The 72,089-nt window shown below is 36.3% G+C and overlaps 3 pseudogenes; all 3 read right to left on the bottom strand.

The window, feature by feature from the left end:
• Positions 1–15,062: 15,062 nt before the first annotated feature.
• Positions 15,063–44,898, bottom strand: LOC150032852 (uncharacterized; annotated as a pseudogene).
• Positions 44,899–45,065: 167 nt separating this feature from the next.
• On the bottom strand, positions 45,066–46,313 carry LOC150032851 (uncharacterized; annotated as a pseudogene).
• Position 46,314: 1 nt separating this feature from the next.
• LOC150032850 (uncharacterized) lies at positions 46,315–49,215 on the bottom strand (annotated as a pseudogene).
• Between the last annotated feature and the right edge of the window lie 22,874 nt (positions 49,216–72,089).

The raw sequence follows: 72,089 nt of genomic DNA, 5'->3' as shown, positions 1-72,089 counted from the left end.
GATGGAAAGGTGTAAATCTTTAAGGCTAGACTTGTGGCAAAAGGTTATACCCGGGTTGAGGGAGTGGACTATGAGGAAACTTTCTCACCTGTTGTTATGTTGAAGTCTATCAGGATACTCCTGTCCATAGCCACATTTTATGATTATGAGATATGGCAAATAGACGTCAAGACTGTCTTTCTGAATGGTAATCTTGAGAAGACCATTTACATGGCTCAACCAGAGGGGTTCATTGTTCCAAATCAAGAGCAAAGAGTTTGTAAACTTAATAGGTCCATTTATGGGCTGAACCAAGCGTCTAGATCATGGAACATTAGATTTGACAGTGCGATCAAATCGTTTGGCATTGATCAAAATGTTGATGAGCCTTTTGTTTACAAGAAAATCATCAATAGCTCAGTAACTTTCCTGGTACTTTATGTGGATGATATCTTACTCATTGGGAATAATGTAGGTTTTCTGACGGACATTAAGAAATGGCTAACCGCCCAATTCCAAATAAAAGATTTGGGAGAGGCACAGTATGTTATAGGAATCTAGATCATTCGAGATTGTAAGAAAAAGAGGTTAGCCTTGTCTCAGGTATCATACATTGATCAAATGTTGATCAGGTACAGGATGCAGGATTCAAAGAGGGGTTTATTACCCTTCAGGCATGGAATTGTTTTGTCTAAGGATTAATGTCCTAAGACACCTGAAGAGGTTAAGGAGATGAGACGGATTCCTTATGCTTCGGCTGTTGGAAGCTTAATGTATGCAATGTTATGTACCAGACCTGACATTTGCTATGCAGTAGGGATTGTCAGTCATTATCAGTCCAATCTATGATTAGATCATTGGACAGCGGTCAAAATGATCCTCAAGTATCTTCGAAGAATGAGGGACTACATGCTTATGTATGGATATAAGGATTTGATCCTTACAGGATACACAGACTCTAACTTTCAAACTGATGGAGATTATCGAAAATCGACATCAAGGTCAGTGTTCACTCTGAATGGAGGGGCTGTAGTTTGGCGAAGCATAAAGCAAGGATTCATCGTGGACTCCACTATGGAAGCCAAATACGTAGTCACTTGTGAAGCTACTAAGGAGGTTGTTTGGCTGAGGAAATTCCTTACAGATTTGGAAGTTGTTCCAAATATGTCTTTGTCGATCACTCTTTATTGTGATAACAACGAAGCTGTAGAAAATTCCAAGGAACCTCGGAATCATCGTAGAGGCAAGCATATAAAATGAAAATATCATTTGATCAGGGAGATTGTGCATCGGGATGACGTGATAGTCACAAAGATCGCGTCGGAGCATAACGTTGCTGATTCACTTATAAAGGCTTTCACGGCTAAAATGTTTGAAGGTCATTTGGAGAGTCTAGGTCTAGGGGACATGCGACACCTTGTCTAGGGCAAGTGGGAGATGATACTAGGGTATAGAGTATGCCCCAGTTTATTATATATTGTACTTGGTTTTTCATGTATTGTACATTAGTCTACCGAGGCATTACGTTAAGTGGAAAATTGTTGAGATTAGTGTCGAGTCTCGTAGTTTATAAGCTTTGTACACATTGTTAATAATAAAATAAGAGTTATTTTATTTTCATTTATTCATATCTAATAAACAAAGATCTGTGGTTATTGTATGTAAACTTAAGAATGTATATGAGATATACAAATGGATCATGCCTTAAGTAATAACCTAAAAGGTTTGTAGTATAAGGATAAAAGAGGGATACCTTATCTTAGTGACACTACGGATACAACCCGCTTTGTAGAGGTTTACAAGTGTTGTGAACAGAGATGATCTAATCCTGACCATTCATGTCGAGACATGCATGCGGAGGTGTCTTATACAAAAAGTTTGTAACACCAGACCATGAGATGATTTGTCTCTTTATATAACGTTGTTGATACTTGAGACTTACATCTGACTTAAATGACCATAGGTGACATGACTTTAATCTTGAGTGTTTTGGGAATTGCTTCCTTTGAGGGCGGTCTTTTGATTAAGTACGGGTGAGAGTGGCCAGATTGCTAACTCAACAAGCCTACCTTTTTGGGCATTTTTCTGATTGGCGAGCTGGGAACTTAGTTATACAAGACAAAATTCACTCCTTCCACGAAGCAGGGGTAAGTAGATAGATTACTCCCTTAAGGACTGATTTCGGGTCTTGAACATAGTGGCCACATCCTCTCTTTGGGAAAGAAGACTTAGTCATAGTAGGATTATGACTTATGTTCATTAGAGGAATTGTTGGTACTTAAGGTGTTAGATGTAACTACATAGGCAAAATGGTAAATTGGCCTAGCTGTACTTAAGAGCGATCTGTGAAGGGTTATCGCACTGTTGATTGGTTGATATGGACACAAAAATATATCTGTAGCGAGGAGAGTGTAGTTGTCGGTCTTTAGTGGAGTGCCCAATAGTTAACGGATAGTGAATCCCGTGACTAAAAAGTTTAGTCAGTTATTCACGTATCGTTAGAGACTTGAGCTATAGGTCTATAATGTCCCCATGGTAGCTCAATAGATTCACGTTGAGAATCAATTCTTGGAGTTAGTTTGAAATGTTCAAATTACAAGAGAAAATTCAATCATATATGATATAATTGGTGTGATGTATGAGATACATCAAGTGGAGGATTAATGTAAATATGATTTACATTAAGTACCATAAAATAGAAAAAGAACTATGGTTTGTATGTTTCATGAGATGAAATATTCAAACTATAGGTTATAAATATAATATGGTAAGTTTGTTATCATAATTATTTATAATATATTAATTATTTGGTAATTAATTATTTTTCTCTAATAACCAATTGAGTGGGAGGTTACTTAAGGAGTTAAATGTAACTATAGGGGCAAAATGGTAAATTGGCCTAGCTGTACTTACGAGCGATCTGTTAAGGGTTATCACACTATTAATTGATTGATATGGATACAGAGATAAATCTATAATGAGAAGAGTGTAGCTGTCGGTCTTTAGTGTCTGGCAGTTAACGGATGGTGGATTCTGTAACTAAAGAGTTTAGTCACTTATTCACGTACAATTGGAGCTTCGAGCTACAGATCCATAGGGTTCCCTTGGTAGCTCAATGTATTCATGTTGAAATCAGTTCTTGAAGTTAGTTTGAAATGTTCAGATTAACAAGAGGCAATTCAATTATATATGATATAATTGGTGTGATGTATGAGATACAATAAGTGGAGGATTAATGTAAATATGATTTACGTTAAGTACCATAAAATAGAAAAAGAACTATGGTTTGTATGTTTCATAAGATGAAATATTAAACCTATAGGTTATAAATATAATATGGTAAGTTAGTTATCATATTTATTTATAATATATTAATTATTTGATAATTAACTCTTGAGTGAGAGGTTATTGGTGGTTTTTATGGTAACCATGAGATAAAAAGGAAAATTGTTTTCCTAAAATTTGGAGTTACTTAATTCGGAAAGTTTCTCATGGGCAAGCTATCAAGTGAAAGTGTTTCACTATCGTGAAACTAAATGATCGTGGATCATTGACGATACGATAGTTTATCAGCTGATTGTAGCTAAAAAATCGAGTGGCTTTTTCTATACAATAAGCTGCCATTTATTATACGATCGAACACATCGTCCATATGATAGACTGTTTATCTCCCACTTGCTCGATCGTCTACACGATTGTTGTCTTCCAGTCTCTTCCTCAAGCCAAGATCATACAGAGCCCACAACTCCTGAATTCTCACACCGAGAATACCAAGGTAACCATTGTGATGGTATCCTCACTCAACTCGATTGGTTTCGAGGAGCCGTTGGTCATTCATTGTGTTCGTGCTGTTGATTGTGTTGTGCACTAGCCATTGCGTTCGAGCGTTTCTGGTCTTGGACGCTTGGAGATTGATCAAGGGATTCGTGAATAATGTTTCTTCAAAGGTATGCATACTCTATCCATTGCTTCTGTCGTTTAGCATGTTGTAATTTCTAGTTTTGCATGACCTGTTAATTTTCGTTTTTGTACTCTTATTGTTTATGTTCAATTCGAATGAAATTTGGAACGATCTCTTCCACTGCTCATGTTAATCCTCATGTTTGATTTCCTTAAAAAAAAATATTCTTGAACTTTCAAAAAAAAAAAAAATTATCCCTAAATAAATAATACCTAGCCATTGATTTTGGATAGAATCTATTTAATGTTTTTTTTTTTTTAAAAAAAAAAAGCATTCTTAAAGATATTCTTTTTAAGTTTAAATGTATTTTTTAAACTTTTAGAAGTTTAAAACTATTTTTTACACAAAATATAGAGTTTAAGAACATTTTATTATAATTTAGCCATAAACATAATATGTTATAATTGATAGACTCCTCAGTTTTGGGTGTTGTATCAATTTAAAGCCTAAACTAATAATTGTATCCATTTAAATATTAAATTTTGGGGATTGTATCCATTTAAATCTCAAACTAATAATTGTATCAATTTAAACCCTGAACTTTTATAAGAGTATAATTTAAACCATAAACTTTCATAGTTGTATCAAGTTAAACACTATTATATTTTATTTGAATCCAACCATGAATATTCAGGGTTTAAATTAATATATTTATGAATGTTCGGGGTTTAAATTGAAATACTTATGAAAATTCAAGGTTTAAATTGGTAGAATTATTAGTTAGGAATTTAAATAGATACAAATCTGAAAGTTGGTTTAAATTGATATAACCTCAAGATTTAAATTGATACTATTCTTAGTTTAGAGTTTAAATTGATACGATCCAAAAAGTATAAGTATATAAATTGATATTTGTCCAATCTTTTTTCATTTAAAACTGCTTGATAATAAAGATAGCCTGGCCATCAGGAAGTGTTTTGGACTTGAATAAAGTCAAAATATGCAAGATAAAATGGGCAATGTGGAATATTTTTAATAATTTTGTTCGTTGAGTAATAAGTAGTTAAAGGATTTGGATTCATCAAATCCCTTCTGGATTAATTTTCTATTAAAGAAAATATTAGTGGAAATTTCCACTTTAATAATTTTTTTAACATGGTTATTTTATATGGTTGTGTTGTAAAAATTTAAGGTGGGTAGGATTTTAAATTTCTTTTATTATCAATATGATAAAAGCCGACGAAGAAAATATATTTTTTTAAATACACTAAAATATATAAGGTATGTTATTGTCTTTATTGCTTGATTTATTACATCTTGCTATACCACAAGTACATAACATTAAGTTTTCGTATAGTGTATTGGGTATGGAATGTTATCTTCATAATCGATTTTCTAGTCTGGATAAGTAAAGTGATTACTATCACATTTTTTTCTAGCAAGCTTGAAGGGGAAAATTAATTAATCTATTAATGACTTAGTTTATTGTAACGATGTTTGATCAATTGAACCATTCAATTTAGTCATGCAAACACTCATAAATCAAGAAGATAAACTTGTTTAATTGACTCTCTCGAGCTCAATTAAATCTTTTAATAACTTAACATGTGTGTCTAATTTTTAAGAATAAGAAGCCATTAATAACTCTACTTAAAATGGCTTCTAAATGTATCCTAAAGACATGTTTGAGAGTGATTTTAGTAAAAATGATTTTGATATATTGGGGAAGGTATTTAGGTCAAATCCATGGTCAAGTAAAGGAAATCCATTCCTAAATAGAGAGAATCTCTCAAGAACAAGAGTTCTATTTTAAAATGGATGATCAAAAGCTTCTATTACAACCCTAAATTTGACTATTTATAGCCTTACAAGAAAATAGGTTAATTAACTAACTAATTCTAAAATATTAATTAAATACTAATTAATCTAAATTAACAAATAAATAAATATTAAACTAAAATATATTGATTGTCCTATAATTATCCCCATCATTCACGCCGACTTAAAAAAAGGAACTCATCCTCGAGTCCGAGGTGATAAAGTGAAGTTTTCTTCTCCGGCTTTGTGAGTATGGTAGACTCCAACTAAAAATTCTCGACGCAAAATTTTCCAAATATAAATTAGGATTAAAATCTAACTTAGAATTAAAATGATGCTCCATAAAATTCCCTTCTATTTGACATGGAAATTGATTTTTGAGCTATGTGTTGTGGATTTAGAGTGAAAAGTCTTATTTGAGCCCATTAGGCCCAATGTTAAAAAGAAGCCCAAATCCAAAGTTGAAGTCAGCATACTTTGTGGGAAATATAAAAAGGGAAGTTCTACATAAAAGGCCTAAAGAATAGGCACATTTTACGTTAATGTTTTGAACATTTCATTTTTTACAAGAAAGACCTATTGACCTCCCCATTTTCACTAATATAAGTGGCTATTTACAGCTATTTACAATTTAGCCTTCACCTACGTTATATATATATATTTATATATTGGGTCTTATGTCCTAAAAATCATGGTTTATAAACAATAAACTTATTCTGCAAATCGATAAAGTTGTTATTGAAGTTTTGATTCAATAAAGTTATTATTGAGTGTATAAATTGCTTATTTCGTTTTAGAAATAAATCCAATAAACTAAAAGATCCATGACTATTACATGAGTATTTGAACTTTATGTGGAGATATAAGAGTGGATCAGGTTCGAGTAAATAGTCAAAATGATCTATGATAAACGAATAAGGTTGGGTGCCTTATTCTGATAATACTATCAGATGCGACCCACATTGTAGTTGTTACAATGAGTTGTAAAGTGCTACAAATGAAGTGATCTTGATTCGTTCATGTGGTGACATGAGGAGTATGGGCATCCGGTGCAATGAATTTGCATAAGATTGGACTAATAAATAAGTCACTCTTACTTTAGAACGTTGTTTACTATTTAAAACTAACTATTTCATAGCGACGACCTAGATAACTTGACCTTAATCTTGAGCTAACTATCAGGTCCTGTTTATTTAGGATTATCCTTAAAACTGCATAGGTGAGGGTTGACTCAACAGCACTGGCTCAATAAGCCTCCCATTTCAGGGGTACGACCGGATAAATAGCTGAGGATATAGGGTGCAAAATGGAATTCACTCCTACCTGCATTCAGGGATAGTACAGAGGTTGTTTCCTTAAGTGCTGACTCCAGGTCTTGAATAAGGGGCCTCACCCTCTCAGAGTGATATGGTTTATTGATTGGATCACAAACAAATTGTTCATTAGAGGATCAGTGGAACTTAAGGAACGAGAGGTAATCTCGGGGGTAAAACAACTATTGACCCAGTCGTTATTACAAACAACCTGTGAAGGATTAACTTACTAATCATGGTTATATCGAGTGGACACAATATATCTACAATGAGAGGAGTGCAACTAATGTACTTTAGTGGAGTGACACGGTAGTTATCGAATGGGATTAATTCGGTGTAAAGAGTTTAGCCAATTAATCTCAGATCGTTGGAGCCCATGATCTGTAGGTGAAGAAAATCAAATATGGGGATTTTCATGAGCAGCGAAAGGATCATTCCTAATTACAATCGTATATGAACTTTACAATTACAATCATAAACAGAAACACACGGTTGTGCGAAATACAGAAATTACAGCATGCTTTATAAAAAAATCAAGGACAAGAATCAACACACTTTTATAGACTCATCTTCAAGCTCCTTAATCACGAATGCTCGATCACAGCAACATAGCAACACACGAACGCTCGTCCAACACGATCGCTTCACTGCACGAATACCGCACACTCGAACTAAGTGATCGCCTAGGTCACGAACACCCCGAACACCACGAAGGCCTTCACAGAACCTCGACAGTGTTGAGTTGAGTATGACACCACCAAGAAGGTTACCTTGGTATTTTTCGGTGTGAGAATCCAGAGGGTAGGCTCTGTGTGGACTTGGTTTGAGGTAGAAAATCGGAGGAACCACAATCGTATAAACGATTGAGTAAGTGGGAGAAGGAACAACCTATCGTATAGGTCGATGTCCAATTGTTTAGGACAAGCTATGCGATCGTCTAGCAAAAGCTATGCGATCGTTTAGCTCATAGCTTAGCTGGGTGTCTATCGCCTAAGAACACTCCACGATCGTTTAGCTAACTCCAAGCTGTCGCTTAGTAAATCTCATTTACTTGACAACTCTCCGTGAGAATTTTTCGAGAGTGAAAATCTCAAAATCCCAATTTTCTTTTCTTCTTTTTTAAAATTAGGAAAATATTTTTCCTTTTATCTCACGGTTACCATGAAACCACCAATAATCTCCCACTCAATTGGTTATTAGAGAAAAAGTGATAATTATCCAATAATTAATATTATTATAAATATAAATGATAATTAACTTATCATAATATATTTATAACCTAATGTTTTAATATTTCATCTCATGAAACATATAAACTATAGCTCTTTTTCTACTCCATGGCACTTAATATAAATCTCATTTACATTAATCCTCTACTTGATGTATCTCATACACCATACCGATCATATCATATATAATTGAATTAACTCTTGTCAATTTGAACATTTCAAATCAACACCAAGAACCGATCCTCAACTTGAATCCATTGAGCTACCAAGGGGACCTTATGGACCTGTAGCTCGAAACTCCAACAGGACGTGAATAACTAACTAAACTCTTTAGCCAAGGGATCCACCTCTGTTAACTGCTAGGCACTCCACTGAAGATCGACAGCTGAACTTTCTTTACCACAGATATATTATGTGTCCATCTTAACCAATCAGCATTGTGACAACCCTTCACAGATCGCTCGAAGTACAGCTCGGCCAATAACCGTTATGCCCATGTAGTTACATTTAACTCCTTAAGTACCACTAAATTCTCTAATGAACATAAGTCATAGTCGTACTATGTCTGATTCCTTTCTTCGAAAGAGAAGTTGTGGCCACTATGTTCAAGCCCCGGAATTAGCCCTTAAGAGAGTAATCTCTCTACTTACCCGTGCTTTTGGGAAGGAGTGAATTCCATCTTGTGTAAATGAGTTCCCAGCTCCCAGATCAGACAAGTCTCCAAAAAGGTAGGCATGTTAAATTAGCAATTTAGCCACTCTCACCCATACTAATCAAAGGACCGTCCTCAAAGACAGGAGTTCCCAAACCATTTAGGATTGAGGTCGTGTCACCTATGGTCGTTTAGGTGAGATGTAAGTATCCAGTATCAACGGCGTTATATATAGAGTCTAGTCATCTCATAGTCCGGTCTTATACAAACTCTTTGTATAGGACACCCCCACTCACATGTCTCCACATGAATGGTCGGGATCTACAATTTGTAGTAGTTTACAACACTTGCAAACCTCTACAAAGTGGATCGTATCCATAGTGTCACTAGGATTAGGTATCCCACCTTAATCCTTATACTAAAGACCTATTTAGGTTATCACTTAAGGCATGATCCACTTGTATATAACATATACATGCTTAAGTTTACATAAGATAACCATGGATCTTTGTTTATTGGATATGAGTAAATACCAGAATGAAATAACAGTTATTTTATTCATAAAATAATGTGTATCATTACAAACAACGAGAATTTACATTTGTGATCCAATCACTAAACCAAACTCTCTCAGCCCAGTGAGAGGGTGGGGCCCTTTATTCAAAACCTAGATTCAGTACTTGAGAGAACAACCTTTCTTCTATCCCTAAATCGGGTATCTGTCTTGCACCCTATGTCTTCAGCTATTTATTAGGTCTTACCTCTGAAATGGGAGTCTTATTGAGCCGGCGTTGTTGAGCCAACCCTCACCTATGCAAATATAAGGGTAATCCCGAATAAACAGAAGTTCTAGTTAGCTCAGGATTAAGATCGAGTTATCTAGGTCATCTAGGTGAAATAGTCAGTCATATACAGTAAACAACGTTATAAAGTAAGAGTGACTTATTTCTTGGTCCGATCTTATGCAAACTCATTACATAGGATGCCCGCACTCCTCATGTCATAACATGTACGAATTAGGATCATATCGTATGTAGCACTTTACAACTCTTTATAACAACTACAGAATAGGCTGCATCCATTGGTGTTACCAGAATAAGGTACCCAACCTTATTCATGTACCATAGATCATTTTGACTATTTACTCGAACCTAATCCACTCTTATGTCTCCACATAAAATTCAAGTACTCATGCAATAGTCATGGGTCTTAATTTATTGGATTTATACTTTCATACAATTTATGAAATCAATAATAAGTATATTGATCATAGAAAATGTTTATCATTTTACAAACCGCAAGTTTTAGGACATCAAACCCAACAAATTTTGTCTCAAAAGAAATAGTTGCGAGCTTAGTTTACAATGAAAATGTCAAAGAAATTTGGGATGAGTTGAAGGAGTGATATGGGCAATCCAATGGTCCTCACGTTTATCAGCTACGAAAAGATCTTGCTACAACAATTGAAGGTAATCTTACTATTGAAGCTTATTATGCTAAGATTACCAATATTTGGAAAGAACTTGTTGAATATAGACCACCTGCTGAATGTACATGTGAAGGGTCAAAGAAATTGCTTGAGCTCCTTAATGTTGAATTTGTAATGACATTCCTTATGGGATTAAATGAATCCTTTGCCCAAATTTGTGCTCAAATTCTTTTAATTGATCCCTTTCCACCTGTCAATAAAGTCTTTTCTCTCATAATTCAGGAAGAAAGGCAACGAGCTATAGGTAATATTTCCTTAATCAAAGTTGTTAGTTTGATGGCGAATTTTGATATCAAGTAATCTAATGCTGATCGATCTAAGAAGGATGCAGCGACCGATTTGCTCTAATTGTGGCATTAAAGGGCACACTGTTGATAAATGTTATAAGTTACATAGTTATCCGCCAAGCCATAAACTTGCGAAACTAATACCTCTACTCATTAGAAATCAACTGCTTCTGTACAAACTTCTCAGAATTCTGTTGAAAAAGGAGTTGATTCGTCGAAATCGAACCAGTTTGCCTTCTTTGTTAGCCTCAGCAAGGATCAATATTCACAACTAATGAATATGTTACAGACTCGTCTTTCGAAAGAAGATGATTGTTCTTCAAGTCTGCATACTGCCTTAGTATGTACAGCTTCTACAACAATTGGGCACCAACACTTGGGACATCCATCCATTGCTAGGCTGAAGGATTTATCACAAGTACTAAAGTTCTCTGATTCTACTACTTGCAAAGATATTTGTCACATTTTTCCTTTTGCTAAATAGTGTCGCCTTTCTTTTCCTGCTTTAAATCATGTTACTGATAATTTTTTTGACTTAGTCCACTGTAATATCTAGGGACCTTTCAAAACCCCTACACATACTAGTTTTTCTTTGTTACTTTAGTTGATGACAAATCTAAGTATACATGGGTTTATCTTCTGAGGAATAAAAATGATGTTTTACACATTATCCCTCATTTTTCAAACTCATTGAGACACAATTTTCAAAAGTTATCAAGGTCTTTCATTCAAACTATGAACCTAAGCTCAAGTTTAAAGAATTTTTTACTAGCACTGGCACAATGCATCAATTTTCTCGTGTCTATACTCCACAACAAAATTCAATGGCAGAAAGAAAACATCAACATCTTCTCAATGTCACTAGAGCATTAATGTTTCAGTCTAAGGTGCCTATCCTTTTGGGGTGAATGTATTTTAACTGCTGCACATTTAATAAATAGGACACCAATGCCTTTGTTATCTCATGCCACACCTTTTACTGCCTTATTTGGGAAGAATGTTGATTATTCACTTCTGAAATTGTTTGATTGTCTTGCCTATGCTTCCACATTATCAGTTCACAGGTCAAAATTTGATCTGATAGCTAGTCCATGTATATTTGGGGGATATCCATCGAGGATCAAAGGATATAATTTGTATGATATAACAAAGAAAATGTTCTGTGTTACACGAGATGTTTTATTCTTTAAAGACTTATTTTCATTTGCTTCTTTGGATGCTACAACTACTATGGTGACTCCTGATTTTTTGGATAACTTTGATCTTGTTCTCTCTTCGATACTCATGAAGTTATGCTTTCTAGTTGTATAACAAGTTTTGAGCATCAATCTTCTTCTCCACCAGATATCAATATTGATAGTAACAAAGATGCCATAGTTACTGAAGCTCCTAATGAAGCTGTTGTTGATGGAATTCTTAAGGAACCGGTTGTTGTTGAGCACTGTAATGCTGATAATGATATTCCTATTGAGTAGAATATTACACCAAATGTCATCATTCCTAAACGATCATCAAGCCATAAATACCCTCCTTCATATCTCAAAGATTCCTAATGAACTTGTTGTTGAGCACAGTAATGATGATAATGAGATTCCTATTGAGCAGAATATTACACCTATTGCCATCATTCCCAAACGATCATCAAGGCATAAATACCCTCCTTCATATTTCAAAGATTTCCATTGTACTCTCATACAAAATCGCCCTATGATATTTACATCTCCTTTATTTTTTGGAAAATACATTTCTTATGAAAAATACTCAGCCACTCATAAACATTACTTGTTGAATGTCGTTGTTGTTTATGAACCAGCCTTTTACCACCAGGCTATCAAAATACAAAAGTGGAGAGATGTTATGGATGCAGAACTAACTGCAATTGAGAGGAATAATACCTCGACATTGGTGTCTTTACCCAAAGCTCATCATACTATGGGAAGCAAATGGGCTTACAAAATTAATATCACGTTGATGGAACAGTTGATCGATATAAAGCCCGACTTGTTGTAAAAGATAAAAATCAGCAAGAAGGGATCGATTTGTTTATACCTTCTCTCCTGTTGCTAAGATTGTAACTATCAAGGTATTCCTCACTCTTATTACTTCTTTTAATTGTTAGTTAGTTCAAATGTATATCAATAATGATCCTTGAATGGAAATTTATTTGAAGAAGTCTACATGTTTATACCTATGGGTTATAAGACTTTTGAGGTACCTAATAAGAGGGAGAAACTTACTTGTCGACTAAATAGATCAATTTATGGTCTTAAACAAGCATCTCGACAATGGTTTGTTAAGTTTTCTTCTACGCTTTATGTCCATGATTTTGAGCAATCAAAATTTGATTATTCACTCTTTACTCATGGTAAAAGTACATCTTTTATTGCATCATTGGTTTACGTTGATGATATATTGTTGATTGGGCCCTCACCTTATGAGATTAATTATGTTAAAGAGGTTATTCGAGACCATTCTAAACTCAAGGATTTAGGACAAGCTAAGTACTTTTTGGGACTAGAATTATCTGGTTCTCAACAAGGCTTAATTATTTCTCAAAGGAAATATTGCTTGTAAATTCTTGAAGATACTGGTTTTCTTGATGCAAAACTAGCCTTATTGCCAATGGATCCAAATCTCAAAATGTCAAAAGATGGTGGTAACATGTTGTCTGAGGAGGATGCTACTTCTTATAGGTGATTGATTGGAAGGCTTTTATACGTACAGATATCAAGGCCAGACTTATCACTATAAAAAAATAGCTTTCAGTGACGAATAAAATGTGTTGCTAAAAGTGAAAAAATGGCACTAAAAGTATTACCAATGCATACAGATGCATCGCTATGAATGTCGCGATAGCCGTGTAGTTAAAAGTTTTAGTGACGCATTTTAGTACGCGCTGCTAAAACATGTATTTTAATATGCGAACCTATTATAAGATCTAAAAATATTAATCTTTTAAACATTTTAAGAATTGATTAGTCATTTTAAATTAAAACAAAAATTATAAATGAAGATGCACACATTCCCAAACATAAAAAATATTATCATTGAAACAAAATGAAATACCAACTTGATCACAAGTTTGGATGACAAAAATCCCAATGTAATATCAACCTACTTCAATCATTTCCTAAATGAGCTCAAAGTTATATCAATCAAAATTAGTACCAACACTAGCTATCACAAGTTTTTATAACAAAAATCGCAATGTAAGCTATTTGAAGCACAGAATATCAGTTTGAAATAAAAATATAAAATACCCCCAAATTTTGCATTTTCATTTAAATTGAACTTTGTGAAATCTTGTACTAGCTCGTCACCATCAAGATATAAAATCTGACATATAAATATTGAAATATGTAAGCACATTAGAATAACAAATTGAGGTAAGTGACCTAAGTACATTCACAAAATCCAATTTCTTACAAACTATATGAAAATTATGCTCAATATTGCAAAAGTAAACAAACCTCATTAACATAGAAACTATCATAAAAGGACCATATAAATAACTATCATAAAGAAGAGGGGGGGAGGGGAGTTGAAAAGCACAACCATTAGAAAATTTCCAAATTCCTAATATCAAGAGAAAGAGAAAAATAGAACACATGAAACCTATCAGAAATCAAATCAAAAGATCCTAATGGCAAAAGCATATAGGGACAAACACCAAAATCAACATGAACAAACACTTCAAAGCATAATCATTTTCTATCAACAAAATAGCTCATTTTCATAGAAGCCATGATCACTATATCAACAAAAATAAACAAATCCCGTTAACATGAAGAAAATAGCTCATTTTCATAGAAGTCATAATCACTATATCAACAAAAGTAAACAAACTCCATTAACATAGAAACAACCATACAAGGACCATCAAAATAACTATATTAGGGGGAGGGGGGAGAGGAGAGAGTTGAAAATCACAACCATCTTCTATCAACAATATTATAACATTTCCAAATTCGTAATATCAACATCAGAACAAACACTTGAAAGCACAACCATCTTCTATCAACAAAATAACTCATTTTCATCGAAGTCATGATCACTATATCAACAAAAGTAAACAAAGCCCATTAAGATGAACAAAATAGCTCATTTTCATAGAAGTCGTGATCACATTTAAACATAAAGACTACCATAACTTCAGGATAGTCAAAGCACTTCAACACGCTTAATATAATCTAACACTTTAACGAACTAGAATTGTAAAAAGAATGTCGTATAAATATTACCTTTTAATTATCATTCGACTATTCTAAACTCCTTTTTGTGTTGTATGTCCCTTCTTGAGTTGCCAACTTTCTTAATATTTCTTCAATCACTGCTTGTTGTGATTCAACCACACTTTGCAAATGTGCAACTTGAGCATTTGTTTGTTTAGCATGCTAACAACTTGCATCATTCCTAGCATTCCTTGGTCTTGGTCCCCAACCTTTTCCCTTCACATGCCCCGACCGTTTACCGAACACTCGTTCACAAATTTCTCTATCTTCAATAGGTGTACCTGTTTCTTCTGAAGTTGTTTTTAATGCCATCATCTCATCCTATAAAATAAATACGCCATAGCATTGTTATGGTTAAAATAAGAAAGAAAATACAACAACACAAAAGTTTACTTACATATTTCTTTTTTGCCTTATCATTCACCCATCCCTTCTTTGCATTAGAATGAGTATGCTTGAATAATTCATTATCACTTAACTCCTTACCATCTTCTGATTCCTGCATGTTATGACCAAAGTTATAGAATAAGAAAGATTGATTATGGACAGAAGAATGAAATAGGTACCTTTCTTTTTTTACGGCGTAAAAATGTTGAAGTGCCACCTTTATGAGTGAATACAAGAGTAGTTCGACCCTTAGTATTTGCCTCAGTAATACGCTTAAAGTTTTCTCTTTCCCATCAATCACATAAACGGTTCCATTCTGAATCTCTTACCACTTGTTTGTCGTGGTGTTTTCATGCTTCAGCTGGAGAGTTATACTATTTGTACATTTTGTGTAAAGAATAATGAAACTTTCTATGTAGTACACTCATCCATGTTCAAGATAATCTTGTACTATGGGGTCATCCAAATCCAGAATGAAGTAATTTTAACATTGAAGAACAAACCTTGTTAGTTTCCAATTTATTTAAAAGAAGTATTTTATCTTTTGAAAAAATACACTTAACTAATTAACTTATCGAAAGTCTATCTAATATCTCCCTCTTTACCTCTCTAGAGACATCTGACAACTTCTCACCCTAAAGAGGTACTATTCCACGTACCTCTTTTCCAGTGGTAGAATTCAACTTGGACGAGTCCTTACAAATGCGTTTTCTATCTTCAAGTTCAATTTTGATTGAAATGCGACCATTTTTTTGACATACTTCTCAAGAGTGATGCGTTATTTTATGATGTGGAATTATGGATGAACTGCAATGATGAAAATGCGTTGAGTACTCAAATTTTCTCAGTGGAATCCAAGTGTAAACCCCACTGAGTTTTCTGGTAAGTCCAGGATCGAACTCAGGGAATTGGGAAAATAGGTAGCGGTGATAATTTTTCAGAACACTTTATGGTAACCGGTAACTCAAATAGTTGTTGGTTTCGTTCGTTGCAGTAATGAAAATAAACAAATGCAGCGGAGTTTGAAAAGAGTTGATAAAATGGAAGATACGATGAGTACGCAGTGAACGGGTTGAGAAGGGATTCGGCTAACACTTCATATGATGCATTCATGCTATGCGATCATGCAACACGCATACAATAGTAAACCATCTCTCGATGCGAATGCTACGGCTTCTAATGCTAGAACACATACGATATATGATAAGTCTATAGGACCTACACATTAGCCTCTATTCTTATTTATGCGATGACAAAATGACACACACAAAAATAAGGTGACCACATAATATCATTCCTATCTCTAGGATGCATGCGATGCAGGTTGGCAAACAGAGCTTATCTCTAAGTCCCTATCTCTTATTTATGCAGTTCAAATCTTGCTCTCTCGAGTCTAGATTCTAACCTAACTCTCTCAAGTCTCAGGTTCTTTCTTTAAACTTTCTATTGAGTAGCTATAAAGGGATGTTTGGCACAACATAATGCAAGATAATCGCAAGCAATGAACATCCTAGGTCATGTTGGCTTAGTTCTTCTCAACCCATTCGACAAGTTTAGTTACTCATGCGTGCTAAGAGAGTGAACAGATGTAGAATAAGAACTTCCATTGTATAAATATAAAGATGAAGAACAAAATAACAATGCAAGAAGAGAGTAAAGAGCCTGGTAGCAATCTCTTGCTTCCCAGGTTTTTACACTGTCTTTTTATTCATGTTCAAAAAATAATCTCGCTCTCGCGAGAGTCAGTTCGCTCTCTGCTTTTACGCCTCTGGTTTCTCTCTCGAGTTGCCCTTAGCGATCTTTCGGCGTCTCTACTCTTCCTTTGCTCCGCCTTAAAAATAAAAGAAAACTATGAACACGGCTAAAGCTCTTAAATCGGTGAACAGGTGAACTTGTTAACCCTTTTTCTGAATGATGCCTTTGGTATTTATAGAGCTCCGGGGTGAAGGGCAACTTCTCTCTTATGATTGCACAGATGAGATGGCTTTAATTCCCTAACTGATGCGCCGAATATTTGTCACCGAAAAGCTGAATGTACTCGTTATCGTTAGCGGTTGTCAACTTAATTTGGATTCGACCGTCATCAGCTTTCTGTCCCATCGTGATTTCCTTTTACTTAGATGTGCCCACCAAGTGTGCCGACTCTATTCAACAATCCTTCTTAAGCAGATTTTTGGGAACATAAATCACCGCAAAGCCTTGCGGTAATGCTACGCTCGTCCGATGATTTCTTGTGATCGCTCTTTCCGCCTTGCGTCAACGCATATTCTGCATAAAAATACAAAAATCAACTGTTTCTATGCAATGAAAGCATGAGACTGCAATGTTATAAACTTAATGCTTTTGGACGCAATCTAACATATTTTATCAACGTAAACCAACATTGTTTAAGAACTTAGCACTGTAATAACGTGCATTTCTGCCCATTATCACACCCCCAAATTTAAACAATAGCAAGTCGACCGCAATTCTCTTTTCCTAGATTTCTCAAGGATACTTCATTCCAATCCTATACACCAAAATTTCCTCAAGTCTTGTTCAAGTCTCCTCTGGAAATATTTCTAAGACCTAGGGACCACAAGCTTAACCTTCAAAAGGACTTTACTAACTTCTGGGACATCGCATGATTTATTTCAAAAAGAAAACTTTTCAACTGGGGTGTCAAATGATTTTAATCCTTGCATATTTCTTGACATTATTATTATTTTTTCTGACCTTACACTGATCCAAGTGCCTTACCTTCGTTTTGGCTTGCCCCCACGTGTGTCATGCGGACATCCACCTACGTGTAATGCGCTCTTTCTCAGACTAAACTCATACCTTCTTGGCAACGGAGTTGTGGTCATTGTATTTATGCATTGATCCTAGTGACTTAGTTTTGTTTTGGCTTGCCCCCATGTGTGTCATGCGGACATCCAACTACAGGTAAGTTTCCTTCACAACTTAACTCTTATCAACATGGGTTTTCCCATTGCGTTGACAGTGGAGTTGTTATTCTCATTTTTTTTTTTTTTTTGTAAAGATAAAAATAGCAAGGTCGAAAATAAATATCTCACCCCCAAATTTAAAATGTGGAAATGTCTTAATTGCCAAAATATTGAAAGAAGTCATGTGATGTTCTTAGGAGGCTACGTAAAGAGAGTTTGAAAGAAAGCTAACAAACCTCTAACTTCTAGAAATGTTTCATGAGGTGACTTTTCTAAGATTAAGTTGGTTCTAGTATATATAAAAAAAAATAGAAGCATGTATTTCATCATTGAAATCATAATTGGCAAAGAACTCATGCGATGACTCACTAAATTTATCAATATTAAATCATTGCAGTAGTCAAAGAGGATGCGGTGATAAAACTTTTAAAATCAAAATGTGATGTGATAGTGTAAAATTTAAAATAAAGTTAAGGAAGAATACAAACCCCAAATTTGCATTGTCGCCCGCATCGTGTGGTGATGCATCCTTCTTTGTGGCGATCTATCTTCTTTGGATTGTGGTGACATAATAAGATAAGTTGGTTCTTCGTGTAACACCTCTGCAATCCTGCGCCTTGATCATTGCAAGAAAAACAGTGAGAGGGTCAAATGATTTTAAACAGAATAAAATTCTATTACCACAATCTCCATATATTTTTTTTTTAGAATATAGAATAGATAAAGAGCTGAAAAGATATAGTGGAATGAAAATTCAGAGTAGTAGAGAAAAGTTGAAGATTCCATGATTCCCAAAACTTGCGTCCCTGATGAATTTCGATCGTCTGATAGCATAGGGACCACCTACTTCTTCCTTTATTCAAAGTTTCTCAGTTCCACGGACTCGACTTGGCGATGCCAGCCTTCTCCATGATACGTTTTTACTCACTACCCACTAACTTTGAATATGTTGGTTCCATCATCATTTGATAATTCAACTGCGCCGTGCGGAAATACTTTTCTAACTATGAATGGTCTGGACCGACGTGACTTTAATTTTCCAGGGAAGAGCCGTAGTCGTGAGTTGAATAGTAAGACCCTCGGTATGACTTGGAGGTTCTTGCCATATATATGTTTGTCATGCCAGCGCTTTGTGCATTCCTTGTAAATCTTTGCGTTCTCATATGCGTTGATCCTTCATTCCTCCATCTCGACCAGTTGAAGTTTTCTCTCTTCTCCTACTTTCTTCAAATCAAAGTTTAGTTTCTTTACCGCCCACAGTGCCTTGTGTTCCAGCTCCAGAGGCAAATGACACACCTTACCAAATACCAACGTATATGGGGACATACCTATGGGTGTTTCAAATGCAGTCCGGTATGCCCACACGCATCGTCGAGCTTTGCTACCCAATCTTTTCGCGAAGGCCTTACCACCTTCTCAAATATTAGCTTAATCTCTCGATTGGACACCTCGGCCTGACCATTCGTCTGTGGATGGTATGCGGTGGCCACTTTGTGGAGAATGTTATATTTGCGCAGCAGCTCTTTGACAGTATGATTGAAAAAGTTAGACCCTTCATCACTTATTATGGCATGTGGAGTGCCAAAACGAGTGAAAATGTTTTTCTTTTAGAATTGAGAGACCACCACCGCATCGCTTGTAGCACATGCCACTGCCTCTACCCACTTGGATACATAGTTAACGGCTAACAAAATATAATTTTTACCATTCAATAGAGGGAATGGTCCCATGAAGTCGTCGAACAACTCAAGCTCCAAGATGATGTTCATCAACATTGCATGTTTCCATGAAATGTTACCTGTGCATTGGCACTTATCACACTTCATGACATAGTTCGCTGAATCCTTGAACAATGTTGGCCAAAAGAATCCACTCTGTAAAACCTTAGCTGCGTTGCGCTGTCCTCCAAAGTGCCCATCATATGGTGAGTCATGACATTGCAATAATATGCATTGTTAAGCAGCATGCGGTACGCATAGTCGCAAAATTTGGTCTGCCCCCCCTTTTATACAGATTCGGCTCATCCTAGAAATATGATCTGCATTCATGCTTGAGCCTCCTTTTCTAGTGGTTAGTATATTCCTCTTGAAATTGCTCGCAAACCAGATAGTTGACTATGTCAGCATACCATGGCAATTCTTCAATATGGAACAGCTACTCATCTGGGAACACCGTATTCACCTCTGACTCATTGTGGTCAACCTCGGGGTTTTTCCAATCTCGACAAGTGATCCGCAACTTGGTTCTCTGTCCCTTTTCGATCAATTATTTCTATGTCAAATTCTTGGAGAAGGATAACCCATCTGATCAACCTCAGCTTTGCATCCTTCTTTGTCATCAAATACTTTATAGTCGAATGATGAGTATGGATGAGTACCTTTGTTCCCAACAGATATGCTCTAAATTTTTCCAACGGAAAAATTACCGCAAGTAGCTCTTTCTCTGTGGTGGTATAATTGGTCTGAGAAGGATTTAACGTCTTACTCGCATATGCGATGGGATGTAAGATTGTTTTTCTCTTCTGTGCCAAAGCTGCTCCCACCGCATACCCACTTGCATCGCATATTAATTCAAAAGGAAGTGTCCAATCCGGTGCAATTAACTCGGGTGTGCTAGTCAGTGCATTCTTCAAAATCCTGAATGCGTTGAGGCAATTGTCATTAAAATCAAATTTTCTGTCAGCCTCCATCAACGCACTCAGTGGTCATGCTATTTTTGAAAAGTCTTTGACAAAGCATCTGTAAAATCCGACATGCCTCAAGAAGCTTTGTACAGCCTTCACACTTGTTGGAGCTGGAAGTTTTTCAATTGCTTCTATTTTTGCTTTATCCACCTCCAACCCGTCCCGAAAAACCTTGTGCCCTAACACGATGCCCTATTTTTCCATAAAATGGCATTTTCCCCAGTTAAGAACGAGATTTGCCTTTTCGCATCTTTTTCAATATCTTCTCCAGGTTGACCAGACAGACATCATAGGTGTGCCCATAGACAGCGAATTCATCCATAAATATTTCGACGGAGTCCTCAAGATATTCTGAAAAGATGGCCATCATGCACCTTTGGAACGTACTTGGCGAATTGCAGAGGCCAAACAACAAGCGGCGAGAAGCAAAGGTCCCATATGGGCAGGTGAATGTGGTATTGTCTTGGTCTTCTAGAGCAATCATAATCTGGTTATACCTGGCAGCCATCCAGAAAATAGTAAAAGTCATTTTCGGCTAGACGATCTAGCATCTGGTCAATTAACGGTAGAGGAAAATGATCTTTCTTTTTTGCCGCATTTAGCTTGTGGTAGTCCATGCAAATATGCCACCCGGTGATGGTCCTTTGCAGTATCAGTTCATTATTTTCGTTCGGGACTACTGTCATGCCACTCTTTTTTGGCACACACTGCACGGGGCTGTCCCACGTCCTATTTGCTATCGGATAAATAATGCCCGCATCTAACCATTTAATGATCTCCTTTTTAACGACCTCTTTCATCACTGGGCTAAGTCTGTGCTGATGTTCGATCATTGCTTTGTGGTCTTCTTCTGGACGAATTTGATGCGTACAGTAGGTTGGGCTAATTCCTCGAATGTCGGCGAGTGTCAAACCAATTACTTACACATGTTTCCTCAAAATGCTCATCAATGCATTCTCCTGGTCTTTGTTAAGTTCGGAGGAAATAATTAATGGCAGCTTCTCATTCTGCCCCAAAAATGCGTACTTTAAGTGATTCGGCAGGGTCTTCAATTCCAGTACTGGTGATTCGACTAAGGATGGATGCGTTGTTTTTCTTTCTTCTTTTTCTATTGGCTCCTCTTCTTGGGTTGCGATCATCTCAACTTCCTTGTTTGTTTTTTTTATGATCGCATTACATGCAGCAATGGATGTGCTTGCATCCTCTTCTTCATTCTTTTCGTCAAGCTTTTCTTCTCCAGTCAAATTCTGGTCGTCGTCAGAGTCATGCAGGTCTTCTTTGTCAGGAAACTTCATGGCACAGATTATGTTGAACTTGATCTTCTGTCGATTTATGCTCAAAGTGATCTCCCCTTTATGCACATCAATCTGGGCATGACCTATTGAAAAAAAATGGTCGCCCTAAGATGATGGGTACATCTTTGTCGGCTTCGTAATCTAAGATGATAAAGTCAGCTGGTAGGATAAATTTGTCGATGGTGATCAGCACGTTCTTTACCTTCCCCTCTAGATGCACCAGAGATCTATCTGTAAGTTTTAGAGTCACGGTCGTGGGCACAAGTTGCCTCACATTCAACTGCTTAAAGATCGACAGAGGCATCAAGTTGATGCTGGCTCTAAGGTCACACAAGGCTTGCCCGATATACAGTCCTTCTATGGAGCAAGGTATAGTAAAGCTCCCAGGATCGCTCATCTTTGATGGAATTATTGATTTCGAACTCTGTGTTAAAGCCACCATGGCAAACTTACCAATACCCCTCGTCTTGGTTACCATTTCCTTCAGAAACTTCGCGTGTGCAGGCATCTCCTCAATCGCTTCACTGAATGGAATATTAATATGTAATTGTTTTAACATAGACAGAAAGCATTGGTACTGTACCTCTTCGTTCTTTTTCTTTCTGAGTCTCAGTGGAAAAGGTGGTAACTGCACTCTCACGATCCCCTTCTCTATTGGCTTTGAGGTGGATGCAACTTCTGGCTCTATTGCTTCTTTTTCTCCCTCTTCTTCTTGTTTCACCAAAATTTCAGGTCCAATGCAATGGGAGCAATGCGGCTAGGCTCCTTCTTTTCTCCCTCCACAGTTTTTACAATCCGGAATGTCACAGCTTGACATTTCTCTTTACCTGATCCCCCCGGGTTGCGTGGGAGTTCTGTTGAACTCGATAGAGCCCCTTGCGGTTTGTTCTTTAGCTCACTTGTAATCTGGCACATCTGTAATTCTAGATTGCGGATGGACGTAGCCTGACTTTGAAGCATAGTTTCATTTTTCTTTATATACTACTTCAATAGGTTTTCCACGGAGGAGGATTGCGGGGTTGTGAGCTACTGGCTTGATTGCTTGTCTGACTGTTATTTCGCGGGAAGAATCCAGGTGGCCCTTCTTTCTGTGCCACATATTGGAAATTCTGCTGCTGATTCTTCCATGCAAAATTGGGATGGTTTCTCTACCGGTGTTGTAGGTATTAGAAAATGGGTTATTTTTCACAAAGTAAATAGACTGTAGATTCTGTGGGCATTTTTCCATTGCATGCCCATCATCGCAAGTCGCACACCTTGTGGTGTTTTGACTAATTGCATTGACTTGCCCATTTTGCGGTGTTGGATTGTTGATTACGATTCCCTGAATTAAGTTCATCATTGCGGTCATTTGATTCTGTAGTGAAGTAATAGCACCATTACTTGCATCGTTATCCTTAATTCTCAATCTCTGATCACTCTCTCTTCAATCCTTGTAGTTTTTAGATATGCGATCCAAGATGTTCTTAGCCTCGTTATACGTTTTGTCAAGCAGACCACCAGCGGCTGCCGCATTGGCAGCGATCTGCGAAGTGGGATTTAAACCATGATAAAAGATTTCCATCTGAAGGCAATCTGGCAATCCGTTGTGTGGACAGTCTCGAACCAGCCTCTTAAACCTCGCCCAGGCATCGCTGAACGATTCATCCATGTCTTGCTCAAAATTGGTGATTAGTTTCCTTCATCTAGCATTCTCAGTCAGTGGAAAGTATTTCTTCATGAACTTTTCTACGACCTGTTCCCATGAAGTGATCTCTCTCGGCTCGAGGGAATACGCCCATTTTCTTGCCTGATCACACAGAAAAATGGAAACAAAGTTAGTCGAACTTCATCGACAGAGATGTTTGGGAACACAAAAGTATTGCAGATTTCTATAAAGCTACGGAGGTGGGCCTGTGGGTCCTTGCCACGCCGTCCTCTGAATTGTCCTGCAGTCTGGATCATCTGCAGCATCACCGGCTTCATTTTAAATCGGCTTCCGTCGAGGCTAGGCCTCATGATTCCTGGAGAGAAACCATAGAGATTTGCCGATGCATAGTCCCTAATGGGCCTATTACGATCGTTAGCCAAAAAGATTGAATTCGCCATGACGTTATTTTTGTTTGATGCTCCATTTCTAGGCTACTCTGCCATATCTTCTTTGTCTGACTGTTGTTATTGGTGGTCTCTTAATCTTCGTGTGAATGTCCTTTCAATCTCTGGGTCGTAATTCGCCATAGATTGAGAGTCTGCAAAGAAATCAGAAAAATTACCATTAACACACTATTTTTCCAAAGTCCCCGGCAACGACGCCAAAAACTTGATGCGTTATTTTATGATGTGGAATTATGGATGAACTGCGATGATGAAAATGCATTGAGCACTCAAATTTTCTCAGTGGAATCCAAGTGTAAACCCCACTGAGTTTTCTGGTAAGTCTAGGATCGAACTCAGGGACTTGGGAAAAAAGGTTGTGGTGGTAATTTTTCAGAACACTTTATGGTAACTGGTAACTCAAATAGTTGTTGGTTTCGTTCGTTATGGTAATGAAAATAAACAAATTCAACGGAGTTCGAAAAGAGTTGATAAAATGGAAGATATGATGAGTACGCAGTGAACGGGTTGAGAAGGGGTTCGGCTAACACTTCCTAGGATGCGTTCATGCTATGCGATCATGCAACACGCATACAATAGTAAACCATCTCTCAATACGAATGCTACAGCTTCTAATGCTAGAACGCATGCGATATATGATAAGTCTATAGGACCTACACATTAGCCTCTATTCTTATTTATGCGATGACAAAATGACACACACTAAAATAAGGCGACCACGTAATACCATTCCTATCTCTAGGATGCATGCGATGCAGGTTGGCAAACAGAGCTTATCTCTAAGTCCCTATCTCTTGTTTATGCAGTTCAAATCTTGCTCTCTCGAGTCTAGATTCTAACCTAGCTCTCTTAATGCTGGCTCTTTCTTTAGACTCTCTCTCGAGTAGCTCTAAAGGGATGTTTGGCACAACATAATGCAAGATAATCGCAAGCAACGAACATCCTAGTTCATGTTGGCTTAGTTCTTCTCAACCCATTCGACAAGTTTAGCTACTCATGTGTGCTAAGAGAGTGAACATATGTAGAATAAGAACTTCCATTGTATAAATATAAAGATGAAGTACAAAATATCAATGCAAGAAGAGAATAAAGAGCTTGGTAGCAATCTTTTGCTTCTCAGGCTTTTACACTGTCTTAAGCGATCTTCCGGCATCTCTACTCTTCCCTTGCTCTACCTTAAAAATAAAAGAAGACTATGAACACGGCTAAAGGTCCTAAATCAGTGAACAGGTGAACTTATTAACCCCTTTTCTGAAGGATGCCTTTGATATTTATAGAGCTCCGGGGTGAAGGGTGGCTTCTCTCTTATGATTGCACAGATGAGATAGCTTTAATTCCCCGACTGATGCACCGAATATTTGTCACAGAAAAGCTGAATGTACTCGTTATCGTTAGCGGTTGTCAACTTAATTCAGATTCGACCGTCATCAGCTTTCTATCCCATCGTGATTAATGATGCCTTTCACCCAGATGCGCCCACCAAGTTGCGCCGGCTCTATGCGGCAATCCTTCTTGAGCAGATGTTTGCGAACATAAATCACCGCAAAGCCTTGCGGTAATGCTACGCTCGTCCGATGATTTCTTGTGATCGCTCTTTCCGCCTTGCGTCAACGCATATTCTGAATGCATGCGACCGCAATGTTATAAACTTAATGCTTTTGGACGCAATCTAACATATTTTATCAGCGCAAATCAACATTGTTTAAGAACTTAGCACTGTAATAATGTGCATTTCTGCCCGTTATTAAAGAGCAACCCCTCTAGTCGCTCCTCGACATTTTGTTTAAGTCCCTGAACCTTCATAAGAAATATCAAATATTAGTACATTTAAGGTTATAAGTGATGGAACGAACACATGCGCAGCGGAAGAAAAAGGATCTATAAAGTACTCTAATTAGATTAATTACAAAGATAAGCATGCATGCAATAAAACAAGTAAAAGGGGGTAAAGAATACAACCTTTATAGTCTTTGAATCTTCTCCAAATCAGCTCCAGACCACCACAAAAGTCTTCCCAACTATTCTCCCACTTTAGAATGGGATGGTGGAATCTGATGAGTGACTAATTTGGAGAGGAAAAATGCTAAAGCTTTGAGAGAAAAAATTGATGAGATTATCACATAATCTCATCAATTCCCACTATGGCCAAGAGAATTTCAAAAGCAATAAACACTCCCTTTTAAAGACCATTACATGCAAACATGCAACTTTGAGTTTGATGAGAATTTGACACAAAAAAAATCCACCAACTCAAAGTGGGCGAAAAAAAATCCACTATGGACAAGTGTCTTCAAATTAAGATAATACTTAATCATGAAAAAGTTAATATTTCTCACTCACAAATGTTGGATCTTTCCATTAACTTTGTCAAACTTTGAAGGAACTCTTATTCAAGAGAACCAGTGAGTGGAAGTAAGATCTTTCAAAGCCCATTGTGAAAGAATAAACACATTCACAAAAATACAAGAACATTTATGCATTATTGAGAAAATTACAACATGCTTTCTTACTAAAACAAAAGGAAGTGAGAGACTTACCTTTGAAGAACTCTTCTTCTGGAAATATCTCGCTCTCGTGAACAATCGTCCGAAAATATCTTGCTCTCGTGAGCATTTTTCTAGTAATCTCTCGATGTCATTACAATCACAAACAGTCTGATCCTCAAATAGCAACCCTTGACACTACCACTCGACAACCTTGGTATTTTCGGAGTGAGAATCCAGGAGGTATCTACATACAATACCAGGAAAGCTACTGAGCTGCTGATGATCTTCTTGTAAACACAAGGCTCATCAACGTTATGGTCAAAGCCAAACGACTTGACAGTACTGTTAAATCTGATGTTCCAAGATCGAGATGCTTTTTTCAGCCCATAAATGGACCTATTAAGCTTGCAAACTCTTTGCTCTTGATTTAGAACTACAAATCCCTCTGGTTGAGTCATATAGATGGTCTCCACAAGATTACCATTCAGAAAGGCAGTCTTGACGTCCATTTTCCATATTTAATAATCATAAAATGTGGCTATGGACAGGAGAATCCTGATAGACTTCAGCATAACAACAGGTGAGAAAGTTTCCTCATAGTCAACCCCCTCAACCTGGGTATACCCCTTTTCCACGAGCCTAGCCTTAAAGGTTTGCACCTTTCCATCTACACCTCTCTTTTGCTTATAGATTCACTTACACCCAATAGGTTTTACCCCATCAAGTGGATCAACAAGCTCCCAGACGTTGTTGAGGTACATAGACTCCATTTCCTGGTTTATAGCCTTAACCCATTCATCTTTGTCAACATCCTCCATTGCTTTCTTAAAAGACAATGGATCCACGACCCCATCATTCGCAATGACGTTTTGAACTTCAGTCAAACCTATATAGTGATCCAGTGGGTTCATAACCCTCCCACTACGTCGAGGCAGTCTCAACTCTTGAGATGGTTGACTAGACGTCCCGACCTTAACAACTCTTGTTGATCCGTCGGCCTATTCAACAACTCTTGTTGAACCCTCAGCAGTCTCAGTCTCACTTGAGATCTCACGTAAAATGAGCTTACTTGGTGGCTTATGTTCCCTTATGTGATCTTCTTCCAAGAAGATAGCATTAGTGGAAACAAACACTTTGTTCTCACTTGGATCATAGAAGTATCCTCCTCTCGTTTCCTTGGGGTAGCCCATAAAGAGGCAAACCTTCGAACGCGATTCCAACTTCTTTGGGTTAGTCACTAACACATGTGTCAGACAGCCCCAAATCCTGAAGTGACGTAAACTACCTTTACGGCCTCTCCATAACTCAAAAGGTGTTTTAGAAACACTTTTCAAGGGAACGTTGTTCAGGATATAACATGCAGAATACACTGTATAACCCCAACACGAGTCTGGAAGATGAGCATAACTCATCATAGATCGAACCATGTCCAACAACGTCCTATTTCTCCTTTCTGATACACCATTCTGCTGAGGTGTACCAGGGGCTGAGAGTTGGGACACAATCTCATGTTCTATCATATAGTTCTGGAATTCGAGGTCCATATACCCTCCACCACGATCAGATCGTAGTATTTTTATCTTCTTACCTAACAAGTTTTCAACTTCAGCCTTATACTCATTGAACTTGTTAAGAGCTTCAGACTTACGTTGCATTAGGAAGAGATACCCAAACCTTGAATAATCATCTATGAATAAGATGAAATATTCATACCTACCTCGAGCTCTAACATTCATCGGACCACAGAGGTCTGAATGTACAAGCTCCAAGGCTTCCTTGGCTTTGTAACCTTTTCCAGTAAAGGTCATTTGGTCATCTTATCTTCGAGGCATGATTCACATACCGACAAGGAGTTTTCTTCTAAACTCTTTAGAAGTCCACTTTTCACCAACTTCTCAATCCTATTGAGGTTGATGTGACCTAACCTTAGATGCCAACGATGGGCGTTTTTCTTTGGAGAAACCTTTGGTCCTTGTTGCCGTACTGAACATTTCACTGTTAAACAAGGCTTTTATGACTAATGGCCTTAGTACATATAAGATATTTTTCATTGAACTAGAACCAATCTTCATTCCATTCTTGAAAATAAACAATTTATTCTTAGAAAAGGAGACGGTATAGCCTTGTTCAATGAGACAAGAAACCGAGATTAAGTTCCTCTTTATATGAGGAACTACAAAAACATTATCCAATAACAGATAATGTTTCTTGTCAAAAAATAACTTCAGCCTACAGAAACAGCTGAAATAACCTTACCATTAACGACTCGAAGAGTCATCTCTCCCTATGGCAACGTTTTCCAGGAACTAAATCCTTGGTAAGAGGAACTGACATGATTGGTAGCACCTGAATCTAGGATTCAGGCAGAATCATCATTCTCTACCAGACATGTCTCCAAGACCAATAAATCATATTTACTGTTTTGTCTCCTCTTTTGGAGAGTAGTGGGATGGAGGTCGTTTGGCACGAAATTCGTTTCACACGATTCTTTCCATTGTGAGAAATCGGTCATTTTTAAAAGCTTTAAACGAAAATACTAACAAGTTGCTAAAAAGAAAAACACATTGACCTACGTTAGGTTTTAAGCAAATACTCATTGTAAAACAAAAACAACATCCAATAAGGTTTTAGCAAAACTAACAACAACCCCATGTGACATCTAGTTTCACAATGACGCTTCAAAGGTTTAGGACAAAAGCTGCCGAAGGGAGGTCAGTTATCTCTCCTCTGAATTAAGAAGATCTCAACCAGTCATTAATACCAGAAAAACTCTTGTTCTTATAACGACAAGCCATCATTGATTTGGCCAAGAGATCATTAACTTACTTAACAATCTCCCGTAAGTGTGACCCACCATTTTAAGCCCTAGAGGTCCGTCCCAAAAGGGCAATCCAAAGGGAAAAAATCCAATTAGGGCAAAACCTAAATCGACCCTATCCATTTCTAGAGTTCACCTTGATATTGACCAACTGTAAAAAACTCATCCGAAGGGAGCCGCATCGAAGGTGACTCAAGGGCGTACAGAATGATCTCACAGTGTGAACCAATGATAGAGACCATAGGACGTGTTGGCACACACCTTTCACCCACTTACTATAAATACTCTCTCTGTCCACCTTGATATTGACTCATACAAACACCATCCGAAGGGGGATGCATTCTGGGGCATCTCGAGGCCAAAAGCATGAATCTCACGGTGTGAACATACAGGGAGAAACGTAAGTGGAATCATAGACATATCTGATATGCCTCCTCCTCCCACTGAGTATTTTATAACCTAGGGTTTAGTTTACTTAGAAAAAACACGGCTAAGGATTTTAACTAAGTGACTTTTAGGTTTTCCCAAGAGTAATATTTACCTTGGATAGTTGAATAACTTTTGATCATCATCCATTAAACTCTTTAATGGTGTCTTTGACCAAATCGTCGCATGCTTGTTAAAAATCTATCTAATTCAACTTTCCAGATAGTTCCCAGGTAGGGGTGTTATGTTTCCGTTAACTTAAGAACCCCAGCCTAGCCAGAACCCGCCTTAGACAAAAGGTCCGTTATAGATAGGTTTACAAAAAATTTAATCTTTTATTCCAACCAATTTAATCCTATTAAACCGATTTTAAAAGATTAATCTAGGTTACTAAACTCTTTAGAACCATTTGAACTTAGAACTATCTCAATTCAATTTTAAAACCCTTTTAAAAAAACTTGAGTTCACCCCAAGTCAACTTTGAATTATTGATTTTAGGTCTAATTTCCTTTATAACACTTAGCTACTGAATCCACTGCTTTATTTTTGGTACCAATAATTAAGGCGAGAATGGCACCAAATCGAGGCAAACTCTGAAAACTAAATATGATCTCAAAATAAGAAGGGTCAAGGTCGGCCAACCACAACGCGAAGCTAACACATGCAAGGCATTCATAACGCTTATAAACGGCCTAAGTGTCATGCTCAATGCATTGTCCATTCATTGGTGCTTCTTTTATATAACACTTATACAAAACCGCAATGAAGCAAACAAAACATGCTTCCATTCACCCTTACACTATAACATTTATAAGAAAAGGATGATGCATGATAATGTTCAGTGCATGCAAAATATAACTCTTATATTTCATGATGCATGCGCATGCTTTCAAGTAATTTGGAATATCAGAGAACCATGCTTTCAAATAATTTCTTCATGCAATATTATAACATTTATAATATATGATGCATGAGTAATTGCACAACCTAAGGTGGGTTTTTAACTATATGACAAACACTTTGACATATAAGTACCATACATCACATGTATAAGCAATCAAAGTTGATGAACCGGGTAAAATTGCCTTAAAACACAAAAGAAAAGCTAACTATTACAAAGAAAAGGAGTCTCCGGTTCAAACAAGCGAACCGGGTCTTGAACCACCCGGCAAAGCATCGCTTCTCCAACCATCCATCATGTACTAAGCACCTCGTGATCGTCTACACGATAAAACAAACTATTCGTCCTATCGCTTACCAGCACTCCCAGAGTTAAATGATCGTTTAGCATCTACTATACGATCATCTAGAAAAATACAAACGATCGTTTAATTATTACAACACGATCGTGTACCTTTACTAAGAAATGAAGCCTAAAGTACACGATCACTTAGCGCGCTCCACACAACGGCCGACTTCCGCGATCGTCTAAGCAACTACGATGCTGCGAAGCACCATCGCCTAAGCGATCGCTTAGCTAACGTCTCCATATCACATACGTGCGATCACATAGGTATTAACGAAGCGATGCAGCTTGCTAACTACATGATCATCTATTATATATAAAGAAGAGTGGAGTTTTTGGAGAAGGAAAGAATATAGAATTTTGAGAGAAATTTTTCTGAAGAAGAAGCTGTCTTCTTCAGTCGGGCTACTGTGAGGTTTTTCTGGTTTCTTCACATCTTCAAACTGTTCTTGAGTCCCATAACTCTGCCTAAAGCTCCAAGAGCATAGTAGGGAAGGCTTTGAGGTGGTTCACGTTGAAAACAAGTGAAGACAGCAGCTGAACAGACGTTTTCTTAGAGAGTTCATCAAAGGTATGTTTTGAAAACCCACTTTTTGAGAAGAGCATGCTTTAGTTTTTGCAAAAATTAGTGAATTAGAATGCTTATAGATCCTTGATACTTCCACTACATGTTGTTTAACTCTTTTAATTGGTATCAGAGCATCTTTTAAGCTTTCAATTTGGTATAATTTTGGCAAGGTGGGTCTTTTTTCATGAGATATATGAAACTGATGCACTGCTATGGTTTTCTTTGTTTTGGCATTTTTATTCTCTTTAATTTCACAATTAAATTTGTAATTGGCTCTTGGTTGATGAAAATTTATGTGTTAGCAAGAGTCTGTAATTTATTTGGAGTCATTAGAGTTGAAACTAAGATGTAATTAAAGAAACAAGCGAAGGAGGTCAAGCTACTGTTCGAGAATTTTCAGCTTCTGCTTAAATTTGTTGCTGAGGTCCAGTTGCTAAATGATCGTTTAGCTTCAGATGTTATACGATGAGAAGAAAAGCTAGACGATCCTTTAGTATTATGCGCTGGTCGTTGTGATGTTGAACGCTAAACGACCGTGTACCTGCGGGAGTTAAACGATGCGTTCATTTGCTATACAATAGAATTACGCGATCGTTTAGTTTTTGTTGTGGGAACTAGAGGATGCATTGTTTTTGCTAAGCGATGGCGTTATATGATCTTTTAGCAATGATGCACACTAAACGATGCATGAATTACTACGCGATAGCACTGAGTGTTCGTTTGGTCGCGGAGCTAAGCGATCGTGTAGATAAATGTTATGCAACGTGGTGATGTTCTATACGATGGAGCTATGCAATCGTTTTAGCTGCAGCGGATACTAAAAGACGACTTGAATGCGCTGGGCGATGGTGTTATGCGATCGCTTAGTACTATGCGATGGAGCTAAGCGATTGCACTATGATGGAACTAAACCATCGCCTAGTCCTATGCTATAGAGCTAAACGATCGTTTAGGTTTCAGGAAATACTATGCGATTGTGTACTTCCTCTCAACCCTAGGCGATGACACTAGACGATTACATCCAGACGTTACACAATTGGCCTTAGTAGCATATTGAGGTTGGACTAAGAGCAACCGGTTCGACCGATTTACTCAAGGTTCAATCCAGTTCAGCCTCAAATGGTTATGGTTGGTCCGGTTCAGACTCGTCCAGCCCGGTTCAAGTTGTTTTGGGTTCGGTTTGGAGCGGTTCGAGCAGTTCAAAGACGATTATGAAGTTGTTTGTAATAGTTAAATGTCTGTTTGCTTGTTTATGCCAAAACGAAAACCATAACAGTTAGTATTTAATTGTTTATGCATGAGATGTACGTGATAATTAAATAAATTCATGTATATGCATACAGTATGCCATGTATATTTAAAACCCATCGTAGGAAGCATGTTACATGCATTGACAGTATGTTATAATTGTTATAATATACAGTATGCATGTTAGGGTTATGTTTAATATAATAGTTATATTATATACCTTTGTTGAATGTTGTGGATGTTAAGCATATCTAAAATTTTTAAGTTGTTATAAAATTGGTTAGACGTTTAAAATCCATTACAAAGAACAGTTGCATGCTCACATAGGTTAACAACTAATTTTAATCGTTAAAATAGATTATTGCCTTATAAAATACAGTTACAAACTCATATCGGTTCATACACCTGTCTAAGGCTAGGGGTACTTAAGTTGGTTTACAGAACACATCCTACCTAGGGATTATGACCGAACAATTGAGAGTTGTTAACTAATTTTATGAGCTTGCGTGAGTGATGTGAGCTAATAAAATGGTTTATCACCTAGACATTGTAGGTTAAATCCAATTATAAGAGTTATATTTGGATAAACCACTTAGACTTAGGTTTTATGAAATTAGTCGTCATGCCTAAGTAAATTACCCAAACATTTAGAACACTTCCGTGGAAGATTAACAATATATTTGATATATAGTTATTAGTTCTCACGTCCCAAGAGTTCACACCATGAGATCCATTCTCGGCTTCTTGTCGATTTTACCTCGACTGCTCCATACGGAAAGTGTTTGCATGGATCAATAACAATGTGAATGAGAGAAGTTGTTCATAGTAAGTGGGTGAAGGAAATGTGTCAACATTGTCCTACGGTCTCCTCCATTAGTTTGAACCATGAGATTCCTATGTTACGCCTACTGTCGTTTTTATGCAGCACTAGCTAGTCGTTAACCACGGTGATCCCTACAGAGGGTTGTAACATAGGATTCGAAATGACCCAAGCTTCAATAAAATGAATAGGGTCTTATAGTTCCGTCTTGGATATTGTCTTCTCCCTCGGAGGCATATTCATATAGTCCTACAAGATTTGAAAATGGCGGGTCACACTTTCAAGAATTACTAAGTGTTAGTAAAGATCTTGACCAAAAATGATAACCAAAAGAACTATTGGGGTATGAGTTATTCTAGATAATAGTATTTGGTCAAGAACTGTCTTGCTTCTGTGAAGGAATTCTTGACTGCCCCACGGTAGCACTTGTTCTAAATCACTTAAGTATCGTTGCAAATAAATAAAGATTTATTGGGTACTTTATTAGTTTTGCTAAAATGGATTTAGATGCATATTTAATAAAATTTGTTTAAAATGTTTCAGCAATGTCAAACTCGATTATACAACTGCTTGCTTCTGACAAATTTAACGGAGAGGGTTACGCCAATTGGAAATCAAATATCAATACAATATTAGTAGTAGATGACTTGAGGTTTGTGTTAACGGAGGAGTGTCCTCTAGTTCCCAGTTCAATGGTGACTCGAAATGTTCAGGATGCTTATGATAGGTGGGTAAGGGCGAACGAAAAAGCCCGGGCCTATATCTTGGCGAGTATATCTGATGTTCTCAAGAAGAAACATGAGGTCATGCCCACAGCTCGTGAGATCATGGCATCATTACAAGAGATGTTCAGGCAACCATCATCGTCTGTTAGACATGAAGCTATCAAATATGTGTATGTGACACATATGAAGGATGGGACCAACGTGAAAGAACATGTTCTTGACATGATAGTCCATTTTAATATCGCAGAGGCTCACGGGGCTATGATAGACGAAAAAAGTCAAGTGAGCATGATACTGGAATCTCTTCCTGAGAGCTATCTGTCATTCAGGACAAATGTTGTCATGAACAAAATCACTTATAACTTAACGATGTTGTTGAATGAATTGTAAACTTATCAATTGATGATAAAACTCGAGGAAAAAGAAATAAATGTTATTTCTAAACCGAAAAAGTTTTACAAAGGGTCTATGTCTGGTATGAAACCTGTTGATGATTAGAAAGCCGGTCCTTCTTCTTCTCCTAAAGATAAAACCGTACAGATGAAAAAGAAAGAATAAGGGAAAAAGAAAACTGCTGCGAAGAAAAACAAAAACAAAACTCCCAAAGGAAAATGTTTCATTATGGAGAGGTTGGGCATTGGAAGCGTAATTGCCCAAAATATCTGGCTGAAAAGAAAGAAGAAAATAATAAACAAGGTAAATATGATTTACTAGTTTTGAAACATGTATAGTGGAAAATTCTCACCTTACCTGAATATTCGATTCAGGCGCCGCTAATCATATATGTACTTTTCTATAGAAAACTAGTTCTTGGAGAAGACTTTCTGAATATGAGATGACTTTCAAGGTGGGCATAGATGAAGTCATTTCAGCTGAAGCAATGGGAGATGTGAAGTTCTTTTTTGGAGATTATTTTATCGTACTCAAGAATGTGTTCTCTGTACCTAAGATGAAAAGGAATCTAATCTCCATTTCTTGTCTTTTAGAAAATATGTACAGTGTATCTTTTGAATATAATGAAGTGTTTGTTTATTCAAGAGGTGTTCATATTTGTTCTGCTAGACTTGCAAATAACTTATACATATTACAACCAATAGAAGTAAAAGCTATTTTAAGTATAGAGATGTTTAAAACAGCTGAAATTCATAATAAAAAGCGGAAAATTTCTTCTAACGCCAATATTTGGCACCTCAGGCTTGATCACATTAATCTCAACAGGATTGAGAGATTGGTAAAAAACGGTCATCTAAATCAGTTGGAAGACAGTTCCCTACCTCCATGTGAATCATGTCTTGAGGGAAAAATGACAAAAATATCTTTTTCTGACAAAGGTCTTCGTGCCAAAGAACCTCTTGTACTTATACATTCAGACCTTTGTAGCCCAATGAATGTTAAAGTTCGAGGACGATATCAGTACTTCGTCATTTTTATTGACGATTACTCTTGATATGGCTATATTTACTTAATCAGTCACAAGTCTAAAACTCTTGAAAAGTTCAAAGAATTTAAGGCTGAGACTGAAAATCAACTAAGTAAAAGAATTAAAACACTTCGATCTGATCAAGGTGGTGAGTATATAGATTTGCAATTCCAGAACTATCTAGTAGATCATGGAATTCAATCCCAACGCACAGCACCTGGAACACCACAACAAAACGGTGTTGCAGAAAGGAGAAATCGAACCTTGTTGGACATGGTTCGGTCTATGATGTGTTATGCTCAATTACCTCAATCCTTTTGGGAATATACAGTACAGATTGCAGTTTATATTCTGAACATTGTTCCATCCAAAAGTGTTTCAGAAACACCATATCAATTGTGGAAAGGACGCAAAGCAAGTTTACGTCATTTCCGCATATAGGGTTGTCCAGCACACGTGTTGGTACAAAACTCTAAAAAATTGGAAACACGTTCGAAATTATGCCTATTTGTAGGATATCCCATGGAAACAAAAGGAAGATACTTTTATGATCCCCAAGAAGATAAGGTGTTTGTTTCAACAAATGCAACTTTCTTGGAAGAGGATCATATTAAGAATCATCTACTTCGCAGTAAACTAATATTGCAAGAACTATCTAAAGATACTATAGAAAAATCAACAAGAGTTGTTGATCATGCTGGTCCATTGGTGACGGAAAATTGGAAGTCAATTTTACTCGACAACCAACTTCCCTTGGTCGCGGTATGCGATGCATGTTCCTAAGATATGCGTTGATAGTCATACGTCGATGGTCATACGTTGGAATGAATATGCATTAATAAATGTATGCGATGACCATGCATCCTGCCACAAGTTTTCTTGCGTTCACGCCAAGTATAACATGGACGCAAGTTTCTCGGGTAATCCGAGGTCAAACACAGGAACTTGTAACTATATGTTTGCGGTGATGTGTATGCGGCGGTTTAAATAAAAGAATGGAGGGGATGTTGCTACGTTAATCCTACTCCTACTCCTATCTAACAGACAACGCAATGGGAATGTGCATGAAAGGTAGAGATGCGACAAACCTTGACATGAAATAAATGTGTGGAAAAATGGATAAAATGTGGAGATGTTTTCATTGCAAAACTTAAGAGTGATCGTAAGGGCAACCCTACTCAAGGCATGCAATCATGCTACAACCATACACGGCAAGTCATTTTCCAATGGAAATGCGGTGCTCCTAATTCTAGGACGCATGTGTTGAATGCAAATGTGTCCATAGAGCTTATTCCTAAGTCTCTACTCTTGTCCTATGCGATGATGTAAAATGCATGAAAGAAAGGTGACCACATTCAATCATATCCTATCTCTAGGATGCATGCGATGCATTAAAAACAAATAGTGCTCATTCCTAAGCACCTATCTCTTGTATTATGTGTTCTAATCTGGCTCTCCCAAGCCTAGATTCTGACCTGACCTTCCCAAGTCTAGATTCTGTCCTTAGACTACCCTCCCGAGTATCCCTAATGGACGAATGAAGCATACATAATACAAGACAATCGCATAAACTTTACTAACCTAAGATTGTTACTATCCCTAGTGAACAATGCATACCTTACTTAATGCGTCAAACCACTTACCCTCTCGGGCAGTTGATTGTTGCTGACTTTACTCATAGACAAGCAATGTGTTAGTCCATAGACAGGTATTGCAGCAGCTTCACACTAAGCAAGTAAGATGCTAAGTATGCAATGTACATGACTAAGTATGCAATCTACATGTTGCAGTTGCTATATAATTCATATCCCTAATCTACATGACTAAGTTTGCAATACCAAAGCAATTCCACTAAGTGTTGCAATGAAAATAAAGATGCTAAGCAAGAAGATGGAGATGAAGTCGAAGATTTGCTTCCAGAGGATGTGCGTCAAGGTTGCCGGTGGTGCCATGGATGGGCGGAGGAGCTGACTCTCTCGAGATCTAACTCCGGTCGAAGGCTCCGGTCGTCACTCAGAATGGATGAAGGAGGTGAAAAACTCTTAGCCGTCTTCTCACGCGTTTGTCTGGATTGCAAGGATCCGCTATAGGCAAACCTCAGGTGAAAACCTTGGATAAAATGAATTTCAGCTCATTGGCTTCTATTCATAGAGTTTGGGTCGCCGATAGCATTAATTGAACTGCTCTGAGTCTGACGTTCGGCGCGTTAGTCCTTTTCTAAACCTCTGCCACTAACTGCGTGGCAGGTGAAATGTCAACAATAGCTTTGGATTTTCTCGAGGTAGATGCGTTGATGCGTTCATTCCACCTACCTTGCATTGATCCCATTAGAATACACTGTCACGTAGTCGTAATCATTCAATGGCCGCATTCGCTCAACATCGCAACTCTACATGATGACCACAATCACTTGATGAGCGCAACTCCCATGCGATGGACGCATATGGCTGATTACCGCAACATCCATCCATTGATCGATGTGTTTGCCTTGCGATGGAGTGTTTCTCCACATGCGGTCATCTATGCGATGGTTCAGTTTCCGCGTTTGCGTTCATTTCCTGCATTCGCTACAAAAATAGAACATTGAACGCATAATTGACACAAAATAACTGGTTAACTAAGATTCGACATGTGGATCGACACAAGCTCATATTCTTGTGAATTTCTATCATGATCGATGCATATTCTGCTTAACAACCTTCATAATTCTAAGTAAAAGGCCTAAGATGACATGCATTTCTGCATGTCATCATCCATCAATAACGGTTGTTGTTCCGTCACGTCCATCCCAAGAGTTGGGGATGCCTTGTCGTAGTGGGAGGGTTATTCAACAACCTGAATGCTACATGGGTATAACAAAAACTCGAAACATCATACAAGATGATAGTTTAGAGGATCCATTAACCTTTAAGAAAGCAATGGAAGATGTTCACAGGGAACAATGGATAAAATCCATGGATGATGAAATAGAGTCTATGTACTTCAACTCAGACAAGGAACTTATAGATCAACCACAAGGTGTTACATCTATAGGTTGTAAGTGGATCTACAAGAGAAAACGAGACCAAACTGGCAAGGTGCAGACCTATACAGCCAGGCTCGTGGCAAAGGGTTTTACCTAAAGAGAATGAGTTGATTATGAAGAAATTTTTTCTTCTGTTGCCATGATTAAATCAATAAGAATACTTCTTGCCATTGCCACATATTATGACTATGAAATATGGCAAATGGATGTCAAGACAGCTTTTTCGAATGGTTATCTTGATAAAGTATTTTTATGTCTCAACCAGAGGGGTTCGTCGAAACAGGACAGGAACAGAAATCCTGTAAGCTTAATCGATCCATTTATGAATTGAAACAAGCATCCAGATCCTGGAATATAAGATTTGACACTGCGATCAAATCTTATGGCTTTAAACAGAACGTTGACGAACCTTGTGTATACAAGAAGATAGTCAACAAAACTGTAGCATTCTTAGTTTTGTATGTTGACGACATTTTGCTCATTGAGAATGAGACAAGTTTTCTTGCTGACGTAAAGAGATGGTTAGCATCACAGTTCCAAATAAAAGATTTAGGTGATGCTCAGTATGTTCTAGGAATATAGATCTTTCGAGATCGAAAGAATAGATCATTAGCACTGTCTCAGGCATCTTATATTGACAAGATGTTTTCAAGGTATAATATGCAAAATCCCAAGAAAGGTTTATTACCTTTCAGGCATGGAATTCATTTATCGAAGGAACAATGTCCTAAGACACCTCAAGAGGTTGAGAAGATGAACAGAATTCCATATGTTGTTGCAGTTGGGAGTTTGATGTACGCTATGTTGTGTACATGTCCTGACATATGTTTTGTAGTTGGAATCGTCAGCAGGTTCCAATCTAATCTTGGACACGGTCATTGGACCGCTGTAAAAAATATCCTCAAGTATCTTAGGAGAACGAGGGACTATATGCTTGTGTATGGACCTAAGGATTTGATCCTTACAGGATACACTGATTCTGATTTTCAGACTGACGTAGATTCCAGGAAATCTACTTCAGGATCAGTTTTCACTTTTAACGGAGGAGCTATAGTTTAGAGAAGCACCAAGAAAAGTTGTATCGCTGACTCCACTATGGAAGTGGAATACGTGGTTGCATGCAAAGCTGCTAAGAAAGCAGTATGGCTACGCAAGTTCTTAGCTGATTTGGAAGTCATTCCAAATATGCACCTACCTATCACATTGTATTGTGACAATAATGGTGCAGTTGCTAACTCAAAGGAACCTAGGAGTCACAAGCATGGAAAACACATTGAACGAAAGTACCATCTCATCCGGGAGATTGTACACAGAGGAGATGTGCTCATCACAAAGATAGCTTCTAAAGACAACCTTGCTGATCCATTCACTAAGGCCCTCTCGGCTAAAGTTTTCGAGGGCTACCTAATGGGACTAGGACTCCGAGTAGTGTAATCTATGGCAAGTGGGAAAATGTCTATGGTATTGTAGATGCCCTAGTTTATTGTATTTTTTCCATTATGTATCTCAACATTATATTGTATATATTTGTTCTCACAGGAGTTTTAGTCCAAGTGGGAGATTGTTGGAAATGTCCTAGAATTCACAGTTCGTGTTAAACATTCTATTTTATTAATAACAATGACTTGTTGATTTTGCATCTTATTATGAAAATCTAATAAACGCATTCTTGGCTATAGTCTGAATGTTGTAACTTTATGTAGTGACATAAATAGGATCAAGTTGACAGTATGTAGCCTAAGTGGTCTAATAAGTATATGGATGAAATTGGGTATCTCATCCTGGTAACACTATTGATGCAACCCACTCTATAGTTGTTACAAGAAATGGTAAAGGATCGACTTACTGATTATGGTTATTAAGTGGATATATCTACAGTGAGGGGAGTTCAACTATGGGCTATAGTGGAGTGTCTCATTAGTTAACGAATGGGGGTTAGATCGGACTAATTAGTTTAACCGATTAATCTTGAACCTTTGGAGCCCATGATCTGTAGGTCCGCGAGGTCCCCCTACTAGCTCGTAAATGGATAAGCTTTAGGGTAGCTTAGAAAATTAATTTGAAACGTTCAGATTAAACGGAACAAGAGAAAAAATATTTAAATATAATTTAAATATATAAAGATGACTATTGTGCAAAATTTAATTTAATATTTGATATTAAATTAATTAATTTTTTAAATTAATTTATGAAATCAATTTAAGAAAATAAAATTTTGAATTAAAATGGTTAAAGTCATTTTATGTTTTAAAAAGAAAATGGAAATTCGTTTGCATGTTGCACAAAATGGAAAATGGGTTTTCTCCATTACCATCATCTTTATGCTCACACAAAATGCATTATCTTCTCTACTTTGATTCTCCAAGCATGAGCTGCAAGCTATGCACACCATCTCTTTGCATGTTCATCTATTATATATAAAGAAGAGTGGAGTTGTTGGAGAAGGAGAGAATACAGAATTTCGAGAGAAATTTTTCTGAAGAAGAAGTTGTCTTCTTCAGTCGAACTGCTGTGAGGTTTTTCTAGTTTCTTCACATCTTCAAGCTATTCTTGAGTCCAAAAACTCTGCCTAAAGCTCCAAGAGCATAGTAGAGATGGCTTTGAGGTGGTTCACGTTGAAAACAAGTGAAGACAGCAGCTGAATAAACGTTTTCTTGGAGAGTTCATCAAAGGTATGTTTTGAAAACCCACTTTTTTTAGAAGAGCATGTTTCAGTTTTTGCCAAAATTAGTGAATTAGAATGCTTATGGATCCTTGATATTTCCACTGTATGTTGTTTAACTCTTTCAATAAGACAGTCTGTTCACAGCTAGGTCAAAAATACCATTTTACCTCTGTGACTACATCTTGTTCCTTAAGTACTTACTGATTCTCTAATAAACAATTTTGATTCATAATCTCTATGAATCAAATCATTTCTCTATCATGAGAAGGCGAGGCCTCGATAATTCAAGACCTGGAGTCAGTACTTAAGAGAACAACCTATCTGCTAATCCTAAATAGGGTAGGAGTGAATTCCATCTTGCAAGGCTATGTCCCCAGCTATTCATCCGGTCTTATCCCCAAAATGGTAAGCTTGTTGAGAAGTGTTGTTGGCTACTCTCACCGTTTGCAGATCAAAGGATAATCCTGAACAAACAAGAGTTCATAGCTAGCTCAGGATTAAGATTGAGTTAACCTAGGTTATATAATAAATGAAATAGTCAGTTTTAACAGTAAACGGTCTTTATAAAGAAAAGTGACTATTTTCGTGGTCCAGTCTATATGCAAACTCATTCACTAGAAGAAATTCGGGCTTTAATGTCGGTTGAAGCCCATTTTTTTTCAATTCTTCTAGTGAATGAGTTTGCATATAGATTGGACCACGAAAATAGTCCATTTTTTTCAATTCTTAACCGACATTGAAGCCCGAATCTGTCCATTTTTTTTTAAAATTCCGTTGCCGAATCCATTGTTTTGGTCAAATAAGTTAAAAACGACATTATATGTCTCATGTTGGGTTAGGAAATTTCCATCATTGTTTTATATTAAAAAGTATAAAAAAAAAAATTCATGGCGAGCCCATCAATATTTGTCTTCGACCTATGAATTTATCCACAAACAAGAATTAATATTTCCAATCCATTACATATAATCATCAATATTTGTCTTCCACCTATGAATTTATCCACCAAAATTTTCAAAACAATACCAGAACCAGACTTTCATAGAATACAGCTTACACCAAAGCCATCATTTCTCTCATTCACAAATATCAATTAGTACTAATTCCATGAATAAACAAGAATCACAATACCATGAATACAGCTCCCAATAATAAACATATCAAGTCTTCCACCTATGAATTTATCCACAAATAAGAATCAATATTTCCAATCCATTACATATACTCATCAATATTTGTCTTCCACCTATGAATTTATCCACCAAAATTTGCAAAACAATACCAGAACCAGACTTTCATAGAATACAGCTTACACCAAAGCCATCATTTCTCTCATTCACAAATATCAATTAGTACTAATTCCATGAATAAACAAGAATCACAATACCAGAATCACAATACCGTGAATACAGCTTCCAATAATAAACAGATCATATCTTCTACCTATGAATTTATCCACAAACAAGAATCATAATACCAGAACCAGACTTTCATAGAATACTTACACCAAGCCATCATTTCTCTCATTCACAAATATCATATTAGTACTAATTCCATTCACAAAGATGATGGTTAGATAAATTTACATTCATTCTAAGCTAACATTTACATTCTATTGAGACAAAAAACAAGAATTACATCCTTACACAAATCGGCCAACAAAACTTGCCCATTAGGTCCGAATTACGTCGATCTCTCCTTGCGTATATGCATCTTTTGAATTGAACAACAAAAAGGAAAAAAAAAAAAAAAAAGATAAATTCAACATAAGTTTATGTCCATTTATTAAATTAAAGCTAATACTATATAAAAAATAAATAATTTACATACGAGGCTAGTAATTGGAGTAGTAGGATTATGCACTATTTCGTGTATATACTTTTGCACATAGTACCCGCATCCTACAGAATCTAATTGATGAGGGCACTGCATATAAAGAAGTTGAAAACAATTGTTAAATTTTTATAAAGAAGTCGAATGAACATAAATTGTTAAAAAATGATTATAAATTTATCTTTACAGGTTTCCATTTTGGAGAAGATCGATAGTGTTGGAGATCGTGCTTGGCTTATCATGTTTTCAATCCACTCAATAGTTTAAAAACATTAGTTAAACATAAATACTTCAATTAAGATCTAAGAAAGTTCAATTACACTTACATATTTATAACTCCATGGAAATCCTCTTGAACCTTGCTTTGAAGAGAATCCAAAACATAAACACAATTTTCTTGTAGATTGATTACAATCAATATCCAATGATAACTATAATAAGCAACTATTTTGAAATATTACTATATGTATAATGAAAATTAAAAATAACTAAGAACTTGTATCTACTTATCCTGTGTTATGTGGAATGAGGACTAATTGGTCTAAATTAGCCAATTCTAGTTGATTGACTAAATTTCTAGATCGGATATCTTAAGACTCACGTGTGGCGATATTCTTGCTTGATCAATTAAGAAAACTTCTTCGTAATATCACGACCACATTCATCCTAAAGATACCTAAACAAAGTAAAAGTTATTATTTATCAACATGAAACAAAGTATACATGAGTGAATCTAGATGAGTAATACTTACGCAATGTATGTCAAAATACACATGTAGCCTATTTCAATCATATTGCAATATTGAAGCAGATCATCGCGGCCTAAATAAATAAATTTGTCTCTTCCAAATATATGCTCGTCCAAAGAGATACAGGTCATGTTTACATCGTTCATGTTATGCATGGCATGTCCGTTCAATAATTTGATAGTACCATTAGCGTTAGTATATTTGGAGGACTGGCTGAAGCTCTTAATTGGTGAATGATCCTACTATAACCAAAGTTACAAAAATTCAAAGTAGGAAAAATAATAAATAACCAAACTCATAAACTGAAAAGGAAACATACTTTTTTCTCGTCAACCATAACTACAAGTTCACGAGGCCATTTTACGAAGTTGCCCATTGCTTGCTTTAAGAATTCTATTTTACCCTTCACAGGAATTGGTATAGGCAAATCTTCTCCAATGACAATGTCAATCAGAACTTTAACAGTTAAGCATGACACATCATCATCAAATGTTGTGGCTACTGCAACAATATTATCTACAGTTCCTATAGCCAAGTGGCATGGTGTCCCCTTAACAAATTTAAAAGAACTTATGTCATGCATGGTTAAGCACGTACAATATGATTAAAATTTAAAAGTCACAATAAATAAATTACCTCCAAATCTTCTTTAGACATCTTCTCAGTATCTTCTTCTTTAGACATCTTCTCAGTATCTTCTTCAGATGCACTTAGTGTAACACTTCCAACAGATGATTTGGACTGATGAGATTATCTGTTGTGAGTTCTTTCTCTTGACACTTTACCATGTCGAACATTTTTTTTACTAGAGCCTCCTTCAATTTCTTGGCTCATAGAGGACTTTGGTTTTACTAATTTGAAATATTGAGAATGGGAAACAAAATCACCCATTCCTCTAACACGTCCCCAATGTTCTTCCGTACCCAATGCTTCGGTGAGAACATCTTCACCTTCATGAACTTCAGCCAATTTATCCTGTAAAACATATTACAATTTTCACACAATATCTATATCATCTTAAACTTATATATATGTCATCTTAAATTTTGCATAATATATACTTACAATCCGATTGGCACATTCTCGAGTAACTTCATCAAAGTATTCATTATTCTTTCCTTTTCTTGCTTCTTTCCATAAAGTCGCCCGATAAGAAGGGTCATTCGATAGGTTCTACATGAACATACATATTTAATTAGCATAAACATATTAGAATAAAATATTTAATTTAAGTCGAATAACTCACTAATTCTTGGGCAAGATTCGCATAGCCCTTCCGAGAAATGTGGTGATTATATACACATTTCGCACGTCTTTCTTTTTTAACACGACTGATTTTCTGTACAACAAATCTAGTTGAAGTTACCTATCAAAACAATGATAATGTTGACATGTAATTTATTGTGAATGACTTACCTCCCATTCTTCACTCAATCGTTCATTGACGAACGATGTCCAATGATCTTGCTCTATATGAGAATATTGTTGCGGTGGAAATTGCAAGACCGAGGGTTCATCCTTAAATGGAAGTATGAACTTTTGAGTCAACGTTGTCTTGAAAGTCCGAAACTTCCTAGATGCAGACATTAGTATACAATGTTTGGACTTAGAGTCCACATTGAACGACATCTGCACAATGAAAAAAGTAGTTAAACAATAAACTAATAAACTACTATGCACATGAATTAAAAGTTTAGAAAACATACCGCTACACAATCAAAAAGTTTGTCTTTTAAATGGTTTGGAACTTTTTTCCAAGAATCATACGTTATAGGAATTTGTTGTCGAACACAAACTCCTATATAACTCTGCATCTTCTTTGCTCCAGATCCAACCGGTTGTCCATGTTCATTATAATCGATGGTCAACCGTTGCCCAAGATGTCCTTATTTGTGCCAACTCAGACATTGTAGTTGGGCCACGTGGTATACTTATTCTACTATGTTTTTGTGGGATCATATTTCTATCATCCTCGCTGCTACTTGTTGAAGTTTCCATGTCAATCTGCAAAAAAAAAAAAAAAAAACATTACTCACACAAAAAACATATAATCTTAATATTTAAATACATATAACCATAGTAAATGACATACCATGTTTAATACATTATTTATCAACCCATCGACATGTCTAATGTATGTGGATGTTGTATCATCAATCTCAGTAAATGTATCAACATTGGGCATTCTTTGCATACCTCCATAACCACACTCTTGTAGCATATCTCCTATTTCATCTTCATAAAAATCATCCTCAATTGTTCGTTGTGGAGATGTTAAAACAATTGACCAACCCGAATTTGTGGGGTCTTTTACATAGAACACTTGTTTTGCTTGAGAGGCTAAAATAAATGGGTCTGATTTATGTCCAATACGATTGAGGTCCACAATAGTAAACCCAAACTCGTCTGTTTTGACTCCAGTTCTATTCTCAACCCAATTACATTTGAATAAAATAAATGATAATCCATGATAGTCAAGCTCCCATATTTCTTGTATTACACCATAAAAGGTCATATCTGACATGACGGGCCTTTTATCCTTAGCACTAGAGACTTGCATTGTGGTAGCCGTTATACTAACTCCACTATTTTGAACCCTACTAACATCATCGCGATTCTTTGTGTGATAGTAGTAACCATTGACCACATAACCAGAATATTTTGCCACAGTTGGACAAGGTTCATTAGCTATCCATCTCAAAGAAGGCGATATGGAATTTTTGGGTACTTCGAGAGCTAGTGCAACCTACGATATATTTCATAATATTTTAGTAGTTAACATTTAATTATACATCAAATAGTAGGTCTCTAGAGATTACCCGTGTGGACAACCACCGACTGAATGTACGATTATGCTCTTCTTGAAGCCACTTTCTACTTTTATTTTTACCATAATTGAGCTTAGACAAAATATCCATATGTTGTCTATTATAAATGACAAAGTTAGTAGATTATTGAATAATCAAGTAACCTAAAATAAGAATAAGATGAAGATCTACATACTCGACGTAAGGAAGCACATCATTTACATTTTGAATGACATAAAGATGAGCTTATCCAACTCATCCTTAGTCGATCTGATAAAAGAAGCAGCTGACAATACTCTATCAATGTTTGAATTCTCTTTCTTTGTTGACGAGTTTAGCCCAATAGAATTAACACCAGATACGAATTTAGAACAAAACTCTATAGTCTCTTCAACAATATAATTTTCTCCAACACATCCTTCTGATCGATTTCTAATTCGTACATAAGTTTTCAACACTTTCATGTATCGTTCAAATGGATACATCCACCTCAAATAAACAGGTCCACAAAACTCAATTTCTCTTACGAGATGCACTACAAGGTGTATCATTATTGTGAAGAATGATGGAGGAAAATACTTCTCTAAGAGGCATAGAGTGACAACGATATCCTCTTGCATACCCTTTAACTGAGATGAATTGATCGCCTTGCAACATATAGCATTAAAGAAGAAGCATAGGCGAGTAATTGCAAGTCTTACATGTTTGGGTAAAATATCACGAATGGCTACTGGTAATAATTGTTGCATAAGAATGTGATGGTCATGCGACTTAAGTCCGTAAAGTTTCAAATCTGTGAGCGACACTAAACTTTGAATGTTCAATGAATAGCCTTCAGGTACTTTAATTTCTGATAGTACCTTACAAAAGCTCAATTTCTCAACTCGTGTTAATGTATAACATACGGGAGGTAAAAAGACTTTTTTCTCTCCTACTTGAGGGGCTAACTCTAATCTAATGTTCAGTTCCACTAAATCTAATCAAGTCTTTATTCCATCTTTTGTTTTACCAGGAATATCAAGCAATGTGCCAATAAGATTTGCACATACATTCTTTTCAATGTGCATCACGTCTAAACAATGTCGCACGTCAAGATACTTCCAGTATTCTAACTCGAAAAGAATAGAATTTTTCTTCCAATAAGTTGAAGTGCTATCTCCACTGTTCTTTTCTTTGATACTTTTCTTACCAAATGAATATTGATACTTACTTCTTTCTGCAAGAATTTCTTCCCCACTCAATGGTTCTAGACCAAATTTTAATTCTTGTGTACCATTAAAATCTTTCTTTTGTTTCCTACATGGATGATGGCGAGGTAGAAACTTGCGATGCCCGAGATATGCCATCCTCATCCCTTTTGGTAAATAAGTGGATGAAGTATTCTCTCCACAAATTGGACATGCATGATATCCTTTAACCGTACAACCACATAAGTTACCATACGCAGGAAAATCATTAATGGTCCATAATAAAATGGTTTTAAGCATGAAACGTTGTTCTTCATATGCATCGTAACATTCTACCCCATCTTTCCAAAGTTTTTTCAAGTCATCTACTAACGGAGCTAAATACACATCTATGTCATTTCCCGATTGTTTAGGACCAGATATTAGTGCAGTCAACATCAAAAATTTTTGCTTCATGCACAACCATGGAGATAGATTGTACGTCACTAACATCACTGGCCTACAATTATATCTACTACTAAGAACTCCATGTGGATTTACCCCATCTGTCGAAAGAGCAAGATGAAGATTTCTAGGATCTGACCCAAACTCTGGCCACAAATTGTCTATTTTTTTCCACGATAGGGCATCTTTGGGATGTTTTAATAAACCATCTGTTTCTTTTTTTTTTTAGCGTGCCACGCCAATAAACTTGTTGTTTCTTTACTTCGAAACATTCTTTCAAATCTTGGAATTGTGGGGAAATACCACATGATTTTTATTGGGATATTCTTAGCCCTTTCGTTTAAATTTTTTTTGAAGCTTCCATCTTGACGTACCACAAATGGGGCATACATTTGCATTAGAGAGTTCTTTTCTAAACAAGCAACAATCATTTCTACATGCATGAATCTTCTCGTACTTCATTCCAAGAGTACCCAACTTCTTTTTTACTTCATAAGTAGAAGATGGAATTTCATTAGAAATAAGTAATATGTCATGAATTAATTCCAACAACTCAGTGAAACTCTTATCGCTCCATCCAAATTTAGCTTTTAAATTATATAACTTTACCAATGTAGATATTTTGGAAAAAGTTTTACAATTTGGGTACAATGGTTTCTTCGTATCATCTAATAATTCTTCAAAATTATCGGATTTTTCACTAAAATAGTTATTGTATGCAACCTCAAACATTCCAATTGTGTCATCAACATCAACATCATCCTCATCAACTTCGTCTCTTTCACTAGTAGACACATTTTCATTGTTTCTCTTAATCGGTAATGATTCACCATGAAAAATTCATGTCTGATAACTTTGATCTATACCATTAAAAAATAAGTGTTCTCTTATTTTGTTCACATCTAGAGTCTTTGCATTAACACATTTCAAACATGGACAACTCATGACATTCGGTATATTTGAATGTTGTAGACCATTTTTAATAAACACGTCGACCCATAAACCATACCCAGCTGACATTCTATTCATTTTCATCCAAAAAAATAACAAGGTAAAATTTAAAAGCATAAAATTATGATTGTAAAATATGCAACATCAACAAATTTAGAACAACTAGACTTTTAAGATAAGCATCTTATAAATATTACCTTGTCCTTGTTATTAATGTTGTTATGAAGTCCTTTTTGTGTTGGGTGCACCTTCTCCACTTGTCAACCATCTTAAAACACGTCCAATACAATCTTCCTATCTTCCTTCCAAATCCCCAAGAATCAAAATTTAGCCTTACAAGTCAAACTTGAACCTAACAAATGAAAAAAAATCAAGTATTGAATCAAAACAAATATCATAATAAACCGTGTCCTTAGATTTTGTATGAGTCAATATCAGGGACTCAGTTCCTATCGATGAAAAGAAAATCCAAAAAAAAACAAAATTCCAGGGTTATTCTGGATAATAAAGTAAGAAGTTGTATTCAGAAAATACAAGTAATATCTAACTAAAAGCAACAAATGTTTAATTCTAAATATGCAGTTGAACAAGCAAACTCAAAGGCTAAAATACTTCACTAACAATCCAAAGTTTGCACTCTTTAATTTCAAGCGAATTAATCATAGAGAAAACGAGATAGTGAAACCAACATCCAATTAGTTCACACATCTATTAAGCAAAATAAAATAGGCATACCAATTAGGAGCTACATTGATAACTGTTGTATGATACATCATCTCATTTTCCATGTTTTATGAAAAGGAAAAAGAAAAAGAAACTTTCATCTTTCTTACTTGTTTTGCCCTTTCAATCTCTAGAAGCTCACACCTGATAATGACTCACAAAAACCAAACAAAGATTTAGAGTCTGCTAAATTCAAGCCTCAATATCATCAGAGTTCTCCATCGTTTAGCAAAAGGAATCAAAATTATCCTACTAGTTTGACCAGAGGGCTTAATCTATAAGTTTGGAAGATGTCATTTCCTCAAGTGGGCAAGCTAAAAATGACTTCAATTATCAACCCTAACCATCCAACAATCTCACACTCTCTCTACTAAAACTATTGGGTTTTATTCAGTCAGACATTATCACAAACAACAATTGAGAAGTCAAATTAATGCCATTAACATAATCTATAGAAATTGTGAATTTATATAAGAAAAAGTAAAATATACATCATCTGTTGAGTAATTAACACTCCTAATAAAATATTCCCTTCCCCTTTGGTTCTATCCTTGAAAAATTGTAGCAACCAAAATCAAATGAACAAAATGTCATCAACATAATAAACTAATTTTACAAGCTAAACGATGAATTCAAAAGAAATTTACTTACAAACATGTATATAGTTGACATTGTATTGAAATTTTCACTTGCTTCTTTTATCATTTGAAATCAAAGATTATTCAGAATAACCTATAAATGGTTTTGTGAAAGAATGTATATGGAAAGGAAAAAAGAACTTAAACACTGCTCAAAGATTACAAATAACACAACTCAAAATTCCAACACTGCTCAAACATGAAAGGAGTTGCAAATGATCAGAGGTTGCAAATAACACTGCTCAAAATTACAACACTACTCAAACATGAAAGGAGTTGTAAATGATCAGAAGTTTAAATAAACACTCTCACGGAAGAGAAAGAGATCAACGACGTGAAGAAGATCGACGGACGAGCGAAGAAGGAGATCGACAGCGTAAAGGAGATCGACGGACACAAGCGAGCGACAACGTGAAGGAGATCGACGATGAGCGAAGAAAGCTGAAGAACGATCGACGGCGAGCAAAGAAAGCTAAAGAAAATCGACGACGAGCGAAGAAAGCTGAAGAACGAGTGACGGTGCGACAGAGATAGGGTTTGGGTGTAAAGAAATCGAGAAAGAGCGGATATTAGGGATATATTATTTAATAAAATAAGAAAAAAAACATTACAACTTTAATGTCGGTTTTAAACCGACATTAAAGCCCATCTTCAATGTCGATTTAAAATCGACATTAAAGATTCATTTTTTTAAAAAAAAAAAACCCACATTATACATCTGATTTTACTTTTTCCAACCAACATTAAAGCCCGAATTTCTTCTAGTTATTAAATAGGATGCCTCCACTCTCATGTCTCAACATGAATGATTTGTGGATCACATTGTTTGTAGCACCTTACAACTTCTTGTAACAACTACAGAGTGAGCCGCATCTAATAGTGTTACCAAGATGAGATACCCAATTTCATCTATATACTTATTAGACCATTTAGGCTATATACTGTCAACTTGATCCTGTTTATATCACTACATAAAGTTACAGCATTCAAACTATAGCCAAGGATGCGTTTATTGGATTTTCATAATAAGATGCAAAATCAACAAGTCATTGTTATTGATCAAATAGAATGTGGAAAAATAAATAGAATGGTGGAGGGGATAAATTCACCACAAACTTAAGCTTGGTCGCAAAGGTAATCCCAGCTCGCCACACTAATGCGTCGCACACCTCTCGGTGGTCAGCCACATTATATCTCTATAAGCATGGTTGTGTTGAGCATAAGAATATTTCTATCTCTAGGAACACTGCTTACTTTACTTAGTGAGTTCCACTACTTACCCTCCCGGGCAGTTAGTTGCGGCTAATCAGCTCATAGACAAGCATTGCGACAACTCATAGACAAACGTTGCTACAGCCTCACACTAAACAAAGAGGATTAACTCACTATACTCGTGCAACGCACACCTCTCGGTGGTTTGCTACATACTTCATATCTCTATGTCGCATGATCGAGTATGCGATAACGCTTGTGTCTTACTTAGTTCATTGCAATGAAAGTAAGGGATGATAAAGAAGAAGATAATGAAGATGGTGTTGAAGGAAATAAAGAGATGCATTGATTACAAAATGTATTAATGTCTTAAGCCAAAATGTAATACAATACAAGGATAAGAAGAAGGGTGGAGGGCTAGATGTAAGCAATCTCTTGATTCCATCAGATGTATGTCAAGGCTGTTGGTGGTGCCATGGATGGGCGGTGGAGTAGTCTCTCTCGAGATCTATATCTGGTAAAGCTCTGGTCGTCACTCGGAATGGGTTGAAGAAATGAAGAACTCTCAAAGAATGTCTTGCTTCTGCTCTCATCTGTGATCACAAGGATCTGCCTTAAGGCAGAAGCTTGGATGCCTTGAATTTGGGCTTTAAAGCTCTATTTATAGAGCTCAAACACCGATAGCTTTGGTGGTCCCGCTCTGAATCACTACCACTTTCGACGGGGTAAGTGAAATGTCAACATCATCTTTTTGGTACTCCCAAGGTATGCGTTCATGCATGTTTTCCGAAGTACCATCGCATTCCACCAACCTTGCGATCACCCTTCTATCATGGTTATTACTCTGTAGCTACAACCTCCATGCGATCAACTTTACGATGATCTGGGATTCACTGCATGTAATCGATTCCTGCGATAGCTACAAAAATAGACATTTTGACGCAGAATAACGAATAATATTGGGTTAGCCGAGATTTTCAATGCTGATCAACGCAAGCTCACTTTTCACATGAATTCTTAGCATTATCACCGCATATTCTGATTGTTAGCCCTCGTAATTCTAAATAAAAGGCTACAATAGCTTGTATTTCTACCTGTTATCAGTAAACCTACATCATTCCCAATGAATAGGATATCGTTCACATATAACACTAGGAAAACTACTGAACTATTGATGATTCTCTTGTAGACACAAGGCTTATCAACGTTTTGGTCAAAGCTGTAAGATTTGATCACAGTATCAAATCTTATGTTCCAAGATTGAGACGCCTATTTCAGCCCATAAATGAACCGATTCAGTTTGCAAACCTTTTGCTCTTGACCTTGGGCTATGAATCCCTCGGGCTGCACCATATAAATGGTCTCCTCAAGATTATCATTCAGAAAGGCAGTCTTGATATCCATTTTCCATATCTCATAGTCATAATATAAAGAAATTGACAGGAGGATGCGGATAGACTTAAGCATGGCAATAGGTGAGAAGTCTTCTTATAGTCAACTCCCTCTACCTAGGTATAACATTTTGCCACAAGTCTAGCCTTGAAGGTTTGCACCTTCCCATCAGCAACCATTTTCCTCTTGTAGATCCATTTACAACCTATAGGTTTAACCCCATCAGGTTGATCTACAAGATCCCATACTAAGTTGAAGTACATAGACTCCATCTCGAGATCTATGGCTTTGACCCATTTATCTCGGTCAACATCCTCATTGCCTTCTTATAAGACAACGAATCCTCAACCTCTCCATTGGCTACCATAGCCAGGATTTCAGTGAAACCCATATAGTGAAAAGGTGGGTTCGTAACCCTCCCACTACGTCGAGGTTCCCTCAACTCTTGAGGTGGATTTGACTTACTAGATGAACTTACATCAACAACTCATGTTGATGTAGCAGGCTCTTCAACAACTCTCGTTGAAGTTTCAGTAGCTTCATTGGAAAGTTCATGCAACATGATTTTACTACATGGACTGTGCTCCCTCATATGATCCTTCTTAAGGAAGGTAGCATTTGTCGACACAAACACTTTGTTTTCCTTAAGATCATAAAAGTAACCACCTCGTGTCCTTTTGGAGTAGCCTACAAATAGGCACAACCTCGAACGTGGTTCCAGATTCTTAGGATTAGCCTCAAGCACATGTGTTAGGCAACCCCAGTTGCGAAAGTAGCGCAAACTAGCTTTACTCCCGATCCACAACTTCAAAGGTGTTCTAGCAACACTCTTGGAAGGAACACAGTTGAGGATATAAGCTGCAGTCTCCACTGAAAAACCCCAAAACGAGTTCGATAAGGAAGCATCCTCAACCAAACCATGTCTAACAGGGTTCTATTTCTCCTCTTCGATACACTATTCTGTTGAGGTGTACCATGCGCTGAGAGTTGGGAAACAATTCCATGTTCTATCATATAGTTTTGGAACTCATAATCCAAAAACTCTCCACCCGGCTCTGATTGAAGTGTTTTAATCCGTTTATCCAATGTGTTTTCAACTTCGTCCTTGAACTCTTTGAACTTTTCAAAGGATTCTGACTTTCCTTGCATCAAATAAACATACCCATACCATGAGTAATCGTCATTAAAAGTGATGAAATACTTATAGCCTCCCATGGCTCGCACATCCATCCAACCATAAAGGTCAGGATGCACTAACTCTAGAAGCTCTTTGGCTCGATAACCTTTTCCAGTAAAAGGTCTTTTAGTCATTTTGCCTTCATGGCATAACTCGTACACAGGTAAAGAATTTTCCTCTAACTCACTTAGAAGTCCATTCTTCACCAACCACTCAATCCTATTAAGATTGATGTGCCCCTAATCGAAGGTGCCAAAGTTGGGCATTTTCTTTAGGAGAAACCTTAAGTCGTTTATTTTGAGTTACGACAATTTTAAACATTTCTATGTTATGGAGGGAATTTCTTGCTAACGGCTTTAGCATAAACAAATTATTTTCCAGTTTTGTTAAACAAATCTCAACACCATCTTTCAGAATAAACACTTTATTCACCGAAAAGTTGAGAGTATATTTACATTCAATTAGACACTTTACAGAAATTATATTCACTTTAACTCGGGAACAACATATACATCATTCAAAATGATAAATTTATTTTGTAAATCCAACTAGAGCCCTCCCACTGGCATAGTTGAGACAACGTGCCCGGTGCCTACTCGTATCGTCATCTCACCAGCCTCAAGCTGCCACTAGGATCTAATCCCCTAAAAAAAAGAACAAACATGATTAGTGGCCTCAGAGTCTATAATCCAAGCAGAATCATCATTCTCCATTAAACAAGTTTCCAAAACTAGTAAATCATATTTACCTTGTTTTTCCTTGGCCTTAGCCTTCTTCTTCTCCTTCAACCAGCAAGGACAATTTCGCTTCCAATGCCCATCCTGGTTGCAATGGAAACATTTTTCTTTTTCAACCGATGTTGGTCGCCTACCCCGCTGTGCGGCAAGTTGTGGGTTAGAAAATGCCTTCCCCTTCCCTTTACCACCCTTCTTCTTCTTCCATTTGGTAGTGTTAGAAGTATAATGTGCAGACTTAGTTCCTGAGGTCAAACCCCGATGAAACTTCTTAGAAGATGAAGCAACATTTGCCTCACCGATCTTCTTCTTCTTGATTTTCAACAAGGATTGGAATATCTGCAACTTGTTGAGGAGAGTTGTAAGAGAATAATCAACTTTGTTCAACACAGCATTGCTGACAAAGTACAGGAAGCTTTCTAGTAATGTGTGCAAAATTATGTTAACCTGGCTTTCCTCATCGATGTGGGACCCATTCATCTCTACCACATTGAAGTGGACCATCATGTTCAGAATATGTTCTCGAACAGATGTATCCTCCTCCATTTTGGAGTTAAAGATGCATTTCAGAGCTTCGTGTTTGAGTTGTCCAAGCGATTGTCCAAATATTCCTTGCAGGGACTCCATGATCTCACGCACAAAGAACATAGAGAATTATATGATGCATGAGCATGCTCTTGAAGTAATTTAATCATGCAAGCTACTATATCATACCTCTTACAATATAGAGATGATGCATGACAAATGCATAACCTATGGTGGGATTTAAAACTATATGACATACTATATGACATATAATTTAAACATACATATCATGTACATTCACCAAAATTAATGGACCTGGATGAATAGCCTCAAAAACATAAAATAAATCTATCTATTACATAAATCATCGAGTAAACCGATTCAAAAAGGTGAACCAGGTCTTGAATCGCCCAGGCAAAGCATCGCTTCCTGATCGTCTAGTAAAGTTGGTCAAGTAAACATGATCGTGTAGCAACGATCGAGTACCTTTGACTATGCGATGAAGCATGAAGGCCACTCGATCATGCATCGCACAAAGTTTAAACACAAGCCTAAACTATCGTGTTGACGACTACTATGTGATGAAGCATGATCGTCTAGACGATCGAGGAGCAAACGTCGTGTAACATTTATCGAGTGATCGTGTAGCCAGTGACTATGTGATGAAGCATGCTGGCCTACACGATCGTTTTGTGCATGCGTCTACCATGCAACGAGTATCCCATATTCAACGATCGTTTACCCCCATCCTTTACACGATCGGACCAACTCTTGATCTTCTTCTTCCTCGAAGTAAACTGCATCTCCATGCCTTGAAGCTTCATCACGAGCAACTCTTACAAAATCAAACTCTTTGAATTATAGACTCGATAGCAAGTTAATATGCCCAAAAACATAGGGGCCCTTACAATTAACTTTGAAATGTAAAAAAAAGCAATAACCAGAGGCAATCATCCCAGAAACTCCATTAATCCACATCCACAACAACATTTAACACTTAAACATAATGTAGACATGCTTAAAACCCACCAAGAATGTAAATGCAATTCAATACATCAATGGATTTGGAATATCAGAACAACCTATCTCTGATACCAATTGAAGGAACACTTATTCAAGAGAACCAGTGAGTGGAAGCAAGATCTTTTCAAGCCCATTGTGAAAGAATAAACACGTTCACAAACATACAAGAACAGTTATGCATTATTGAGAAAATTACAACATGCTTTCTGATGACATGCAAAAATGCATGTCATCTTAGGCCTCTTATTTAGAATTATGAGGGTTGTTAAGCATAATATGCGGCAATTATGTTAGGAATTCATGAGAAAATGAGCTTGCGGCGTTCAACATTGAGAATCTCGGCTAACTCATTATTATACATCATTATGCGTTCAATTGTCTATTTTTATAGCTAACGCAGGAAGTAGACACAAATGCGGAAGCCGGACTACCGCATAGACGATCGCATGCGAAGAAACTCTTCATCGCAAAGGCGAACGCATACGATCAACGCATGGGTGTTGGGGTGATCAGCTGCATGCGTCCATCCCACAGGAGTTGCGATCGTCAAGCGATTGCAGTCATCATGTAAAGTTGCAGTGTTTAGCGAATGCGGTCACTGCACGCTTGCAGCTACACGATAACGCATAATAGAGGGATCAACGCAAGGTTGATGGAATGAACGCATCAACGCATATCTCAGGAAAACCAAAAGATGATGTTGACATTTCACCTACCATGCCGTTAGCAGCAGAGATTCAGAAAAGGATTAATGCGCCACAAATGTCAAAATCAGAGTAGTCTATAAATGTTGTTGGCGATCCAAGCTCTATAAATAGAAGCCGCTGAGCAGAATTTCAACTTATCCAGGGTTATCCCTACGATCCAGAAAAATGCGTGAGAAGAAAGCTTGAGAGTTCTTTCTCTCCTTCCTCCATTTTGAGTGACGACTGGAGCCTTCGACTGGAGTTAGATCTCGAGAGAGTCAGCTCCACTGCCCATCCATGGCACCACTAGTAGCCTTGACACATATCTGCTGGGAGCAAGACATTGCTTCCAGCTGGTCATTTCATTTTCTCTTCTATTCTTATATTGTATTGTATTACATTTTGAGATTAAGGAATTAATACATTATGTGTTTAATGCATTTTTATGTCTTCTTCGATTCCATCTCCATCTTCTTTACTTAGCATCCTTAACTTTCATTGCATCACTTAGTGAGATTGCTAGAGTATCGCATACTTAGTCATGTGGATTAGAGATATGAAGCATGTAGCAAACCACCGAGAGGTGTGCATTGCATGAGTGTGAGAGAAAACCTTATTTGCTTAGTGTGAAGTTGTAGCAACGCCTGTCTATAGGCAGACGCAATGCTTGTCTATAAGTAAAGTCAGCAACAACTAACTGCCCGGGAGGGTAAGTGGTTGGATGCATTAAGCAATGTAAGTTACTGTTTACTAGAGATAGGAATAATCTTACATCAACCAAGTTTATGCGGTTACCTTATCTTATGAGCGCATCACTCATCATTTAGGCATACTTGGGAGAGTAGTCTAAAACCAAATCTAAGACTCGAGAGAGCGGATTGGAACGCATAAGCAAGAATGGGGAACTTAGAAATAAGCTCCGTTTGCTATCACACAACGTATGCACCCTACGAAGAGGATATTGCATGCATCCAGAAGTAGGATACGGTGGTATGCGGCTATCACGCTCATGCGACGAGAGCACGTGAGTGGGTTATGGAGGTTTAGGTATAGGCTTCTCGGCACTATAGCATATACATCGCATATGTCCTAGAATTAGGCTCAAGTGTGTGTAGCATGATCGCATAGCTTGTGTTGGCTAAGGTTGCCCTTGCAGCCAAGCTTAAGGTTGTGATGAAGACATCCTCACATTTTATCTATTTTCCATGCATTTACTACGCATCAACGGTTGTCATGTCTCTACCTCTCATTCATATTCTCATTGCTTTATCTGTTAGTTAGAAGTAGGAGTAGTGTTAGCATAGAAACCCCTCCATCATTCTTTTATTCAACTGCTGCATACACATTACAGCATACGTCTAGCTACAAGTCCTTGAGTTTGATCTCAGATCACTCGAGAAACTTGCGTTCGCGTTATACTTGGCGTAAGCGCAAGAAAACTTGTGACAGGAATGCATGGCCATCGCATACATTCGTTAACGCATAGTTCATTCCAACGCATGACCACCCGCATGATAATCAATGCATACTTTAAGAACATGCATCGCATATTGAGTTCACTTAATTTTAGTTATCATGTCCTTGACGATTTGGTAATCTAATTTTCCATCATCACTTTCTTACTAAAACAAAAGGAATTGAGAGACAGACCTTTGAAGAAATCTTCTTCTGGAAATCTCTCGCTCTTGTGAGAAATCGTCTGGTAATATCTTTCTCTCATGAGCAATCGTCTAACAATCTCTCGTTGTCATCACAATCACAAATAGTCTGATCCTCGAACAGCAACCCTTGACACAACCACTCGGCAACCTTCGTATTCTCGGAGTGAGAATCCAAAAGGTGTGGGCTTTGTGTGAATTTGGTAGAAGGAAGGAGGAAGTATATGATCGAACTACATGATCAAGTAAGTGGGAGAAAGGTTTTGTCTATCGTATAGATAGTGGGTACTTGATCGTTTAGTATCTCTCGCTCTTGTGAGCAATCGTCTAGCAAATCGTCTAGCAATCTCTCGCTCTCTAGAGCAATCATCTAGCCAATCATCTAGTAATCTCTCGCTCGATCGTTTAGTCTCTCGCTCAATCGTTTCATCTCTCGTGAGGGCTATCGTATAGTCTCTCATGAGCGATCGATTAGTAAATCAATAATGAAGCGATCATTCATAAAATGAAAACATTTTTATTTTATTCTTTAGTTATTAAAACTAAAAATAACCTTCCACTTTCACGGTTAATGGAGAAAATAAATAACCAACAAACAATTATCTCATAATTGTTATTATTATAAATAAGTATAATAACTAACTTATCATATTCTATTTATAACCTATAGTTTTGATATCACATCATATGTAAAATTTAAACCATAGTTCTTTTTCTCCTTTATTTAATATAGATCATATTTATATCAATTTCTCCAATCAATGTATCTAATATATCAAATCAATTATATCACATATAATTGAACCAATTTAATTATATCATATATAATCGAATTCTCTCTTGTTAATTTGAACACTTCAAGCTAAACCAAAAACTGATTCTCAACTTGAATCCATTGAGTTACCAAAAGGACCTTATGGACCTGTAGCTTTAAGCTCCAATGGTACGTGAATAATTGACTAAACTCTTTAATCACAATATCCATCATCCCTTAACTGTCGGCACTCCATTAAAAACAGACAGTTGCACTCTTCTCACTACAGATATATTTCTGTGTCCATTGGATATAACCAATCAATAGTACAATAGCCCTTCACAGATCGCTCGTAAGTACAGCTAGGCCAACTTACCATTTTTCCCTTGTAGTTACATCTAACACCATAAGTACCACTGATTCCTCTAATGAACAATACATCATAGTCCTACTATGAATGGACACTTATCGAGCCATGAGAAAGTGTGTAGTGCCACATCATTCAAGTGTTGGAATCAGCCCTTAAGGGAGCAATCTATCTACTTACCCCTACTTCGGGGAAGGAGTGAATTCCATCTTATGTAGCTGAGTTCCCAGCTCCCAAATCAGACGAATCCCCAAAGTTGTAAGTATGATTCGGCAATCTGGCTACTCGAACCCATACAAATCAAAGGATCGCCCTCATAGGCAAAAGTTCCCAACTCACGCAGGATTAAGGTTATGCTACCTATGGTCATCCTAGTGAAATGAAGTCTCTGTCATGAACAACGTTATATAATGAGACTAAACATTTTCGTGGTCCGGTCTTATAAAAACTTCTTTATATAGGACATCCCCACTCGTATGTCTCTACATGAATGATTAGGATCATACCATCTGTAGCACTTTACAACACTTGTAACATCTACAAAGCGAGTCGTATTCATAGTGTCACTAGGATAAGGTTTCCCTCCTTTATCCATATACTACAGACCATTTAGGTTATCACTTAAGGCATGATCCACTTGAATGTCTTCACATACACGCTTAAGTTACAACGATAACCAAGGATCTTAGTTTATTAGTTTGTGGTTAATAAAAATATAATATTCCATATTTCATAGACAACAGCGAAGAAAATATCTCATATTATTACATTACAAGTGTTTGTTCATACAGGTGTTTACAAACTAAGGAATCTACGAGATTTAGGGCATCAACCCCACAAACTTTGACTCTCAAAGTTCAAAGTCAACAAATTTGACTTTTTGACTTTCAAAAATCAAAAGTCAACAATTTGACTTCCATTGCATTTTTTACCTAGTTAATAATTTAACTTTTAATGCAATTTTGACCAATTTCATTTAATTTCAAAATTAATTCTAATAATCAATTTTAAAATTAAATTAATATTAGATAAGTAATTAAACAATTTAATTAATTTAATTTAATATTAAATCCAAAAATTATCCCAATTATATGAATCACTATTCATAATATTGATATTTAAATCTTATTCAAACATCTCCTATGTTCTCTCTCTTTATGTTTAATTCACAATTAAACATTAGGTTAAATATATCATACATATTTAATGCTTTGCTTCAAAAATCGAATTTGAACGCTTCAAATTCGTTTGTCACACTGTTCTAAGGTTTAGTCCAATATGAGCTACTAGGGGGACCTCATGGATCTACAGATCATGGGCTCCAACGATCTGCGATTAACCGACTAAACTCTTTAACCTAATTAACCACCATTTATTAACTACCAGGTCACTCCACTAAAGCCTAGTAGTGCACTCCCCTCACTGTTGATATATTATGTCCACTCAATATAACCATGATTAGTAAGTTAACACTTCACAGGTTGTTCGTAGTAACGGCTGGGTCAAATGTTGTTTTACCCCCGAGATTAGATCTTGCTCCTTAAGTCCCACTGATCCTCTAATGAACAATTAATTTGTGATCCAATCACTAAACTGAGTCCTTCTCGAGCCAATGAGAGGGTGGGGCTCATTGTTCAAGACCCAGAGTTAGCACTTAAGGGAAGAACCTCTCTATTATCCCTAAAAGCGGGTAGGAGTGAATTTCATCTTGCACCCTATGTCCCTAGCTATCTACCCAATCTTATCCCTGAAATGGGAGACTTATTGAGCCGGCGCTATTGAGTCAACCCTCATCCATGCAAATCTAAGGATAATCCCGAATAAACAGGAGTTCATAGCTACCTCAGGATTAAGGTCAAGTTACATAAGTCATCGCTTTGAAATAATCTTAAACAGTAAACATTGTTATAAAGTAAGAGTGACTTAATTCTTGGTCCGATCTTATGCAAACTCATTGCATAAGATGCCCCTACTCTTCATGTCAATATATGAATGAATCAGGATCACTTCTTTTGTAGCACTTTGCAGTAAATTGTAACAACTACAGAGTGGGCCGCATCCGATAGTGTTACTAGAATAAGGTACCCAACCTTATTCTTATACTATAGACCATTTTGACTATTTACTCGAACCTGATCCACTCTTATGTCTCCACATAAAGTTCAAGTACTCATGTAATAGCCATGGATCTTTAGTTATTGGATTTAGACTTTACAAGTGCAATTCACATATTCAATAACAGTTTTATTGAATAAACGTCAATAACATCTTTATTGATAATAGAATACGTTTAACATTACAAACTACGAGTTTTAGGACATACAACCCAACAATAAGAAATTTGGATATTTATTCATAGAAATTAACACATTACCCTAAACATTTGAATTTATCGAACCAACTTCTTGCTCACTAATAGAATCTTCATTATTGTTGCTTACTTGTGAGACGCTTGAGGTGGACCTACTATGATTTCCAAGTCCAAGACTTCTTGACGACATCCTGTAACATAACAATAAAAGAAAAAATAATCTAAGATTCATATATATATAATGTAAGATTAAGTAGTTATGTATAACCTTACAAATAGTTTTATGCATCACTATCACAATCTTTGTCACATAGTGATGTGTTTAAATGTGTGCTCATTGACTCATCTCTAGAATGATCGAAATCAAAATCTTTTTCATCAGTTGATGCTTCTTCATTACCTTGTACAAGTAAATCTACTTGATCTTCAATATCAAAGTTTCAGCATCTTCTCTATTAAATGTTTGTGAATTTAGGTTATTTTCGACTTGAGGATAACATGTAGGTTCAGTTACATCTACTGTTACTTCTATTTCAACACTTTCAAGTTCTGAAATATCTCATACATTTTTTCAGTTGAAATTGTTGAACAACTTTCCAGTCTTGACCAAGTTTGTAATCATCTAAATAGAATACTTGTACAGCTTGACTTACAATGATGAATGTCTCGTCTTTGTACCACCAGTAACGAGTATTTATCGATGTAAAGCCTCAACTATCATGATTCGACCTTTTTGTGAACTGGTAATCGATGTAAAGCCATCAACTATCATGATTCGACCTTTTTGTGAATTGGTATCATATCATTCACACTTAAAAAGATTAATTGCCTTCATACAAATGTATTGTAGTCTTATTATTTCATGTAATTCATCATAGAAAATGATTTGCCCAAATTCATCATCACTAGGCACCGTAACTTCACTATTTTCCATGGTTCAACGACTATCACGATCTTTAGTATGATATTGAACTCCATTTTCTATACACTCACTATAAAATCGAGCATAATCATTTAGACCACAAGCAAGGGCATACAAATCATCGAATATCATTTTATCATGATGCAACCTTTGGGTCTAATCATAAAAGACAATGTTTAGGTAAAATAGAGTCATCTAACTTAGAGGTATGACCATGCTCAAGGGCGTACCTTTGTTTTAAACCATGCAAGAAATTCTAGTTGTTGCCTCTTATGCAAATCACCATGTCCATTATTTGATTCAAGTACTCTATATGCTCCCTAAACTTTACAAGTTAGTTTAATTTTTCATTTATATTTCAAATATAAAAATTTATAAGCGATATATACTGAAGATAAGGTTCTACTTTATAACAGTTGTATAGAGTATACCAATGTTATTTCTCTCTCATCCGAAGTTAATTTTTGAAATTGGCCACCACCTAACCATCGTATATGTCCAGAAAAAACTGATAATCCACTATTGCTCTTGTCATCATCAATATTATCACTGTTCCGATCACTTCTATTAAACCTTATTTCAATTCCATGTAAATACATAGAACAAAAATTTAAAGATTCACTTATGATGTAAGCCTCAGCAATTGAACCTTCTAGTCGAGCTTTGTTTCTAACATATTGTTGTAAATATCACAAGCTCCTAATACATAATATCGAAAGCACATGTATTAACAGCCTACAACATAAAAGTGAGATTAAAGAATATAAGAGAATTTACATACCTTTCAACTAGAAACATCCAACTATATCTAACAGGGCTAACAATTTTTGCTTTTCATGGCAAATGGATAGCTAAATGGACCATTATGTCAAAAAATGCTAGTGAAAATATCTTTTCTTACTTACATAGGATGAGTACTATATCAGCTTGCATTTTGTCTAATTCTGGTATGCTCAAAGTTTTTTTACATAGGCCATGGGAGAAATTAGACAATTCTGATATAGTTATATAAATATCCTTGCATAGATATGGTCGAATGCCAAGTAGGAGACGTCTTTGTAATAAAACATGACTATCATGGCTTTTTAAACCAGATATTTTTCCCTTGTTCACATTTACACCCCAAGATATATTGGAAGCAAAACCATCAGGAAACTTCATAGATTTCAAGAATGTAAAAAAGTTCACTTTTTCAGATGCATTTAATGTGTAAGATGCATGAGGCTTGACATGCCTATTTTTTATTTCTTGTATGTGAAGCTCCTTCCTTATATTCAAGTTAGCTGAATCATCACGAGCTTTAATGGTATCTTTAGTCTTCCCTTCGATGTTCAATATGGTACCCACCAAATATCACATATGTTTTTCTCAATATGAATCACATCAAGTTTATGACGTAGTTTAAGGTTTTGCCAATAAGAAAAATTGAAAAAAAATGCTTCTTTTACTCTAATTGTGCTAACTAATTATCCTTTTTCGTTTGTTATCACGTCTTGTGAGATTCTTACTGAGAATAGGAAAACTTATTCAATTCAATTGATTTATAATATCTTGTCCAGATAATGTATTCGGAGCTACTCACATTTCTTGTTTTCCATAATGTTGCTTATTTTTTGCACCATTTATGTGTTAAATGTAGATACCGACGATGTCCCATATAACAAATTTTGCTCTTTAGTCCCATTGAGCTTGTATGAATATTGCAAACTGGACATGCTTTATAACCTTTTGTCCTCCAACTAGATAAATCACCATAAGCTAGAAAATCATTGATTTCCTACAATAGTGCAACATGAAGTTGGAAGAAAGAAGCACTGAAACTATCATATGTTCGAACGACATTAACCCACAACTCATTTAACTCATCTACCAGTAGTTGTAGGTAAATATCAATTTCTTTACTAAGAGACCTTGGACCAGGGATGAGTAGAGATAGAAACATAAATGGTGCTTTTATACACTTACTAGGGTTTAGAGTTGTTGGTTTCCTAACATAATCTCCAATTCACAACCCAAATTCCCCATTCTTGATGCTATTTTCACTCCCAACAACTCTTCCTTCTTATCAGTCCTCAAATCCTACATCAGAAACCTCAGATTTCAAAGATCCATAACCCCAAAACCACTAGTAATTTTCATAGACCAAACACCAAACTCACGTCCAATCACCCGTTGTTTAATAAGTAATCAAATTAATAATCAAGGTTCGTCTCTCCTTTTCCCCCAAAATCAGCAAACAACAAATAAACAACAACAACATCTCATAATCTTCTTCTTTGAACCAATGTCTATTGAGAAGTAATAAGGATAACGTAAAGATAGAAAGATTGGGTAAGATTCATACCTTTAAAGACTTGGCCACCTAATAGTGAAAAGGCGTTTGAAATCGGCGTTTGAGTGGCTGGCGTTCAGAACCATTAACGTGAGGATTGGTCGGCATTCAATGTCATTCGCGTGGGAGCAGCATCCTTGTTGTTTTTTAGAGAGGCACACTACAAGAAAAAATAGTTGATTTTTCAAAAACCTTTTGTTCTTTATTAGTATTCTTACTCTAAATTTTGAAACATATGCACATATAGTATTTCCTTACATGAAGTATTATTATAATTATTTAACCAATTTCAATAAAAATTAACTTTGAGCGAATAAATTTAAGAATGATTAAAAGTACAAGGATTAATCTTTGAAATTATGTGAATTAAAATTCAGTAAACCTCATATTAGTACAATGGTATTTTAACTTTAAATTCATCATAACTCATTAGCTTAAGTTTTTGAGTCCAATGATGATTCACAGTGTAACACTCATTCATTTGGCTGCACCACCTAAACCCGAATAACCTGAACAAATTTAACTTTCTATCTAAAATCATTTATACTACATAGCAACATATATTAATTCAACTATAGCCTAAAAAGGAAGGAAGGAAATAGTAATCTATGGTTAAATAATAGCAAAATATCTCAAAGAAATTATGCAAGAAAAACAAAAAATGGTGACTATAAAAATGATGAAAGATTGGAAGTGATTCCATTGATGTGAATGCTCAGTTAAATGGAAAAGAAACAAATTTCTTGAATATGTGTATGTGAGGCGACTGTGGCGTATGTGTACATAAGAAACCACAGCGGACAACAAAAGATAATGTTTCTAACAATTTAGAGCTAATGTTTCTAAGAAACCACGGTGTACATAAGAAATCACAATGGACAACAAAATTTAAGTTTCTATCTAAAATCATTTATCCAAAATTGGCTAAAGATGGAGACGGGGGAGTGAGGAGAAAGATGGTGACAGGGAGTGAGGGGAATACAAAGGGGGGAGTGAGGGGGAAAAATGGTGACGGGGGAGAGGAAACTCATCTAACAATTTGGAGGTGATGTTGAGAGAGATGCCGGAGGGATTGATCTCGGGAAAGAGAGAGCGAAGAGGGGAAGGAGGTTGGGGAAATCGAAAATGGGGAGGGAAATCAAAGATAGAAAAGAAAGAGGGAAAGGAGGGAGGAAAAATGAGAATGGAGGTTGAAATTTTGGAAAGGTGGGAGGAAAAACTGGAAAGGGTGGCTTTTTTCCTTTTACTTAATTATATTTTTTGAATAACCTTTTAGAGATAATGTAATATGTTGCTAAAGAATTTTAATGTTTAGTGGTGTTGGTTTGTGCGTCACAGATTGTTTCAGTGACACCAATGTAAATTTTGTCACTAAAAATAATATTCTGCAATATGTTTTCCATTGTGTCGCTGTAAATTACCATTTAGCAATAAAATTTTCTTACACTACTAAAAATTTGTCACTGAAGATGAATTTTCTTGTAGTGTATGTTTTGCTGTCCATCATCTCAATCAATTCTTGTAAAAACCAACAAATGCTCACCTTCATGCTACTCATCACCTACTAAGGTATCTAAAACGGTCATCAAGGCAAGGTGTTTTGGTTAAACCTATGACCAATTTTCATCTTAAGGCATTTGTTGATGTAGATTTGAGAGTCTGCCTTGATATTTGCTGCTTCGTTTCTGGGTTCTGTATCTTCTTAGGAGATTTCTTGGTCTCATGGAAGTTGAAAAAGTAGCTTACTGTCTCGATATCATTTGCAGAGGCTGGATATAGAGCATTGGCTTCGGTGACTAGTGAATTATTGTGGATTTTCTAGTTGCTCAATGATCTTCATATCACATGTTTGTTACTAACAATAGTTTTTTTTGTGACAATCAAGCTGCCATTGTGATTGCTTCAAATCCAACATTTCATGAGCGGACTAAACACATCGGGATTGATTGCCACTTTGTTCGGGATTAAGATTGTTGAAGATTTTCTCAAGGTCTTACCTATACGTTCAAGTTTGCAACTAGCTAACATGTTTACAAAGGCCCTATCTTCCTTAGCCTTGTCTCGGTTACTAGTCAAGTTGGAAATTATTAATATACACCTTCCAACTTGAGGGGTAGTATTAGGACTCTGTAGATACATAATTAGTTGTAAATTTGTTATATTCTGGTTATTAGTTTGTAATTACTTATTAGTTACCTTTTCTTCATTTCAGACCTTATAATACAAGGATATATGTATTTGTACTTATGAAGAAAGTGGAGTTAATTTCTCCTCATTTTTTTTGGAATATACAACTCCTTTCAATTCAACACTTGTTACTCTCCTTCAATAAAGTCGCAAACGCTGAGGTCTCATTTTCAATTTTATCTTTTTCTCTCTGTTAAGATTTTCAATGCTACGATGAAGGTTTTGAGTGAGCTAAAATATGCATTGATTAAATTGATTTTCTAAATCGGTTACAGCTTGCCGTAAGGTTGTAAAATTTCCTTCTCTTCCATTCTTTCTAATTTCTTTAATAATACTATCAACTTCTATTTTCTGCACTGTGTTGTTGGTTGATGATGGGTTGACATATTTGGATGATGGGTGATATTGTTCAGGTTGTTTGGATGGAGGATGAAATTGATAAATACGGTCGTGGGATGATGAACATGGAAATGGTTTGGGTTGTCTGGACGTGGTAGAATAGTGATGAACATGGTTGTTGTGGGATGATGAATATGGAAGTGGTGATGATGGTGAAGTGTATTGAACATACCTTGGGGAAGCAAATCCGACAGTCCATCCTTGATGTGCTTGTCTCCGATCATGATCTATGGTTTGGCTTCTTCCCATCATCGGAAGGCTCTAAAGCTAGTAAGGAGTTCATTATTAAAAGTGTGGGACAATACTTACTAACTTATGCAATGAGTTTATCCAGATTATGATAACTTATAGAATACAAGTTATTTTACTCTTTTATCTAAAATAATTAGGAAAAAACTTTGAAAATGTGACAGCTTGATAAGAAATTCATAAAAATAATTACATCATGCAATCACACACACACAAAGTCTCACTATCTACAAAAGATATAAAAAATCGTGCTTTTTGGGTGCAAGAAATCTATTTATGTGACCGCAAGGAATTCTCAATGCCAACATTAGAATTGCATAGTTGAAGAAGTTGGTAGCCTTATTCGATAGAGGATGACATGATGCATGGGCGATGGAAGTCAAATCAGAGACCAACTTGGTAGCTAACAAGAAAGCTTCACGGCAGAACCAATGAACTTATTACACGGAGCATGTGTCACATCAGGGTATGGAAATCAATTCACCTTATCAGCATAATCATTAGTGAGAGAATAAAAAGTTACTCCTTGACGCCTATAAATACCCAACGAGATTTTCATGAAAAAAAAAAAAAAAAAAAAAGATAGTTGATAGCCAAGAGCCAAGACATTAGAGAAAAACTTTGCCCAAATTCTTACTTCAAAAACACTTCCCCTTCAAGACCTTGTGTAATCTTAAACGAAAATTCAGGATTTCTCACTGAAAGTAAGAAGGGAACCTCGTGTTCAACACACTCTATGTAAAGCAGTCGTCTATAGAGTCTAAGGGAGTAAGGAATTGCATACCGCAATTTGTTTCTCTATCTCTCTCTTTTCTTCTGTTGTTATTTGTATTGTGTAAATTGTTGAAAGACTCTTGTTTCTCAATATGAATGCATCTACAATTTATCTTTTATCCATCTTCTCAACTTTTACCATAAGCAACTAATTTCTTTATTGGTTGAAACATTACAATTAACATGAACTAAGTAAGGCTTAATCATGCGTTCAACTTGTTTTATATATGTTTTATAAACTATTTGAATAAGTTTGAAAGATTATTCCAAGTAGATTAAATCTATGTTTAAACAAGAAGAGAGCATCTTTAGAAATAAAGAAGCATCTTTTGCATCAAATACTCATCGCATGCATCCTAAAGATAGGATATGGTGGCTAAATACAATGAGAAGTGTAGGTTGTAATTTTTGAGTAGTTTGCTTGAACGCATGATTTATGCATTTACTTGGGAATGATAGTGAATATTTTTCTCAACCCTATCTTTATTCATTCAAATCTTTTACTTCTAGCATAGACCATTTCACTTACTATTGTGATTTCCATCGCATTCATCACTCTTTTTATTTTAGCAAAAGAATTGGATCAAAATCATTGTATATCTAGTAAACAACTCGCGTAGAGATCGAAACAATATTTCCCAATGGACGCACCAGGACTCTAATTAGATTTATACTTGGGTCTAACTAGGTAAACAATGCATTAATAAGACATTACATAGCACTCACTCCATCGTATATTCAGATTACCTTAACATTTCTGCAATGATATTACAAGATCTTTTATAGACTTTGGTGGGGGTCGAAGAACAAACAATAAAAGGAAAATTTATTGGATGAAGTGAAAGAAGATGTGTTGGCCAAAACCTCTAGGTGGCCTTAATTTTAGATATTTAGAAGGCTTCTATCAAGCTCTCATTGCCAAGCAAGTCTGGAAAATCATGGAGAATCCTAAATTATTGGTTTCTTTTGTACTTAAAATGTAAATATTTTAGAAATTGTTCTATTTTGGAAGCTAAAAGTGATTCTGAATGCTCCTTCATCTGGAAAATTTTGATTTAGGAGAAGTTTTTTGGTTAAAGGAATTCAGTTCAAAATTGGAGATGGCCTTTCAAATCATATGTTTAAAGATCCTTGGAAACCAAGACCAAACTCCTTTGAGCCTATATGTTTTAATCCTTTTTCTGCCAATTTGCTAGTTGTTGATTTCCTTAATCTATCGGACTGCTGGAATATTAATCTTCTGAATGATTTATTGAGTGAAGATGGCGTTGAATGTATCAAGAGTATTCCCACAAATAAAAATTTTTTGTATAAGCTAATATGGCAGCAAAACAAGCAAGTACATTGTTAAAAGTTGTTATAGATTATTCATGAATCAACTAATTGGAGAGGAATGTTCTAGCAACCATAATATGACTAAAATTTGGGGGAACCTTTTGAAACTATGAATTCCTGCCAAAATTAAACATTTTACTTGGAGAGCTATTTACAATATCCTTCCTACCAGATCAATGCTAATCAAGAAAGGGATGAACATTGTACCTTATTGCCCTCTCTGCAATAGAAACCTAGAAAGCGTGGATCACATTTTATTTTGTTATCCCAAAGCTGTTCAAATATGGGAAAGATTAACCAATTGCCTTAGTCTTACTACCTTCCATGATTTCAACTTTAGCTTTATTGATAGATGGATTCAATTGAATACATATTGCAATTGAGAGGAGTGGGAGCTAATAGCAATTGCTTGTTGAGCGATCTGGACTGATCGTAACATTGTGATTCATAATCGATCGATCGCTAATATATCAATCCGAGCTTCCTAGATCCAAAAATATTATGTTGATTATTCTTAAGAATCTTCAGAGTTCTTCCCTTTCGATTTGGAATGACGACGCTCTATCAAATAATCTGCAATGGTCAAAACCACCCACGAATGTAATAAAAATCAATGTAGATGCAACTTGGAGAGAATCACATTTAGTGCTTGGTATTGACATTGTACTTAGAGATTCAGTTGGTGATTTGATTGCTCTTGACCTTGATTATTTGAACACTTTCTTTGATCCCCTATCAATGAAAATGAAAGTCATTCTTGAAGTTATTAAGCTTGCGAATACATTGGTTTCTCAATGTCATTGTTGAATCAGATTGTTCCGTGACTATAAATTTATTCGATGGAAGATCAGAATCTCATAGTAAAATTCAATATTTGATAGAAGAAGTATTAGATTTAGCTATGGATTTTAACATTATTTTGAAGAAATCCCTATTCTATAGCTCATGAAGCTGAGTGCCAGAGGTTTCAAATTGAATGATATTTGG

The sequence above is a fragment of the Benincasa hispida genome, chromosome 11 (genome assembly GCF_027475165.1).
Source record: "Benincasa hispida cultivar pf3 chromosome 11, pf3_genome.v1.1, whole genome shotgun sequence".
NCBI lineage: Eukaryota > Viridiplantae > Streptophyta > Magnoliopsida > Cucurbitales > Cucurbitaceae > Benincasa > Benincasa hispida.
The sequence above is the reverse complement of the archived record's forward strand: the minus strand, read 5'-3'. Positions and strand labels throughout refer to the sequence as shown.